General features: G+C 44.4%; 2 long non-coding RNA genes across 3 annotated transcripts in view; both read right to left on the bottom strand.

Annotated features, from left to right (window-relative positions):
- Positions 1–9,105, bottom strand: part of LOC110344975 (uncharacterized) — a 10,529-nt gene extending 1,424 nt beyond the window's left edge. The window contains exons 1-2 of the long non-coding RNA XR_002387977.2: positions 6,210–9,105; positions 30–185 (exon numbers count right to left, since the gene is read on the bottom strand). This is a non-coding gene — a long non-coding RNA (uncharacterized LOC110344975). The remainder of the gene's footprint in view (positions 1–29; positions 186–6,209) is intronic.
- A 29,154-nt stretch (positions 9,106–38,259) lies between these two features.
- On the bottom strand, positions 38,260–45,245 carry LOC147824270 (uncharacterized). 2 transcript variants are annotated; one of them, XR_015442588.1, is made up of 3 exons: positions 44,915–45,245; positions 44,764–44,826; positions 38,260–42,824 (listed from the first exon to the last, which is right to left on the bottom strand). It is a non-coding gene; the product is annotated as an uncharacterized LOC147824270 (long non-coding RNA). The 2 variants fall into 2 exon arrangements; XR_015442589.1 differs by having other exon boundaries at positions 38,260–42,734; positions 44,915–45,239.
- Positions 45,246–60,948: the final 15,703 nt, after the last annotated feature.

Genomic DNA, 60,948 nt, shown 5'->3' on the forward strand with positions numbered 1-60,948 from the left:
TGACAGAAGCCAGTGAACCTACACCCTACCTGTGGGTGGGGTGGATTGAGGCTCCCTTCTCCCTGGTGACAGGTCTTCCTTCTCCCAGTTAAGGGCATTTGCACATACAAGGTCTTCACCAGCATCTGAACCAAATAAGAGGGTACCTCCGCAGACTCCCCACTTCCACGCTCCAGGGCCCAGACCTAGAAACAAAACAGAAATGTGTTGCAATTGCAGTAGTGTGCGGTTTCTGAGAAAAACTGTGTGTACTGGAAACGATCCATTAATTTTAGTGCTTATCATATTAACTATCATCTCATTTCCCAACTAATAGGAGGACTTCAATATTTAATAAACAGTACAGCCATACTGATGTGTATCCCCAAAGTATAAGCACTGATGGAGTCTTGTCAAGAAAAACAGACCCAGCATTCAAAAGAGCAAACTTAAATCCCAGCAAGGCCTCACCAATAGCCCATAAATACAGGATTTGCGTATGTATCCCAAGATAACTACATAAAGTGCTTCCAGTGTTTCTGAGCATAAAACTCTTTTCCTCTGCACAGATTTGCACTTCAGCCATCCCGAGTGGGGAGGCTTTCCCTACAGCAGGACTCTCTCCTGGCTCCGTAGCATGAAGGGCTCTGTGTTACTATGCTCTGGTCCTGGCTTCCCATTTGGAGGGTTTCGATACCACAGCTATTCCATACTGCAGTGTAAATCAAAGAAACACAAATGGTACTTCAGAAAATTGGTGGACGCTAAGGGAAGGCCATACATGCTCTCGTATATAAGGCATTGAGACTTTACCACGCAGATTGAGCAAGGATCTCAAGGCGATTTACACGGGAGAGGGAGCACTTTTACATGTTAGAAAGATCATTTGCAGATGGAGGTGAACTCAAGGTCAGGCCAAGTACAGGAGAACAACTATGTGATTCTTGGCCAAATCCGTAACACTTTGAGAGAGAGAAACAAGAGAGCTCCACTCACCCACATAAAAAACAGGCACAAACTGGCACTGTGCTCAAAACACTGGAGCGTGTGGTCGTCATGACTTGATAAGATTTGGGGACACAGAAGCTGTTGAGAAATTTCTGAAATGATACATGTGGAAGACAAAGAAGGCTAAAAGAAAACAGTAATGAGATAAGATAGAAGAAATAAGAGGTATAAAGGAGACAAGGAGAAGCACTTCTTTCTCCTTTCTGGTTTTACTTTTATTAGAGCACTTTGAGGAACATAATGGATTCATTTATCCTGGGAAGTTGGTACAAATGGATGACACAACTTCGTCCTTTTTATTTTCCTTTCCCCTCCTCTCCCTCCCTTCTCTATCCATCTCTCAGATCCTTTCCCATCTGCGAATGGTCTACCTGCTTGTTTCCCATAACCTATCTTATTTTGCTCTTTAAAAGATTTAGACTTAGGGTTTCTCACATAAGAAAAACCATGTGATGTTTAACCTTCCATGTCTGAATCATAATTTTAAAATTGTACTTTTAGGAAGAAAGCAGCTTCAGGAAGCACTGTTTAGGCTTCTTTTCTTGCAGGCCCATCTTACTGCAAAACCTTAAAGACTCTTCAGGTCCCTAAGTTAGGTTAGTTGATAAGGTAAAGGGGAGGAATACCCTGACTTTCTCTTGTAAACTGGGCCATCCTTTAAATGAGCCATTATCTTTATTCCTGTGAGTGAGCCATAGCTTTTCTTTGTTAGTCAAGCCCAAACCTTCTATAGATTCAAAAATTTCACAAATTCCCACTCCCCAAAACACATAAATTTCCAGAACTCCTGGCTAAAAAAGACCCTCTTTCTGTATCTCTCCCCCAATTCTGTTTCCTTTGAGTATGTGCTTTACATTCTCCCTAATGGTTCGCAACTCCAATTTGAAGGGCTTGTTGGAGCATGTCCATTGACAATACCAGTGGGAATAAGGAAGACGGATGAATGTTAAGGATAGGTAGAGGATTAAACTAGGAAAGTTTGATTTATTGGTCACAAAGAATGAAGAACAGAAGACTTCTGACACCCACCCCACCACGTTTAAAGCTTAGAAGGTGGCTCATCGGGGCTTCCAAGTAAGGAACTGAACATACTGACAATCAGCGACTTTCTCATTAGGAAATGGAGATGAAGCTTCTGAAACCATATTCTACAATGGTAGGAACACTAAATGGTAATGCTGATGAATGGCTGCAGGCTAAGTGTAATGTAAGCGAGAAAGAGAAAGTCCTTGTGAGAACCAAGTTCACTTCCAGGGGCTCCATCTCCAGGAACCCACATTCCCTCCGTAGAGCATACTTCCTTTCCTTCCTTTAATAAATGTAAAAACTCGTTCTCATGTGTCCTGTTCAATTCTTTGTTCAGATTAACAAGCACCTAGAGAGAGTCTCTAGAAGGACCCCACAGAACCCCGGAACGCTGGAAACACAGTGGTAACTCTCAGGCGTCTGGTATGCATGGCACCTAAGAGACAGAGGACAGGCTAGCCAACCTTCCACCCCGAGTCCAGGGCGTGCTGCTGGCTCTCTAGTATCTCCTCCTCAGCTTCTGCCAGTGCCCAGGTATGCTTCACTTCACCTGGGCCATGGTTTTAGATACCATTTCTAGATTCATTTCCTCCCCTCCTTTCCATTATCTAACTTGATCCATGCATGTTTTTAAAACTAATACTTATTCAAGATTTAATTTTATCTTTAATAAATACAATTGGGTTTTCATTAATCCACTTTCACTGATTCTTTTTCTTACTTTCTTGGGTACTTACGCATTTAAAAATAATGAAGTAGTGTGGTTTTCTAGCAGAAACATAAGAAAGTTGAAAACACTATATATAAGAAAAGAAGAAAATGAAAATAGTATAAGAAAAAAGTAATTAGCCTCCTCAGGAGGCTGAGGAAGGAGGGTTGTAGGTTTGAAGACAGCCTGGGAAACTTTGTGAGACCTTGTCTCAGAACAAAATAATAATAAGGCTCGGAGGCATCACTCAGTGCTCCCTGGGTTCAGTCCCCTGGTAACACACACGTGTGTATGCGTGCGCACACACACACACACACACACACACATGAGAAGAAAGGACGTAAAAGAAAATAAAAGAAAAACAAAGTCACCTATAATCCTGTAATTCAGAGAGAGTTTGTTGCAGTTAAAAAGTGATGTACTGTTCCCGTGTCTCACTACCTGTGTGTAGAATTCCTCTCCTAGCTCTTGGTCCAACATATGTTGCTCTATTTGCCTGGAATACTCTTTCTTTAGTTTTATATACTTTCTAGAAGAGCAGCCAAGCATGATGATCTGAACTCAGGAGAGCTAAAATTTTGGCATGTAGCATAAGGCTCCTCTAGAGTTTGGTATGAGTGTGAGTGCACATGCATGCATGCCGTGTTTGTGTGTGTGTGTGTGTGTGTGTACAGCAATAACCCAGAAACAGTACACAAGCATCATCCGCCAAATTCTACAGACCAGGAAACTACAAAGGTAAAAGAAGTCCAACCAGGCAAATAATTCCCTCTGCTTGAAGTTGGAATAGGAACAAATGTTTACACTTGTTTCCTTTGAACTAACTTCCTAAGTTTCCTGGACTTTTTTTCTTTTTTTTTTTTTTGGTAGAGGCTATCTTAAAGAGAGATACCATTTTGTTTTCTTTGGTTTTTCTAAAAAGTATGTAGAGGAATGAATGACTGATTGGGAGATGCTATAGTTTGGAAGTTGAATGTTCCCCAAAGTCTTGGGGAACCTCTCACGTCTTGGAGGTGAGACCCAGCTGGAGGGAGTTGAGTCCTTAGGGTATTAGAATCCTGGCTCCTGCTCCTTTGCTTTTCCCTCATTGGCCACCATGAGTGAAATGGCCTCTTTCCTCCCATGCTCCACCATGATGGTTGGTGCTGTCACAGGCCCAAAGCAACAGGGTAACATGGCCAGGGACTGAGCCCTTGGACACCATGTGTCAAAACAAACCTCTCCTTTTAAAAATTGATCCTCTTGGGTATTTTGTGATGACAAGCAGAGTCCCACAGAGAAAATGGTGGCAGGGATGACCCTACCATAACCCTGTTTGCATGCTGAACTTTGGAAACAGGTTGTGCCAGTTCCTGTCTCTGAAGTGTGTGCTCTCTACAAATGAGCATGCTTGTGTCTGAGGGCCGCATGCCCAAGAGCCGAGTGACTCACTCGTCAAATCTTCAGTTTCCAAAGGCGAGCCCTAGTGCACAGGCACAGGAAAACTGGGAAACTTCCTCTCTTTTTTTTTTCTTTCTTCAAATGCTTAACTTCATTCATCTATCCATGCTAATTTGTGTGTGTGTGTGACTTGTGGCATTACAAAAGAAAACACCTAGCCCTTCATTAGACAGCCTTACCAAATAGCACTTCAGTTAGGAACAAAGCCTGTATTATGCCCAAGGAGCCCTGAATGCAGCACTGGCCAATTAACTCCAGAGGGGCAATTATAAAGCTCTCCTTCACAATGCTGTGATAAACATGTAAAGGTTTTAACTTGCCTCGCAAATGGGTAATTTTCCATTCAAAGGCATAAGAACAATAAATAAGCATTCTTAACATCGCCTAACTGTGACTATAGGAGACTAATGCTGCAGGGTATCAGAACACTCCAGTGAAGCTCATTGTTTTTCACTGAATTTTCACTACGTTGCCTTTTCTTCAACTGTCCCAGATTAACTCATCTCTCCCCTGCGATGATCACCATACAAGAGATACTTCTTTCTCAGGACAGGGTTCCACGCAGCTAGGATTTTCATGGTGCACCCAGTTCTACATTTTTAAAAACTCCTGTTCTTATTTAACTATGGTTTTGTACCAAAGAAAAGTGTAGCTGTGATGATGCAGGTGACAGAAAGTCTTCGCTGTAAAGTCTTCCTCCTAAACAGCAAGGCTGCATGGATAAGAGGAACCAGCCCATTTTACTTAGAAGCAAGCCTGGGAAGGGCTTGCCTGGTGGAGTTATCAGAGACCAGAGGTGCTGAGCACCGAGGGGGAGGGTGGAGAGCAGGGGCCCTTTCAGGAGACACTGGGGCTGCAGCAGCGAGGGAACAGGCAGGGCCAGACCCTGCTCTTAAGTGGACGCAGAATGAATAAAGAAAATGCCTGGTATTCAAGTACCCACCCTCAACTGCAGCTCAGCATGCCCTTTGAGGCTTTTCAGGCCTAGAGGGACCTACAGATGTTTAAGAAAAAATGTGTATATTTTGGACATGAGCTGCAGGTCGCTGGGTCCTTCTTTGCTCCAGATTGGGAGGGGCCGGCAGAAGAGGGCAGGAAGAAATCGCCATGTGGCAAGTGCTCCTTTTTGTTCAATTTGAATTGTGATAAAGGTCAGAACTGCACTTGAACCTCCAAGTACTGGGGCCTTCGAAAAAGTTTAAGTGAAAGGAGCAGCCAGGAGGAGCGTGCTTCTGGCTGTGCTCGGTGTCACATCAGCAGCTCCTGTGTCCTTCCACATCTGTCTCGGCCACACAACCCCCCAGCCGGCTCCGCCCACAGCTGCACTGTGCTCACCACGCGGGTCTCATTGGCACCAGCACTGACCGCCTTGGATTCTCCCGTGAATGTGTTGAAAGTGGCTTGGAAACACTGTGGTTAAGAATTCCAGCAGGAAATGGAAGGCACAAGTTTGTCACTAAGGAGGATTCAGTACAGAGATTGAGAGACTTTAAGGTGCCAATCTTGAGCAAATAGGTTGTAACTGAAGCCAGAAGAAAGAAAGAGAACACATTAATAAAGGAATATAAAGTGAGGGAAGAAGAGAGTTTGAAAAGAACTCTGAAGATCACCATTACTTAAGAAACATATAGTATTCCTCTAATCACAGCACTTTGGAAGGCTGAGGCCGGAGGATGGCAAATTTGGATCTCACCTGAGCAAAGTAAGTGACACTCTGTCTCAAAACAAGAAATACAAAGGGCTGGGCTTGTACCTCAATGTGAAGCCTCCATGTTCAATCCTCAGAATTGAAAGAAGAAAATGGTGGGAAGAAGAGGAGAGGAGGAGGAGCAGGAGGAAGAAGGGGATAAGCAACAGCAGCATGGATGAAAGTGAACTTGAAGATATCAGAAAGGCAGGAAGAGTGGTTGTGCTCTGTGGGCTCTTAGTTTCCCCGCGAGGGGTCTCGAGTTGGTGATTTTGTATTTTCTAGAATATCTATCACAATTCTATGCATATGTGATGTTTTAAATATTTATTTATTGAACAAAGTATGAGAAAAACCCACCTAAATGTTGCTCTTATTTTCCTTTCCATTGTTAGTTCTCAGCCGTGGTAGCCCAGTTCCACTCCGTTTTGGCCAAAGGTCTCACCTTCCCTCCGAACACACTGAGGGCCTTTGGTGGGGGGCTCTCTCCTCCAGGGGGAGCTCAAAGAGAGCACTGGAGCACGCAGGCCAAGGCCCAGACTGGAGCGGTCCAGATGGTAGTGGATTGAGTCTTTGTTGAGTTAGGGATGGATAAGAAGGTCCTCCTTTGGCTTGGCAGAGTCTCTAGGATTTCTGAAATGATACCTTTTAAAATTTTCCCATGATAGTAAATAGATCCAAGCTTGACTCCCACGTAAAAAAAACTAAATGAAACACTATGGTAGGATTCCTGGATTAAAAATAATGATCAAAGGGGAAGCCCTTTACCATGTTTGGCTTAAGGTGTGTTCGTGGTGCGTGTGCGTGCGTGCGTGTGTGTGTGTGCATGTGTGGATGTGTGTTTTCAAGAATTTGAACAATGCTGAACTTTTGAACAAGCATGAATTTATCATTGTACAGTAACATCTACCACTTCTTTCATATAATGTTTGCTCCAAATCACAGATTTGCGATCCCGATAGACATGAGTTTCCAAATGCTGATTAAATTTGTGAGAGGACACGTACACGGGTCACACTTACCACTTCTGCAGGCTAAGCTGTACACGCTCAGCACCTCATAAATCCCAGCACTTGTGTTCCTTCCTCTATGCTTTCCCCACTGGGCGGAGCTCGGCAGAATAGCCGGAGGAGGAAGTGTGGGGCCGCAGAAACTCCAGTCTGCCTTGCTCTTGTTCTGGGGTTCAGCCCTTTATCTGTTGTTTCGGGCACCATGACCTCTATCGTGTGTTAAAGAGAACAAGTCTGAATCCTTTTGGAGTACGGATTCGCCTGGTATTATCATAAAGAGATTCAGAAGAGAAGACAACGAAGATGTGAACGCAAAGTTCTGGTAGTACATATTATACTTAAATGTTGTTTTCTTATACTTAAAAAGAAAATGGAGTACACTGAAGTGAAATCCCCTCTCTGTAGTCCCTGGTGCCAGCCGGAGCCTTCACATCTCAACACAAACGAGCAGGGCAGAGCAGGAGGGCTGGAAGGCTGCCTCGGAGCAGGCACGCTGCCATCAGGCTGGGTTTCCCAGGGTGAAGAAAAGCTCTTCTGCCATCCTAGAGGCACAAACATTTCAGGTCTCACCATGGGTAACTGGGAAAACGGGCCAGGAAGGGCCTACCAAACATAGACTGCCTGTTTGTTTGTGGCATAGTCTGCAAGCTCAAGAAATTTGCTCTTTAATTCACCCATCCAAGTCCCAGGAACCCTCGTTACGTACTCACCATGCGTTGGCTCTGCACCCCCAGAGAGGTGCGCGCGTTTCCCTGCTCGGACCCAGAGCTTAGCGCTACTGGCGAACGTACGCGGGAGTCCCAGGCCCCCAGCTCCACAGCAGAGCTGTGTTTTGAATCCGTGTATTTGGGACCATGGGGAACCCACTGGCCATGAGCTCTGTGTCAAGAACGACTACCCAGCGCTAGTACTCCCAGGTGTGACATTCCAGACAGATTTTTGATGGTGACTTTCAAGGTCGCATGGCAAAGATTTTAAATGAACTTGATGGAAAGTCAAAAGAAGCCCTTTCACATGCTCTTGCTGAGCAGCTTGGCACCCAGGCTGTACCTAATTGAGCGGCTTTGCTGGCTGAAGTGGACTGGCTTTAAGTCCAATCACAGGGCTGCTGGGAACAGCAGTCTGCAGCCTAACCTCGGGGACCTCGGAAGAGTGGCCCCTTCCCTGGGACCCGCGGGTCCCTCGGCTTGGTGGCAGGCAAGCCTAACACACTCACGAATCCCGCTCTTGTGTCTGGGATCCTCACACACTGCCCCAGCCCGCTGTAAATGGAGATTGAGTCTTTTTTTTTTAACAGCTTCACAGAGAAGCTTACATCAGAGAGTGTTAAAATTACAGGTGTTGTTAACTTTGAACATCAACGTGACTATTATTTTTTTCATTGGCCTGGGTAATAACCCCTCTCTTTTTAAAAAACAACTTTATTAACCAACTGTAGCTGGTTAAATACTGCTAATTTTAATTCTTTCTTTTCTTAAATATTGTCACTTCTTCTTAGAATATTATTACACTTGGGATCTCACCACTTTAGTGTCTCGGAGTGACCAACCAGAAGGATTACTAGAGGTCGTAAGTGTTCTTAGACTGACTCAATCCCTCAGAGATTCCTGTTTTGTTTTGTTTTTTTAAAGCAACACAAAAAAAAAAGAAAAGAAATTCAACACAGCAAGCCCTCTAAAAGCAGTAAAACCTTTTTTCCCTCCTATTAGTAAAGGAAAACTGGGGCAAATGTGAATTGTCTAACCCCATTTCTCCCTTCCGTGGACTGGCTGTGATATTTCCTTTATGCCAGTTTGTTTCTGGTTCTGTGGAAAATATTTCAAGAAAATAACTTGGAAGAAGAAGAGGAAACCGTTCTTTAAATAAAATGAATGTATATGTGGTGTAAGATCATTAGCAGATGAGTCACAGCAGAACTCTGAGTTCAGAGTAATGACAGCAGACTTTGAAGCAGGTTCCAAGAACTAGCTCTCTTTCTCTCTCCACCTCTCCCTCTACCCTTCCTTCCTTCCTTCTTTCCTTTCTTTCTTTTTTCATTTCTTTTCTCTCTCTTCTTTACTCTTCCTCTCCTCCTTCTCTTTCTTTTTTCTTTCTTTCTTTCTTTCTTTTTGACTCTTCCTTTTCCTGGGTGATTTGCAGAACCTCGTAAGTTCCCACCCTGCTGGAGAGCACAGAACCAAGTCTTACCAGTCCATTAATGATGTCTCCATCTTTCCTGCTTTAGAGTCTGAATAGTCCAGCTTTTCTAAGTGAAATTCCCAAGGATTTTCTTGATGAGGAAGTGTTCTGCCCTGAATCCTAACTGGTTTGGACTGGACATTGGGCACTCCTCTTATTGTGTGGACAGTCTGCTAAACAGAGCCGTGCAGTAGTGACTGCTGCATGGAAGGCCACCGCCACTAACTAGACCACGCTGTGAGCTGTGCTGGCCTAGACCTGCTCAATCTGAGGAAAAGACCTGAATTACAACCAAGTGGGGAGCATGGGTCCTCTTGAAAAGAAAAGAAAATAAACTCACTTTGTAATTTTTAAAGTAAAACTAAAATTAATAGTTTCATTGAAAAAGTGTACATATCTTTTTTAAAACTTTATAAATTTATTTCACCTGCAACAAACACAGAAATGGAAAGTATTTCTCTCTACAACAAATAACTATAGCTCTGCCTTTGACATGCAGGACCCAAAATTTGCTCGACAGATGTGGATTCACATCAACCACACACCCTGACTGACCTCTGTCTCTCCCGTACCCCGCCACCTTCACTGACCTGTACAGGGCCAGTCGTGGACTGAATGCGGGTCACAAAAACCCAGCGGGCAACATAGAGACCTTGCATGGCAAAGTTCAAGGCCAGAACCAAGGACAAGTTTCTGTGACCTACAATGTAAGCCAATCTTTTGCTGTTTGTGATAAAAATAAAATATTGCTCTTATTTTAATACTGAATTTGAAAAGATGGCCAATTGTGGTAAGAAAAAAGATGGAATCCAACTCAGCAAACAAAAATTTAGCTTCTGTATTGAAACGTCCTCATGAAAACTCATAAAATGCTCAGTGAATGTTAACAAGAAAAAAGCTAAATAATACCCTCAGTGTCTTCTCCTTTTAAGCAAGTAGGGAACATGATCAGGAGGAATAATGTAAGAAAAGAAAATATAGAAGAGGAATAGTTATAATGTTTGCTGCATGACATCATCAGATGCTCAGAGGTAGGGTAAAACCTCTGCCACTTTTCAATAGCTGATCGACATACTTAACATGGGCAAGGATTTTCTGTTTTTAGTGTAATCTTTTGCCATTTTTTTCTTTCCTTCTTGTAAAAACTCACAAACTACCTTTCTAGAGGTTGAAATATTCCACCAGAACAAAGTGCACCCGTGAAACTCTGGTGTGTTCCTTACTTAGGCATGGAGAAGCCCATCGCAAACCCCACGTACAGGCTGGTCTCGCGTCCCCGAGTCCGACCTGTCTTTCATCATCAGCTCCCACTGTGCTCGGGTGGACAGAGGCCGAGCAGCCCATTTATCAGTTCTGACAGCCCTGCCTCCTGCTGCTTCAGAAAACCAGAGGGCCAGAGGGACCGCGCACCGCTCGCTCGCCCACTCACTGTGCCCAGGCGGGCACTGTCACCGAGCCCGCTGTGCTCCCTGCCACCCGCGCTGTCTGCGATTTTCACTCCTTCACTCACAGGTCTACGTGACAAGAGGGCGTGGTCAGGGCTGCTTTAGAGGCTGATTAGGGCCAGTGAGAGTGTTGTGAAGTACACGGTAGAGTGTAACCTCTGACGTGGTAGAGTTTTCCGCTGAGGCCATGAAGAGAAAATAGGTGAAAACAGCAAACACCCTCAGCTTTTGGCAGAATCCGGACACGTCCACCCCCAACGCCAACCAGAAATGGGTGTATTTCTTCTCTCGGCCCACAGCAGCACATCCCTAGGTTCTGAACTCCCCATCTGACACTGCAGCTCTGACAGCCGCTCTTCCCCGGGACCTTCCGTCCTTTCAGGGACACAGTTTCCAACTTCCTGGACTCACCCGCATCCTTCCCACAGACACTGAAACACCTTTCCCGAATCCCTCGAGTGGGAGCCTCTGAACCAAGCTCTCACCCCAGTGATGACGACGCTCATCCCTCAGCCCCACTTCTGCTGTGTAGCTGCAGATCTGCACTGTCTCCAACCTTGGCCACCAGGAACATGTGGCTGGGGAGCCTCACTGTGCAGAACTGTGTGCCAAGCTCTGCGTCGCTGGCCCCTGACTTAACACACGGTGACTTTACCATAACTTCACTTTACAAAGCGGAAAACTGATACATCTATTGACTAGGAATCTCACTTGGAACTCTGAATTTTTATCTTTTCCTACGTTAGCAACATGCTCTTGGATAAACTCTTCAATGCCAGGTGATAGCAGCAAGCGACAGGCCCATCAGCCTGGAGATCGTGAGGGGAAATCACCAATGCTCTGTACTGGGTGGCTAAACCCTTGTGTCTATTAGGTCAGGTGTACACAGTGCACTTCAAGTCACTACATTTTCAATGTGCAGTGGACTGATCTGGCTGTAACCTCATAGCACGGAGAATCTGGATTGGACACGTGTGCAATGCATGTGACTTCTCTCTATCTGGGATGTGACTGCAGCTGGGTTGTAAATAGCCAGCACACTGAGATGTTCTGTAGTATAAAACATATACCAGATTTCAAGTAATTAGTATAGGAGAAGAACACAATGTACTGGATGTCAGGAATTATGATATCGACTACCTGTTGAAATGAAAGTATTTTGGATACATTGGCCTCAGCCAATTACATAAATAAAATATTTTCCTGTTTCTTTTAACTTGTTTCAATGTGGCCCCTAGAAAGTTTAAAATTCCCCATGTGGCTCACATATTTCTGTTGGGCAGCACTGAGCTGGACTCTAAATCCCTGAATACTATATCCCTACAATTTTCAAATCTGCCTTCCTTACTCTGAATCCTTTTGATGCTGCTCATAGTTCACTTGGGTTCTTCTCTCTGTGGTCTGCTGTCTGCCCTGTCTGCACTGTAACCATGGAGACCATCCTAACCTTGTCCTCAGTGATGAGGATGGATGCTATTCCGTGCTGGTGCCGGGTACTCTACCTGGACCTGGAAGGGGGCTGAGGGTGGCATGTCCTCCAGGATCTGCAGGTAGATCCCTGCGACTCGCGATGAGTGTGCTGGGGAGGGTGACAGGACGCAGCTTCCGGGGGTGAGCAGCCCATCACAGATGCTTTGTGTGACAGACAGCTTTGACACTGAAGGCAGTGGTGGCTGTCAATAAGGGAGTGACAGGATCAGACTAAATCTTCATAGGGAGATCAGATTATAGAAGAACGAGAAAGGAATTGAACAGCTGTCACACAGAAAAAGGTCTTAGGGTTGCCTCATCCTAAGCAGACTTTCAGCCCTCTCCTGCCTTTGTCTGTGTTCTCTTGACAAAGGTTTAGTCTTGTCCTTGGCTTTCAGTGCCTCTGTGTAGAGGGTGGCACCTGAATGCATCCATCCATGCAAGGAGATTTGTGGAGAGCTCCTGACTCTCCTGCTCCATCCCTATCTGGCATTTACCTGGTTTGCTGGGCACCTGGAGCTCAGTGTGCCCAAAGCAGAGGTCTTGATGCCTGGTCCCTTCTGACCCCCAGCCATTCTTTCTGACCTCAGTAAGGCTCTTTGCTCGCACTCATCCAGGCAGGGCCAGAGCTCCTGAAGTCACCCTTCATTTAATTTTACATCTAACGCACCAGCAGACCTGGGGCTCCGCTTCTACAGTGTGTCCTGCATCCTACCATCATCTCGCCTCTGTGCATACCTTCACGTTCACCTGCCTGAAGACCTCATAGTCTGTACCTCTTCCATTAGTGTCCTTCCTAGAACTCATTTTCCAGGCACGCAAGTGATTTACTAAAATGCGCATCACAGCACCTTGCTCTTTTTTTTGGGTACCGGGGATCGAACTCGGGTCCTTGCGCTTGTGCAGCAGGCGGCAAAACCACTGAGCTAAATCCCCAGCCACACCTTGCTCTTTGATGAGTAGTGTCCAGAGCCTCCTCATGATTTTTAGAATAAAGGCTGAACTCTCAGCGATGGTCTATGAATACTTGCATGGTGTGTTCCTCTCCTGTCATTATTCTTGTCCATGGACTGTCTCTCTGTTCCCCAAACCTAGCAACTTGCTGTGGTCAGAGGACTTTGTGTTTCTGCCCCTCCTGTCTGGAAGCCCATCCTCCTGATACGTCCACACAGCTCCTTCTCAACCTCCAGTCCACGTCCTGGTGTTACCTTTTCTCAGGGAGTTGTCCCCTCCTCTGTCATTAGGCATGACTTTACCTACTTGGGGTTTTGCCCCACATTATTACTATCAGAACATGTTCAGGCATTTACTTGGAACCCAGGACCAAGCTTTGACTCACTCTGGAATTTATACAGACAAAGAAAATACAATCCCTTTCTTAGTTCATTAATGCATCTGGTTTCACCATGAGCCTGTCCCCGAGCCCTCAGGGAGCAGCAAGGAAAAATGAAAGAGAAGTTATATGCAAGGCGTCTCACTTCAAACCCTCACTCGACCCAAGGGTATTGGGGCCTCTTCAGAGTCCGGTACAAGGGGTCCTTCTTTTCCATGTGTCTCCCCAGCTCTTTCCTTTCCTGGAGGAAGGGTCTATAGATAACACGGAGCAAGAAAAGGGGACCCAGGTCCAGTTCCTGGGTGAATGAATGGTTATGATCCCAACGTTGTTCCACGGTGATTACACACAGTGCCTCGTTCAATATTCACAGCAACTCTATGAGGCAAATCCTGTTATCAATCTGATGTCATAGGGGGAAACAAATGAGGCAGAGACAGGAAATGTTATTTATGCCAAATCACTATGCTGAAACCGGCAGAGCGGAGAACTGCGCCCGGCCCACGTGCTCACGCTGTGTCCGCGCGGCTGGGCTGTAACTCGGCGTCCACACTACGCAGGCCCTGCGGGAGCTGCGGGAGGAAAACACAGCCGACCCAGCCTGTGGGAGTGAGCGAAGCCTCCGCTCCCCCGGTGATTTGCTCACCTGGGAGTGGCCAAGCCTTCGTCACCCCCGTTTTCCTTCCTGGGCACCCCTTCTGTCCGCAGCCCGTCCCTCTGTCTGACTTCCTCCCCAACACCTCTGTTGCCCCTTTTCAGTCCGTCAGCCCCTGGCTGAGGGAGCCGGTCCGGCTTCCTCCCTGTGGCCTAGACTTTCACCGCTCGGCCTCACCTTCCTTCCTGAGGACGGACAGTCACCACTCCCTTTCCAAGGGCCCCACAAACAAAACCCGTGCCATGGGGTGCAGTGCGTAAAGGAGAGAGATGCAGACGCATGGGGGCAATGTTGGTCAGCGGTCCCACGATCTCACTGTCTGTCTGTCCGGCAGAGCACAGGCTGCACGACAGCGAAGGTCTGGCCAGCTCTGTCCCTGTCCTGTCCCTGGCTTCCACATCCCTGTGCCCGCTTTCTTCAACAGATGATCTGGCCATAGCAAGGCCCTGTGTGCTGCTCAGAAGAAGGAAAGACGCTGTGCAGCATAACACTCATTAGATGCCTGTCACCCTGCCAGGCCAGGTGGAGTGATAATCGTGTCTGCGTGTGTCAGCAAAGCATGGTGCACAGATGAAACCACAGCCGTGCAATTAACTGACTCATACTTTTTTTGGACAAAAAATTGGCTAGAAACGCTAAAGTACAAGAAAGAAGGAGGCATGATCAGCAGTGCTATGCACCTGCACACATGTACACATGCACACAAGTATGTACACACACAGACAGTCCTCAGAAAAGACCTCTTGTCCTGGGGCGAAGGGCAGAGGAAAAGCAGGCGTTTCGCTCTATGTGCACACTTGCATAAGAGAAGACAGGCCAACATGTACCATGCAGCTGCAACCTGCCCACTGCACTGTTTTCCTGTAGTTGTGAAAGATTACCATGACCTTGGTGACTTAAAACAACAGAAACTTACTCTCTCATGACTCTGAAGTCCACAGTGCCCAACCCCAGTGTGGGAAGAGCGCGCTCCCCAGAGGGGTCCTGGGGAATGCCTGCTCTCGGGCTCTGGCATTTCTGTCTTGGGGCTGCACCTTGCTGTGTCCGATCTGGGGCATTTGGAGCTCAGAGCTGACACGGGGCCATCTCTGGGTAGAGAACACACAGACAGAGAGAGAGAGAGAGACATCTGACTTTCCCGCCGTGTCATGCACCGTACTTACAAACTGGTCTCTAGAACCTTCTGCATTTCCACGGCCAGGCAAACCCACGGCCTTCAGTGTTCTAGCTCTCTCGTGACTGTCCTGACAACTATTTTTTCCCTGGTTTTCTCACATTAAGGTGTCTTTTCATCCTTTTTGTGCTCATTTGCCATTGAACTCTTGTGGCCTTGACCGCTATACATTAACTTTACCAACATACACAATGATATAAATACCTGTCACTTCCACTCAAATAAAGCGTAATAAATACATTCCAAAGAGGGTGAAAATTAGTTCACTCATTTCCATCTGTCCTCCAGCTGTCCCCACAGCCTTCCCCAGCCCAGCCCAGCCCAGCCCTCAGGCAGTGTTCATGGCCAAAGAGAAAAATATGTTGCTGTTGGAGAGTCCAGGGGAAGATTGGAACTACTTTTGAGAAAGCAAAATAAAAACCCCATAAAACACTATAAACGGACACACAGGCGAACGGCAAAGTGGAATGGATTGTGTAGGGTCACCTGGGTCTTTCTCTCCTCCTTAGCTTACTGCACTTGGCACTGGCCTGGGCCTGATGCCGGGTGGCTCTCAGGGCATCTGCACAGGCATCAGGACGAATCCGCTCCGTTTCTCCAAACTCCAAGGCACACGGCCTCTGTTTGCTTGGTGAGTGAACCACTCTTCCTCCCTGCAGCTGGAGGAAGGAGAGGCAGCGGGAGGCCCTCGTCCCGAAGGAAAAGCCGGGAAGCACACACAGAGGCCACAGCCGCATCCTGGAAAGCCCAGCCAGTGAAGGCATCTGGAAGCATCCACACTGGGAGGTGCTGGGAGAGGAGAAGCCCACTGCCACTGCCAGGGCGAGGACAGCAGGATGGGTCACCTCCCATGTCGGGTCCCTGTGCTGCTGTCTCCATGGAGAACATGTGCGTCCCCTCTGAGTCCCATGCAGCACCTGCAGCTCTAAAACGAGAGACAAGACCCCTCCCCGCAGCACTCACTGGGGAGTCTACCAGAGGGAAATAAGCCTCCAACAGGGCCCTAAAATCCCAATGTTCAAATGGGAAGAAGGGCAAACACTGGGTCATCATCTGTCTGAGGTGCCTGTCGGCTGCGGGTAAAGAAAGGTGAAGGCTCCGCCCCAGACTAAATCTCCCTCGGCTTCAGGTCATCCTGCCTCTGCCTCAGCGCCCTGCTCAGCATCAGGGGCCCAGTGTGCCACCCTCCGGGGTGCAGTTCACAGCATCATCCAACTTGGAGCATGGACTTTGCCCGTGGATTCTTGGGTAGTACAGGGCCCTCAAATGCTAACGGATTGCCAGGGTTTGCTCATCCCACCCTGGGAGTCACCAGGGACTGAGCTCGGGATCTAGTGTGAAAGCTGAGCTCAGGGGTCTCCTGCTCCCTGGCTCTGTGCATCTCCTGCCCCATCCGGCTGTTCGAGATGTTTGCCCTGAGAAAACACAGTAGGATGCCCGTGATCTGACCTTCACCACTTCTCTCACAACAGGGGCCATTTGGTAGGAGGCCAACTTCCAAGTTTCTGCCCGACCCGAGGGTGAACAAGGATTAAAGACAAAAGACAAAAAGAAAATTTGGAAGAGGAAGACCAAGGACTCCTGCCTCTAGTGGACCAGAGAGCTGGGACTGATGATGTTCCTCACTTTTAGTGGATTCACATGAAAAAGAAGAAGCAGGCATGTGATCCAGTGTTCAGGGAAAGTTTATCAGGTTCTCATAATTCATAGACTCTACCCCAATGTGTATCTTCTTTAATTAGACTTCAGCTGTTTCGCTCCGTGAAACTGGTTGATGCCAGAATGCTAGAGCACAGCCCCAGTGGGGGATGGCTTGCTCCCCTCACCTGCACCTCAAGGAGGGCTCAACCCAGGCCTGGTCTCAAACCTGGCTCCCCCAGGATTGGGGGCTGCAGCCCTGTTGTCTGCCATGACCCCAAGCAGTGCCACTCTGGATCCTTATGTCTGTAAAGGAGCGAAGTCATTATTCTAATGGTGAGGCCCAGGATCTGCTGCCCATCAGGTGGAGAATCTGTTGTCAGGAGGTAAGCCACTGAGAGGAGCGGAAGGCGGGTGAAGGGATGAGGGAAGAGGGAGGCAGAGGCCGGTGTGCTGTGCAGAGACAGTTGTGCAGGAAAGCAGCGGCGCAGCAGAGTGGCCAGGTGCAGCGGGGGAGGTGGAAAGGGCGCCCCACTTCGCCTAGGATGCAGCACAGACCTGGCTCACGGCTTCTGACAGCCAGAATCTGGCAGTAGGGAGACTGACTACAAGGCTTTCCGGGTGGTTGGGCAGGAGAGGAAGAGAGAAGTGATATTAGTTTCACGGACATCACAGGACAATCTGCAGGACGCAAGGTGCCTTCTAGGGTGCAGGGCCTAGGGGAGAAAGGGCGGAGAAAGACGGTCCTGCATTCCAGGCCGCCAGTCACGCAGGGAGCAGGTTTTGCTCAGGGGAGTCCGTGGGGAAATCCTTAGTGAGCAGGTGGCCGTTAAAACCTCAAAGCAAAAAGTATATGCTGGAAGGAGAAAATCTGAAAGTCACCCAGAGTTCAGAAAAGGCAGAGAACAAAGAAGACCCTGGTGAGACCCAGAGGGCAGTGGGAGCAGCAGCCCGGCCTGTGGGGAACAGGCGGCGAGGCCTGAGGAGAGAGAGGCCACAAGGAGAGGACTCTGCGGGGCCAGGGGCCAGGGAGGGCAGGCGTCCTCGCAGCGGCTTACACTGGCGGCAAGGCGAGGAGAATGGGACTGGAGAGAGGCGGTCGGGAGCCCTCTGTGAGGAGGAGGAGGCCCTGAGCGTGAGGGAGGCCGCATCCCAGGAATGGCACTGGCAGCTCAGCAAGAGCAGGCTGGAAGCAGGAGGGGTCGGGGGTTTGCAGAGGACGCAGGTACCAGCTGAGGTCCAGGACCTGCTGTCCCTCCCTGTGCAGCCTCAGTCCTGGCCACACTGTGAAGGCTTCCACAGAGAGAGGGCTGGAGGGAGGGAGGGCACTGGTGTCCGGTAGGAAGGCTCGCACACGCCGGACACAGCGACTCTCCAGAGCTGACCAGCAGGCCCTGCTGTGGGTGGGCGCGCTACTGTCACACAGCATATCTGTAATTAGGTTTTCTAGCCCTCCTCACCCCCTAAGGAAACTTAGCTTGAAAAAATGTTACTTCTTTTTTCAAACGGACATGTAATAGGGCCAGGGATTTAGCTCAGTGGCACCGCACCTACCTTGAAAGAGCAAGGCCCTGAGTTCGATCCCTGATACCAAAAAAGACATATAATTTTGTACTTACTTCTGGGGAACAATATTGTACTTTGGTGTGTGTAATGTGTGAAGATCAAATTAGGGTAATTACCATTTCCATCTCCTCAAATATTACCAGCTCTATGTATTGGGGGCCTTCAAACCCTTCTTTTTGATAGTGACTTGTGATTGAAAAATACTCAGTTAGGGGCTGGGGATTTAGCTCAGTGGTTCTGGCGCCTGCCTCGAAAGTACAGTGGACCCAAATTCAATCCCTGGTACCCACAAAAATAAACAAAAAAAGAAAACAGAGGGAGAAAAATATTCAGTTAAAGAGACACCTATTTCTCATGGTCCTGGGTTAACAATACATGTGTTGTGATTTTTATCAGTCCTCAGGGTAAGAACAGCTCTGAGCTCTACAGCATGTGAATCTGTGGACCTCAAAGCAAAGGTATTCTGAGGGCCAGAGATTTAGCTCAGTGGTGCCTCGTCTGCCTCACAAGTGCAAGGTCCTGAGTTCGATCCTTGGTACTGGGAAAAAATAAATAAATTTTAAAAAGCAAAGGTATCTGGAACAAGTGCTTTCAGGACTCTGATGAATGAGGCTTGGGTGAAGAGCTGTAATCAGCAGGGAGGTTTTGGGAGGGGAACAGAGAAATGGAATATTGTTGGCTTTCATCTTAGAATTTGTTTCAACCACATCAAACAGGCATTTAAAATGAACAGCCACATGTTTAATGATAATAATAATTATGTGTATCCCAGCGCCCAGGAGGAGGCTCCTGGGCGGCCATTCCCCTGCTCCCAGCCCAGAGGAGGTAAGCGGCATGGGCACCAGCAGCACCCCCACCCCACCCCCTGTCAAAATGAGAAGATATGTAAACAAGCCTGAAAACCAGACTTCCAGATCACCTACAGCAACCCCAAAGGGAAATGAGATGGAACACTCTGATACTCAACCACCTGGACTCCCTGAACTGGCAACAAAAGAGGATCTGGAAAAAATGAAATCAGAAATAATTTCTCAGATAACAGCAGAGATTGTGCCCATAGTGCAAGACATGGTTAATAAATCTAGAGAAGACACAGATAAAAAAATAGAGGAGCTGAGGAACATGATGGAATCCCAACATAGGAAACAAATGGAATCCATAATACAGATACAAACAGATTTCCAGGAGATTAAAAACTCCACTGAAAGTCTATGCAGCAGAATGAGCCAATGTGAGGACATAATTTCAGATATAGAAGATAAGATTGCAATTAGTGATCAGGAAAAGAAAAATTGCTTTAAAATTGTAAGGGACCCCAAGAAATCAATCCAGCAGCTGCTAGATGACGCAAAGAAGAATAACATAAGACTGATCAAGTCCAGGAATTTAGCTCAGTGGTTTCGCAGCCTGCTGCGCAAGTGCAAGGACCGGAGTTAGGGCCTGGTACCAAAAAAAAAAGACTGATCGGAATCAATGAAGAAATAGGAGAGTGCAGATGACAAAGAAAAACTGTTCACAGAAGTGATGGCAGAAAACTTCCCAAGGAGGGGAAAAGAACTTGACATACAGATAAATGAGGCATATAGGACTCCAACTAACCTTGATCAAAAAAAAATCTACATATAAGCATATAATAGTTAGGATTCAAGAAACTCAACAAAAGAACAAAATTCTACAAGCAGTGAGAGAAAAGAAACAAATCACATACAAAGGAAAGCCCAACAGAATCACAGCAGACTTCTCAATGCAAACCCTCAAGGCAAGAAGAGTTTGGAGTGATGTATTTCAAGCCCTAAAGGGAAACAGCCTCCAACCCAGATTGATGTACCCTGCAAAACTATCTTTCAAAATGGATGGAGAAATAAGATGTTTTCATGATAAAGAGCACCTTAGGAACTTCATGAATACCAAACCAGCACTCCAAAAAATTTTAGACAATACCCTAGGAAAAGACAATGAGGATCACAACACCAGGAAACCCAGCAGAATGAATCTGTTGGGTGTGACAAATTAAACGCAAAGGGGGAGAATCCAACAAAAAGAAAAAGTCATGACAAGGCTTTTAAAACTTTTAACTTCATCTCCCTAATGAGTGTATAATTCAATCTTGTTATTGTACTGATTAGTATTTTTCTGATTCTAGTGTTGCACACCTTTCCTTGTGCTATACTGGCTATTTATCATCTTCTGTCTACTCTTTAATTGGGTTGTCTTTTAATGAGCTGTAAGAGTTCTTTATATATTCTGGCCATAAGTTATATGTATTATAAATACAGTCTGTTTAAGGACTACTTTTCATTTTCTTAATGATGTCATTTAAAGTTTTAAATTTTGATGGAATCTCATTTACCAATTTTTTTCTTTTATACATCATGTTTTTTGTATCCTAGGAAATTCTTGCCTACCCTAAATTCATAAACATTTTCCCTTATAATTTATTCTTAAAGTTTTATAGTTTTAGTCTTTCATATTTAGGTTCATAGATCCTTTCAAGTTATCTTTTTTTTTTTTTTTTTTTTTGGTACCAGGGATCGAACTCGGGTCCTTGTGCTTGCGCAGCAGGCAACGAAACCACTGAACTAAATCCCTGGCCCCTCAAGTTATCTTTATGTATGGAAATAAAGGGTTGAGGTTAATTTTTGTACATACCCAGATACAGGTGTTCTAGTACCATTTGCTGGAAGCACTATCTTTTCCTCTGCTCTTGAATTGAGTTTATGTTCTATAAAATGTTAATGTTAAATAATCTTTCAAAACTCAGTGGACCATATAAATGTGGTTCTATTTCCAGAGTTTCTGTTTTATTCCAATGATCTATATGTCTTTCCTTACGCCAACAGTGCCTTGATTACTGTAGCTTTAGAGGAAGTCTTAAAATTGGGTAATAAGGGCCGAGAATTTAGCTCAGTGGTTCTGCCACCTCCCTAGCAAGCGCAAGGTCCTGAGTTTGATCCCCGGTACAAAAAAAAAAAAAAAAATTAGGTAGTAAATGTCTTCCAACATTGTTTTTTTTTTCTTTTTACTTTTGTAGGTCCTTTGTACTCCTACGTAACTTTTAAATTTCAATAGCCAATTCTTCATTTATAGCAAGTATACACAGACCTGAATTTTTATATATACCTTGTGTTTTCTAATCCTGTTAAATTCAAATACAAGTTCTAGGGGCTCCTAGAGATTTCTTAGTATTTTCTCTGTAGATGATCATTTCATCTACATATAAAGATTTTACTTATACCTTACCAATCCTATCCTAATTGTTTCTTTTTATTGCTAGACTATTCTGGTTTAGGCCTGTTTCAGTTTAATGGACAAACGAAGAGTATGCATATCTGCCCTTGTTCCCCACACTGGGCAGAAAGCATTGTATCTCTTCCATTCATATAAGGTGCTTTTGCTGGAACTATGGAGTATATGTCTTATCCGTTGAGAAGGTTCTGTTCTACTTCCAGTCTCCTGATAGCTTTTACCATGAACAGCTGTAGAACTTAGTCCAGTGCTTTTTCTCCAACTAGTGACAGGATCATATGACTTTTTCCTTTCCTCTGTTAAAATGATGACTTTTGGGGTGGATCTTCCAATGCTCAACCAACACTGCCATCCCTATAACAAAACCACTTTCTACATCCTGCCAGATCTGACTTCTAATAGTTTGTTTTGTTAAACAAATTTCTATCTATGTTCATATTTTTTCTTCTATTATCTTTATCCAGTTTTAGTATTAGCACAATATTGATTTCCTAAAATGAGGGGAGAAGTGTTCCTTCTTTTTTCTGCTTTAAATGTTTGATATAATTCATCAGTTAAAATGTATATGAGCCTGTTGTTGTCATATGGGTAGGTTTTCAAGCTAGGAATATACTTTCTTTAATAGGTGCTATTCAAATTTTATATTTCTTCCAGAGTTCATTTCATTAATTTGTCTTCCAAGATACTTCTTAGAAGTTTTCAAATTTATTTCAAAAAGGATTTTTGTAATATGCTTTCTATATCCTTTTAAATTCTGTAAAGTCTGTGGTAATGTCTCCTAGATCTTGATATTGTAATTTAAAAAATGTATAACTGATATTGTGTAACAGGAAGAAAAGGTCTAAAGGAGCAGGGGAAGTGGGAGGGGTACGGGAAAGGAAAGATGGGAAAAGAAAAAATATGAGAAAAGGAAAAAATGGAAACAAAGTCTTTGCAAATAGGGAAGGGAGGAGGGGGTGAAGGGAGGGCAGGGGAAGGGGGAAAAAAAAAGAACGAAGATACATCATGTACGGGTACAAGATCCCAATGATGAATGTAACTGCATTTTATACCTAAAATGTATCAATAAACTTAATGAAAAAAATAAAATCAGAAAAAAAAATAATTATGTTATTATCATTAATGTTCTAAATTATTAGAACCAATGTATTTTAAACACCCATCTGGTTTTTCCACATTTTCTTATTATGGATTTGAGGTTCTGCCTAACAGTAGCAGTTAGTGATCGAGAGGCAGAAGGGATTTCATCTTTTGTTTCAGAGGAAAACTGAAGGACTTAAGGGAATCTTACCATGATTCCCGAAAGTCCCAAGAGGCGATCCTGCAGAAGAGACCACACACCCTGGAACACACAGCCGGGGAGTTGGCTGCTCTTCTAATTCCAGGCACTGGGTGGCTGTGCAGTGGGCACCAAGGGCCCCCGAAAGACCCACGTGGAATGACTCAGTCCCTACCTGGAGCCCCATGGCAGGTGGTGGGAACCCCAGGATGGGTGCTGTCAGGAGGTCTCAGTCCTTGGGGGCCTGACTTGGAAGGGGAGTATGAGCCCCTGGTCTCCTGTTCTGACCTTCTGGTGGCCGTCATGAGGTGAGCAGCTTGCTCCACTCATGGTCTCTACCACGATGTCCCATGAGGCCCAAGAGGTACAGCACGGAGAGACCTTGGACAGCTCTGAAGTCACATTCCCAAGAAAACTTTGTCCTAAGAGGCCTGCTGGTCACAGGGGTCTCACTACTGAGATGGAAAGCTGACACGTGCTCCTTAGTTGGCAGCAAGGCCAAGTCGTATAAGAAGATGTGATGCACTTATAGCAGAAATATCTGGAATTGGTCAACTGAGTTTCAGGATAATGTTTTTAAAGAACATTTCAAGAGCAGAAGAAATGTTGTTTTGCTTTGCATTGGCATCTGCTTTGGTTCATGCTCCTCTTTACCAAGTCAGCCTCCAAATCTGAGCAAATAAGTTTTCCAGCCCATGAGCACCCACGAAAACATGCTGAGACCCAGCCCCAGACACAACACCTGTATGTTTGTGTGGAACTGACTAGCTAATAATTACTGTTAGCTAATAATTAGCTAATAATTGCACCTTTAAAACAATAACAAAAAAGAGTTAGGTCACCTTACAATTAAAATGAATGCCAAATATTCAAGCAACACACCCTGTACAAAATGCAGGCAGGTGTTGCTTCTGGCTTATAGCTTAACAGCAAAGTACACTGGACACCTGACTCATGAACTCAATTCATTCCTGAGGGCTGGTTGTAACTCCAGTTGGTCAATTGAAGGCTCAGGCTCCTCTACACAGCCTTCAGAGTCTCTGTCCTGTGTACAGGCAGATCTCAGTGTCCTTAGAGAGACACTGGCCCAGGATTTCTCAGTTAACTCCACATAGGAAAAAGAATGTTGTCATGTTCCTTCCAGAAGTCTTTAAGGATTAAGTCTGTATCTGAGAACAATTTGGAAGCACAAGTGGCCAGCATTCGGGTTGTAACTCAAGACTTTGATCATAAGTTAAAACTAAAATTCTGGTTGTAACCCAAGTTGTTTGTATGTCAGGCTAGTTGTAACTCAAAGGTCCACTATACTATCAAAAAAAAAAAAATCCAAACCACCTAAAATAGAAAGAATACCTAAGAAAAAATGCAATGTACAGAACAGAGTCTGCATTTTTAAAGTAGGTGTGTGAGAAACTAATAGTCTAATTATTTTCTCTCAGTCTTAGAAAAATGTGGATTTTCCAGGAAAGGGAAAGAGCAGGGATGAGAGCAGGAAGGGTGGGTTTCAGCCGCTCCTCTTTTCTGTCTTGGTGAATTTCCCAGCTCACTTCTTCCTTCTCAGTTTGCCCTGGGGCATTTTTTATTGTGCAAAATGCTGTTCTTTGCAGCTTCTCTGTGTAGTCTTGCCCGGGCCATGCAAGAGTCTAAAACTGGGTTCTGCTAAACATTATTCTCTGCAAGGGAAGAGAGTGTGCATCAGAAGGTCTGGACTGAGACACAAAAGACCTGAATTCTCATCCCTGTCCCTCCACCACTTAGGAACTTGTGGCCAAGTCCACTGAACAGCGAGTTGACCTTCCTGGAGAGGTGGTGTGCAGAGTTCCAAATCCTTGAGAATGGATCCAGTTCCATGCCTCACTGACTCACTGATCAGATGAGTACTGTGTGATGTTTGTGTTGTCTTGCAAAAAATGTTGAAAATAGAGGACATCTTGAACATCTCATACATTCCATAATGTTGGTAGTGAACCTGCCAAAAATCAATTCTAAGTTTAAAGCTCAAGCCACAAGTGACGGCTGCATTCACACAGTGCCCTGGAAGCTGATGCTCAACTGTGCATCTCTAAGTAGCCCAGGAAGGGGAAGCTGTACACAGATGTCCTCTGCCAGACCCTGAGTTCTGAAAACCTCTCTGCCCCTGGCTCCGATGCTTGCTTTCTGACTCCACTCAGACCTTCTAGCTAATCGAAGAACTTGATTTAAATCCTCCTAGTCTAGAAACAATGTGGTGAGCAGGTGTTCTCTGCCTCTGGCCTCTGGGCCCAGCTGTATCAGGGCCTTTGTGACCTCACTGCGCTGGAAGCCGCTCTGGATTCTACTGGGCCTGGTGCTGGTGGCAGAACTCTCTCTCCAGAGCGCCCCTGCTGCCTGTATCTGGCAGGACCGCTGCGTTCGCACCATGCCTGTCTGCTCCTGGGTCACCTGCCACCTTGGGAGCACGCATCTCCAGGGACAGTGGCGCCTCTCCCTCCCTCCCTCTCTCTCTCCCTCCATCCTCATAAGGAGCACAGCTTTTATAATGACCTCATTATCTGCCCAGTCTGCACTCAGGGAAGACAGAGCCCTCCTCATCCTGTCTTCTCTCCTCTGGCCCACCGGTCACCACTTCTCTCTTAAAGAGGGCCCGCCCGGTCTCCAACGTCTGGATCTCCCACTTCCACCCCTGAGGTGCCCTCCATGCCCGCCCCGTGCTGCCGTGGGGTCTGTCTGCCCGACACTCGCACTGAGCTGCAGTCCCCACCACAAGGTGTTGAGAGGGGACTCAGCCAGCTCTGGTGTCTACACGCGGGGCCTTGGAAAGGGGGCAGGACCAGGGGAGGCCATCAGGCGGCCCACGGCTGAATCTGGTGGCTTACAGAAGAGGGACAGAGACCCTGGGGCACAGGCGCATGATCCTGTCTCTTGCCCCTTGATGCCCTGTGCTGCCCAGGAATCTGCATCTCCTTAACCTTGGAGCTCCAGAATTGTGAGACAAAATAATCCTCTTTAAAATGGAAGCTGTGTTATTACAATCAAAAAAGATTAACATCCCACATGTTCACTATTTTTCATTATAACCATATAATCTTTCCTTCACATTTAAGTCAGACTTAGTATGCACCGGCCTAAATTTTCCTAATTTCCCATCTAAATTTCGCCAGTATCAGAAGGAAACCCCAACTGCTTCCCAAGGCCTACATGGTGGCCTCTGTCTTCCTCTCCACTGATCCTCCTCAGCCTACCCAGGCACATGTCTGTGAGCCTTCCTCCTGCCTTACTGCCACTGCTGGGGCACACGGCCTTCGGTCTGCGCAGGATGCATGTCCTCATCAGTCAAGTTTGATCTCAAAGGCCAGCTGTCTTCCCATCCACTGCTGGGCTGTCCTCTGGCTCCACCTCCTTCCATCATATTCTGATTTCTTATTTTACCCATACTACTTAACAATAGTCTTTCATTTGCTGACTTATGTTTTCTATCTCTCCTGCTAATATGCTACATCTGTAAGAGTAGGGACATTACTCGTTGTGATTTAACTACTTCTTAGAGAAGGTTCCATCAAAATACTAGATGCTTGATACGAATTCTAGCTAAGTGAATGGATAAGTAGATCACTGCCGACCCTCCTCACAGAAGTGTGTCTTCCACGAGGAACGGGCCTTGCCCTATGTTGATGTCCTGGTGGCCCATACACCTCTGTGTCCCTGTCACTCTCCCAAGGCCTGATGGGTTCGCATTAGTTATTCCTTAAGATATTTGTTGAATCCAAGATAAATAAATGAGTCTAAAGAAGATAATAGATATAGTATTTCTGGGCTTAAAATCGGTATTTATAATTGATATTACAGTAGCAGAAGTGAGAAATCTAGTGTCTTTTGGAAACCTATTGAAAGGACACAGAACAAAGAATTCACTTTGAAACATGTAATTAGTCAGCTTTCTGTCACTATGACAAAATACCTGAGACCAGCAGCTTAAAAGGAAGAAAGGTCAATCTCGGCTTGTGATTTTGATAGTTTCAGTCCATGGTAGGCTGGCTCCATTACTTTCAAGGCTGTGGTGAGGCAGAGCATCATGGTGGGAGGACATGGCAGAGAAAAACTCTCACCTCGTGGTGGTCAGGAAGCAGAGAGAGAACTAGAAGTAGGGGCCAGAGTCCCAGGGCACCATCCCAGGCACCACACAGCAATCTACTTCCTCCAATGAGGCTTTCTTCCAAAAGTCTCCCCACCTTCCAAGCCACCAGAATCTGGGACCAAGCACTAACATGGGAGCTTTGGGGCCATTCCAGATCCACACTGTTACAGACATCAGGCATGATCTCCCATTCCAGGAAAAGCACCCGCCCTGTTGAGTGATGGCTCACAGGCGAGTCCCTGCCTCCCCAATGATGGTCTCTACCTCATACGGGGAGACGTGGGTCCACCCAGTGATTGTGAGATTGGGAAAGTAAAGTGAGGCACAGATCCTCTGCTGCAGTTTGGGATTTCCTGAGAACTGCATCACAAAGTGACAATGCCTCTTGCTTCCTTCTTTCATTCAGAGCTGTTGTCCTTCCTCTTAAATCTCTGTTCAAGTCTATTCCTTGGAATCTCGTCTAAGAGAGTTGGATCTAGGAATCAGTTCTACAGTGGAATTTTGGAGTTGAATCAACGTGGGAAAGATGAGGACCTGACACTCTAGGGAGTCCAGATGACCCCTGATGAGAGGTCACAACATGCAGTGAAACTCTCACCAGGAAGCTGTGAGGAGATGCAGGTGGAAACGAATATGCTAATAAAGGAAATGTCTCAGAAGGTTCAGGAAAAGCAGTAATTGCAAGGATTATGGGATCATATGGCTGTTTCCAGAGGCCACTAAGACATTTGGGGAAATAATAAAATGCTGATGGTGATTAATTACCAATTCAAGTGAAATCTAAAACATAGTCCTCACCAGTGTATAAAAAGGCTCTCATTCCTGCAGCCAGACACACAAAAAGCTAAAGATCAGGCCTGAGCTTTACACAGGATACCTCAGAGAAGGGTGTGTTCTTACTCCTGTCCTCCAGGGACCCGACTCCAAAGGAACAGGACCCTGACGACTGGCCTGGGAGCACTGGGCTTAGGGCACTGAGTACTGAGTGTTGTAGCCCAGGTTCCCTCATGCTTCTTGGAGCACTCTGTACCCAGTCCTGCTTCTCTCTGCCTTTATGGGGCAGGCACCAGAGAACTCCCCGGCAAACCTCCTCCAGGAGAGTTTCCATCTTAGAATCTGTTTCCAAGTGGACTTGGGCTGTGCCATTATTAAACAAAGGCTAATTCAAGAAATATAGTTTTGCTGTGGATTATCATAAGCGTCATTATTTTTTGTCTGAGAATACTCTAAGTGTTGATGTTGTAGGAATAAGCAAAATATGGAGTGACCACCCTAAGAGGTGGACCCTCTTTCACTTTATGGAAGAAATAATATAGTGTGACACTGTTTTAGAATATGACTAGATAAGTGGAAGACAGGTGAAATAATAGACACTCAAATAGATCACGTAAGCACAAAATTTATGTTGCATCCAGTACCACATCACTTAGTACCTCAGAGCAGAGGTATTCTCACGTGGATGCAATGACTGGATGCAGGGAGATCTCGAAGAAGACACGGAAAATGTGATGTCAATTACTCAAGTCCTAAACTATATTTGAAGGAAAACTTCTCAGGACTCAAAGTTTCTTTCTTTTTAGACCCTAATCCTAAAGCTTTGATTTTCTGGTTTGGGACGAGCTATGAATTAGAAGCTACAAGCTAGTTGCATATGCGTAAGGGTGGTATTGTTAAAGAAAAATTCGGACAGAAAGGAGTCAGGAGCATTGAGGGAAGAGACATATTCATGAGAGCATGGGCAGAGTGTGTTCAGTGAGGTGGGCTCCCCTCTGCTGCTTCTTCCTCTCTGTTGATGCAAATTATCTCACCAGGTCTCCTTATCTTTAAAAAATTGAGGCAATTGTGGTAGGCAGGATAAGGAACCCCAAAGGTGCCCCTATCCATACCAGGTCAAGCTTGCGAAAGAGTACAACTTCCGCTCCAGGAGTGCCCACTGTGGAAGCACAGTGCAGTCCCGGAAGGAGACCCAGGAGGGGAATGAACTGCTGCTCCTTTGCTGGAGCTCGAGCTCACGGTGCGGTGTCTGAGGAGAATGTCAGTTATCAAAGAGGAGTGAGTGCTTGAACACTGTGCTTTTAAAATGACACAGGAGTGAATATACGTGTGTGCATATTTGTTTACTTTTTAATGTTAAAATTAAATTTTACTTGCCTGTGAAATGCTCCCGGGAAGCACACACTATCTCTACAAATGTCAGCTAGGTTGTCTATCCAGTGCTGCAGAGAGAGCAAGCCAGGGCACTCTGCAAGTGCAGCCGCTGTGCTGACAGGAGAGGGTCTGTCCTTGCAGTCTCTCCCTCACTGCGTGGGCTCTGATGACGAACCGATACCGTCTCCCGTGCGATTACCCTTCTCGTCTTATACCAAGCTCCCCCTAAAAGTGAGAAATGACGTACTGTGACCTGGATCTTTAGCTACATGAACATAGATACAGCATGTTCTCACATCGAAATGTAAATGGGTAAGAAAAAACAGCTACCCTGGAAGATGGATTGGAAATAGTAGCAAGCAAAACAAAAATAAAGATGCGATCAGTTACTGATGTCGTTCTGGCTTCTAGGCTCCAATTTGGCACCAGGAAGAGGAAGCTGTAGAGATCATTTTCGCTGAATCCAAAGCTCGGCGAGAGGGCAGGCCCTTGACTGTCCTGAGCTGCTCACAAATTCATAGAGAAATGAGATAAAGGAGGACAGCATTGGTCTTTAATCCAGATTCACTCCTTCGGAGCAACCCTATTCTGAGACTACATTTTTTCCACTTTTTGTGTTCAAAATCTTCCTTTAATAAAATGAATCATAAAGACCAAAATGAACTGACATACCACTGTCAACGTTTCTGTTGTTGTTCTTGTCAAGTAAAGACACGTGACAATACAAAATTCTACCTACTGCCTTCATCATTTCATTAAAGACATTGAGTCCCAGAGGTTTGAAATATCTTCTGCAGTATGATATCCAAGCCTAGAACCAGCCATGCTCAATCTGTTTCCAATAGTCACTAAAATAACTTTCTTTTTTTCACAATAATAATAGCCATCATTTGTTCAGTACTCACCTGTGCCTAGTATTGTGCAAAGCATGTAACACACATCTGTATAAGATGACAGTAGTGCTTTTTATTACATATATTTTTAAATTTTCATCTGTGTACAAAACACATTTTGATCACTCTATTCCCCTGATGTGTTCTTATACCCTACTCCCCTCTCAGCTTGTCTAATAATAATTTCCCTTTTACTATTAATAATTTCCCTTCTACTTCCCCTTCTATTCCCTCTTGGAATTTTTGTTTATTATTCCTTGTTTTTTAGATTCCATATATTAGGGAAAACATGCAATACCTATCTTCCTGAGACCAATGTATCTTGCTTAACATCATGATCTCCAGTTCTTTCTTTCTCCTGCAAATGACATAATTGTGTTCTTCATGGCTGAATAATACTCCATTATGTATATACACCACATTTTCTTTATCCACTCATCTACAGAAGGAGACCAGGCTGGCTCCACACCTTGGCTAATGTGAATTGTGGTACAGTAGGTGTGGGTAAGCAGGTGTCCCTGTAGTGTGCTGGCTTTGATTCCTTCAGGTACATACTGAAGAGCGGTAGGGCCGGGGATTCAGCTCAGTGGCACCACGCCTGCCTCTCAATCCCCAGTACCAACAAAACAAAAAAGTGGTAGAGCTAGATTATATTGTAGTTCTACTTTTAGTTTTTTGAGAAACCTTCATACTGGTTTCCACAGTGGCTGTACCACAAAATAACTTCCTTCCACAGTACTGGGGATCAAGCTCAGGACCTGGCCCTTACCGGGCAGGCGTGGCACCACTGAGCTGAATCCCCAGCCCTCAAAATAACTTCCTTGATGAATATAAATAGCTTCATTTCCCAACCAGAATTCTTTTCCTAAAAATATTAAAGGAGCGCCAACATTTGTTGGTTTATTGAAACCATATTGGACTTATCTGAATTTATTTCTAGTTGACCCCAGAATCTAATATAAATATTGTCTTTCTGGATGTGTTTACTTCAGCATGAAATCATCTTTCAGAAATACCTAGCCCATCAGGCAATGTGGTCACGACTAAGTGACTCCACGTCAGCTCAGTAGGTGACCAGCATTTCCAACCCAGAAGAGCAAACACTTTGCTCAGGATTCTCGGTTGAATTTCATTTCAAGCAGTTCAGAAATGGCAGCAAGAGTTCGAGAGTCTTTGTAGTATATTTTGGCAGCTTATCGGAAAGGCAGGTAGCCAAATATGTCTGTTTGGAGGTTGTGTAAATATCCCTGCCCTGAGATAAGCAATTTGTGTAACTGGAGAAAAGATAAGCAGCCTTCTCCCGGACCTGCACCACTCTACCCTGGCCCTCTGAAGCGATGTTAGGTGCTGGGGAGAGTTGCATCAGGTAGAAGGATTCAGAGTAAAACAAAAGAATGGAATTGGAATCCCAAGGCTTCTTACACCTATACTGTTTTACTTTTGTTTGTGAAAATGAAAGTTTTTATAATTGTGCACACCATGTGTTTGAACCCTGGGCATCCACTTGACACAGGTGTTTTCATTAAAGTTAAACCATAGTTCTGTATCAGTGGAGAAACTACAGGAGATAAGAAAAACATGGAGGGTACTGTAGGAGTTGTTCGAGCTTCAGTCTTCTCTCTCCAATTAAGTGTCAATGGCCCTTGCTCACTTTATTTCCGGGAATAGAAAGACTTAATGTTAAAAGTTGGAAATCTAAAACACAAAATGCATTTGCAGATACAGTGCTAATATCCAAACAAGTTAGCTAAGTCAAAAAGAGAAGTATTTCAATTCTTCAATATCAAAATTATCAGTGTTGAATATTCAAAATTGACTTCTTCGGATGGCTTTAGAATTATTTGTTATGCTAATCTCATTTGGGAAATTTGTGATTCCTTTAAATATTGAAGATTATAAGGCTGGTTCTGTCACTGAGGCCAGGTTAGAATTCTCAGTCTCTCAGACACTAATACGAGAGTTTCTTGAAGGTAATCTGTAGATGTGCTTAGAGCCAGCCGTCAGTTGACTTTGTAGAGACTGTTCTCCGTAATGTGGGTGGCCCGTCTTTTCAGGTGGAAGGCCTTTAAAATAAATCATGAAGCTTTCCTGAGAGAGAAGAAAATCCGCCTAGGGAGGGGAGCATCAGCTCCTAAGTTTCCAACCTACCCTTCTCTCTACAGACGTCAAATCTGCCGGTTTCCACAAGAACTCCAGCCCATTCCTTCATTTATTTATTTTTTTCAGCTTCAGACTTCATTTTGCTTACAACCCAAAAAAGGTCAGTATCAAATTCTCATTATTTACAATCCCATTATGTCCCTAAAACACTGAGTCATATAATATTTCAAACTGATTGATATTTTTCTTTCTTGTTCTGTTAATGCAGTAAGCTCAGTTTCTTAGCTTCTTGAAACTCTAAGGATCTATTTCATTAGGAAGATCATATGATAAACAGGAAGTATAAATAGGAAATTCTTTTATTTTTGCAGTGAAATTTTATTTTGACTTTTTATTTTTACAAGTACCTGTTTGCAGTACATAATGATGACATTCCTTGTGGGCAGCGGATGTGAGCACGTAACACATCTTCATTCTTTTCCATCACCTTCTACTCTCTCCACCCTCTCCATCTTGGTCCCATTCCTTTTTGTAATGCCTTTATAGACATCATTATATATGACTTTTACTGTTTCTTGGGATAACACTGACACATCTTCCAAACAATAAAACCTTTTTACATGGATGAAAAGTCATATTTGCAAAATTGTTATGAATGCTTATCATAAACCAATAACTTCTATAAAATACAACACTGTCATACACCTATTGTCCCATCAACCTGTTGCGGAAATCTCGGAAAGAAATACACAGAGACACAGAATTTGGATAAAATAATACAGGCATGCCAGAAACCAGTCTGGTCAATGTCCGGGCCCTTTTTTCAGCATTTCCCTTTTTATATCCTTTTTAGCCATTATCTCATCCCTAGTGGTCTTTGATATGTAAATACAATTCCTGTTCCTATTTACAAGTCACAGACACAATATAGGCCATATACATTGTAAATCCACCCAGGGACTGCAACTTTGTTAGGTTAATGAAGTTACTGGTTAGAGTCAGATAATCTTCACCTTATACAAGGAGTTACAGGAAAAGCAAATCTTAAAAGAACACATTACTTATTTTGCTTCTACAACTACCTTAATATTCAATCTATTAAGTTATCTAAAACTTTTCCGTATCAAACCTTTTATTTCTCGCCTCAAATTTCCATTGGTTGCCTCATCATCAACAATTTTTTTTATTGATTGGTTATATTGAAAAGTGAAAGGTCAAAAACTGAAACAATTCTCTGAAATTTGCTTTTGACAGAGATAATTCCTACATACAGAATATTCCTACTTAGAGAGAAAAAGGCATGCATATATTCAACTCAGACTATTACTTACTAGTAACAATATATTCAAAGAATCTTCCTCTATCTGTCCTCAGCTACATGTGGGAACAAGGAAGAAAGGAAAGAGAGAGTCTCAGAAAGAGAGGAAGAGTGGGAAAAAGAGACAACAGCACAAAGCCAACACTTCATGCACTGTCCCTACCATTACAACAGAGTGCTACTTACAGTTGGTGCTTGGGAGAAAGAAAACGGGCTACTTCAAAGCTGCCAATCAGTCATAGGAAAAAGGATCAGCTGCAACAGCCATTGCATATCTAGTTCCGATTACTGGGTGCACAGAGGAGGATGCTGTGGTTCTGTCCTCAGTGAGCGCGGAGAAACAAGAAGGCTCCAAGTCACAGTAGAGGTCACCATTTCTCTGCAGCACCTCAGAGAACACTGACAAAACTTGGGGGTGTGGAACATCGGTGCCTCCAGGGCTGCACTCTATCGACCACTTCAAAGCTTTTCCCTTTGTCAGAGCTTTCTCTGGTGCCCTGCTGGCCTCTGGGGATATACCAGAAGCACTGGACTTCTCCTTATATTCTCCTCAGACTTTCAAACTGTAACATTGAAACTATATCAAACAAAGATTGAAATTTCAGGAAAAAAAGAAAGTAGAAACTTCTATTAAGTAAAAACAAAAAATAGTCTACTATTCCTCTAAAAAGATTTGATGTCACATTTTCTTTTAAAGATCACTGACTTGCTAGAGTTTGGGTCTGAAATGCTCCTCCAGGCTTGTGTGTTAAAGGCTTGATCCCCAGTTTGATGGCAGTGGGGCGTGGGGTGGAAGCTCTGAGAGGTAGAGCATGGTTGGTTTTCAGTCACTGGGGAAACACCCTTGAGAGGATGGGTGTTCCTTCCCCTTCTTTTCTATTTTATCAACTTCCAGACCATGCAGGCAATGGATCAATCCAACCATATCCCCCACTACCATGATGCACAGACTCACCACAGGCCCAGAAGCACCAGAGCCAGCTTACCATGAACTGAACCCTCCAAAACTGTGAGCCAAAAGAAACGTGGCTTCTTCTAAGTTGATCATCTTAGGTATTTTGTCATAGTAACAGAAACTTAATAATATTGATATAGGGGGAAAAGATGGAACTCCCAAACGTACTAGGTATCCAAAACCCGAGTTTGTGTTCTCTAAAATTGAAGAATGAATTCTAGGAACAACCAAGGTTAAGAGTAGGAAAAATTTATTGGGAGAAGGAAAGCTTCTGCCTAAGAGAGACAGAAGGGGACCGGAAAGTGGGTGGCCCGCCCACCCACAGTTCAAAGATGTTTTATACAGCAAGGCCATGTGGTGAGGTGGGTACAAAGTGGGACAAAATTATAAGACCCAGGCATGAGGTGAGGCAAAACCATAACCAACCAATAAGATTGCAAGTACAGTCACCCAGGTGATATTAGTTAAATGAAGATCAAATGGGGGAGCAAGTCACATAACAAGAGTACAAGGATTTTCACTAAGGGTGGGTCAGGGATATTTCCTGGAGAGGCTGGGTTAAGACCTTGACCCCTCATCCAGGTGATTGACACCTGTTTAGAATGTCAGTCACTGCTGTTCTTCCTAATGGGTGTGTAGTTTCTCTCCTTTTACAATGCTGGCCTTCAGTGAGTGTGTCTTCACTGTCCTCCATGCTGGCTCCTTGACAGTGGCCCTGTCTAACTGCCTACAAGATATCTAATTAACTTACCTATCCACAATAATATGTTTGAATTTTTATATTCTGCAGGGCATATCAGGAGGAATATGATTGAGAATTATCAGACATAAGTTCAAATTCATGCTCTGAATTCAGGAGAAAAGAATAATGTGAATAAAAACAGTAGAAATATTAAGAAGCCAAACACAATGCTAAGATATTATTTCTGATAGAAAAATATGAAAATCTCAGCTATTGTTGCAAATGTAATTATTGGACTTGGAATCACTCCATAATTATCATCAACTCTCCTAATTTTTACCATCCATCCAGGGATTACAGAAAAGCCCAGAATTCCAGAAAATGAAATATAAGTCCAGAGTCTGAAGTGCTGCTGGCTCAACTAAGCACAGCCAGAGGAACCATCCCATTGGCACTCATGCTTATAGTGCCCCTTGGCCGTCTCTGTTGATGGATTCAGACTCGGGGTGACCCCCAGATATTCACGCAGACAAAATACTCCTGTGAAATCGGGGTCACCAGAGCCCTTCTCAGAGGCCGCTCTGTGCTTCTTCCTTATCTCATTAAATCTTAGCTATGCTTTCAAGATTGCTTTCCGGGAGCTCTAGGAGAAAAGGCCTCCTTTTCCCCACTGCCCACTCCTTGCCTGTGCATGTGATAAGCATCAAACATCTTGAAATGTCCTGACATCTTTTACAAACAAACTTATCTGGGGACCGGGGATTTAGCCAGTGGTTCTGCCTCCCGCCTGGAAAGTGTAAGGACCTGAATTCCATCCCAGGTACCAAAACAAAAAAAACTTATCTGGCCGCAGACTCCAGATAACAAAGTGTGTTTCTCACTTGGGAACAATCACTAAATGACTTTTGAAACTGAGAAATTTGTAGGAAAAAATTCATCAGTTTTTAAATAGCCTCTTTTAGGAAAAATAATCTTTCTTCTGGGTAATTCTTTTGATTTTAGGCATTAAAATTATATTTGTTTTTTACAAATATTTTTATCCTCCTGGATAGAGCTTAAATTGTTGTGGTTTATGGAAAACACATGATGCTTGATTTCTTCTTGAGTCAGAAGTATTTCTCAAGTTATCCCAAATATATTTTATTCCCTTAAAAGGCAACTTGGGGAACAGATGGTGAGGATAAAGCCTTTTATAATAATTACACGTACTGGCTTCCTGTGTAAACGTGGCCTGAGGAGTTCCTATCAGCATTTCTATGAAAGGCCTGAGCTTCTAAGCCTTTATTTGTATTTTTATTTTGGTTTGGTTTTTTGGGAGACATTTCCAAATTTATCGTAATAACAGAAGTTGTATAGAAAAGTGTAAAAACTACAAGGAGAAAAAATTTTTACCAGAAGCTCACATAATGACATAATGAGTAATGAAATGTTACTGTTTCAACAGCAGTCAGAGACAGACAGGCAGGCAGGCAGGCAGGCAGGCAATGGGAACCTTAGAGGAAGGACCCCTGAAGCCTTGAGCTCAGCTTTGGGCTCCTGGTCTTCATCTCCCACTTGCCCTGCAAAGTCTGGACCTCGGTCCCTCCAATCATGGAAGAGCAAGTAGAACCCGATTGTTCCTCAGGCTGAAATAACTAGGAGCATATATCAGTCCTGGTGATTGAGCCTAGGGTCTCATGCATGCTAACCAAGTGCTCTAGCACTGAGCTATCCCTCAGCCCTTCTTAGTTTTTATTTTGAGACAAAGTCTCACTAAATTTCCCAGGCTGAAATTGAACTTGAGATTCTCCTGACTCAGCCTCCTAAATCTCTGTCATTACAGGTGTGGGCCACCATATCCAGTTAGATTACTTTTTATTTATCATTTATGATGCTCTTAATTGTGCCCCCCAAATTCATTTGTTCAAGCCTAATCCCAGAATGTGTTAAACCTCACCCTCCTCTCAGAATGGGACTATTTTGGGAGACAGGATCTTGAGAAGATGTGACTAAGTTAGCATGGGGCCTCAGGATGGGCCCTAATCCAATCTGACATCTGAACAGGGAGACACCAGGGATGGGAATGGGAAACGGCTAGAAGACGGCACAAAAAGCCTGCTCGCTGCCTGTAAGCATGGGGAGAGGCCTCAAGGACACCCAGCTGCCATCTTGCTCTTGGACTCTGTCCTAATCCACTGGGGCCCCTGTGCCTAAGACTGCACAGCTTAAAGCCAAGCATCGCTTCTCCAGCTCTGCACATCGAAGTGCAAAACCAGGTGTCAGCACGGTCGGGTTCCCCCACCTGCTCCTCTTTGCTCTGTGTGCACCACCCTTCAGCCACAGCAGACTTCTTACACCTGGAATGGACAGAAGGTGTGTTCAGCCCAGCCTGTCACGTTTTTGTTACAGCAGCCCTAAGACACTATCACATGTAAGACTGTATTTACTGCTACTTAATTTTGCATTTGTTTCCAAACAAATCTAAGAGAACAACTTTCGATTTTAAATGTTTCACTCAAAATCAGAAGAGAAACTTTCACATATGAAGTAAAATTTACACTTACCAAACAAAAAGGTCACGCTTACTTTCTCTTTTAACTTTTAAACACAAATAAAAACTCCAGGTTGTCACAGAAAACTGGGGTTGACCAGTGATTTCTGTGAAGTTTCAGTTAATGAATATTTTAGGGTTGGTAGCTTGCATCATCTCCATTGCAAATACTAAGATTTGCTATGGTAGCAGTCAGTGCATAAACAAGTGACAATGGCTATGTTTTAACACAACTTTACATACAGACACTGACATTTGATATAATGTTCACGGGCTACTAAATACTGCTCTGATTTAAGGGTCACTGCCCAAGTATCTCCATCAGACCCTATCTCTTCCAGGTCCTAAGACTTCTAACATCACCACCCTCAAGACCAAGCTTAAAGCACATAAGTCCGTTGGGAACATAACTTAAGCCATATCTAAACCATAGTGGTCTCCAAGGCTTGGAATTCAGGATTCTAAGGTAAATATGAGATAACTTCCTAAGCACTGAGTACTGAAATTGGGATATTTAGGAGAAAGGTAGCAATACCTATGTAATTACTATTGCTTCCTAACATCCAAGCTACCATTCTTTTCTCAAGATGTACTGAAAGCAGATAGGGAGGAGAAACCACACCCTAAGATACCTTGCTTTTGGGAGTCGAGGCAACTCTTCCTGGAGGCAGGTGGCAGCAGCAAAGAAGGATGCAAGCCCCAGACGGTTGTCAAGGGAATCGCTCCCCCTAACTTAAGTAAGGAAAATGGCTATCCCTGGTCCGATTTTTACACTAACAGTTCAACACACGTATTGTCCGTCTTCAATTTTTTACTTCAGTTATGTTCTAGCTTGGCAATAGATTTGCTTCGAAATATTTGCCATGGTAGAGCTAAAGGGAAAAAACCTTTTTATTTTCTTATTTACTTTGTAGGCTTCTTTTTTTAACCTTCTTTTTAGACTGATTGAAATGCTATGATCATTCAACTGTGTCACATTCTTTGGGAGACAGTTATCTTTCATTGCAGACTCAGGATATTAGTTTCAGGGTTTTGGTTTTTTTTTTCTCTTGGGTAGGATTTTCCAGTGATCTCTGAATCCTGCCAGAGGTGACGACAAAGAACAACTGATTAAGATAACCTAAGTTCTGCTGCTTGCACCTTTCCAAAAATACAGGGCTGTGTTCTATTAAAAATGTATCCCAGATAACAAAATGTCAGTTTTTAAAAACTGCTAGTAGTAATAATGTAACAGCAGACTTGCAGTCCACAATGTGGCAGCTCTTAGTGGTACAGCAAGATCAGGCCAAGAAGAATCGAGAACGCACCAGAGGTTGGAGGCAGCTTGATTAGGCTGGCGGACTGATTGGGGGTTTCTCCACAAAGCCATCAGCCCAGAGCTGGTGGTGAACAGGGTTTATATGGGTCAAGGGAAGAGGGGTAGGGATACAGAAGAGAGGCATTTATCATCAGTTCATTGGCTGAGGAAGTTCCACTTAGTTTCCATGATTTGATAGAAAAGCACACTGGATACAGTCACTTCCTGAGGACAAAGGACAGTGGAGGAGGACGTGTGTTAGGTGTGGGAGGGGTATGAGCGAGGCTGGCTCTTTGTCAGGTCAGCTCGCCACAGGAAAAGCCTTTTATTTTTCGCTCCGAAATTATTTTCTGGCTCAATAACATAGGCTGATATCTAAGCAATGTGTTATGAGTGTTTGTACTTCTCAAATGAATTCATGCAACAATCCAAAGAATGTTGTAATCCCTATCTTATGGCTGAAGATATTAATGTTTAGAGCAGTTCAATGACTGGCCCAAATTGACAATGAAGTAGGATCGCACATAGTTAACAGAGAATTCCTTTAAATATCTGTTTCCTCTAAAATAAGTAAACTACTATCCTACCTCCATGAGTCAGAAACATATCTTGGAAAAAACCACATTTTGAAAATATCCGCAAATGGGCCAGGGATTTAGCTCAGTGACACCACGCTGCCTCGAAAGCGTAAGGTCCTGACTTTGATCCCTGATACAATAAAAAAATCCACAAATATAATAACCAAAGAAGGAACTAGAGAGGAAATCCTCATCTACAGCAAACACAAGGATGGTCCAAATATATATTAAAAGCTCTGAGGAATAATTTTCGGATGTACTATAGTTGAACCACACTGAATTGGACACTGGGGGCTGATGCACAATGCCCCAGCTGATGGACCCTGAGCAGTGGGTGGACAGGAGAAATGACCAATGGTTCACACTAGAGGCACAAACTGGAAGTATATGTTGATTACCAGGACAAGAAAAAGCAGACACAAGTCCATTTCCCCCTTGCAATTTGGAAAATGCTGTGGGCTGTGGGGATAGAGAAAATGCTCAATGAAAACCAAAGAACATCATATAAAAACACAGAAAACAACTGAAGGGGAGGCAGGAAATCAGTAACATGCAAGAAAGCCATTAATTAAAAGCTGCTGGGCAAGGAGAGGACAGAAAAAAATCACTAGGGATCTCAGGTCCTGAAAAGCAGTTTTCCAGAGAGCAGCGTGTTCCTCTCCGGCAGCCTCAATGCATGCACCTGCTGAGGTGTAGTGGAGAATCTGAGGCAGAGGGCAGGGAACACCATCCCTGGGGACTGCCATCCCCATGGGACAGGAGCACAGTGGGGCCGGCCTCCCAGCAGGACGGAGCAGGGTGTGCTTTTGTGCCCGAGGAGGAGAGGTCCTCACTGTGTTAGCTCCACAGGGACACGAGACAGCTGTGGACAAATCTCCTCGACTCCACAGCCAGTGAGCTCCATCCACTGCGTACTCCGCAGTCTGGAAGAGCAGCTCTTGTGGGTTACATGAAACATCTGCGTGAACATGTTCTCCGGGCAGAAGCTCCCGTTCCTCCGTTTCTCTCTGAAATTCCTGAAAAAGGCGTGGCCCGTGTATGACATTTCCAAAAGGATACCCTCTCTCTCCATATGTGTCAAGAGTTCTCCTCCATTTTTCTCTTCTGCCTTAAACACCTTGAGCATCCTAGGCCTACTTGGGATCTAATGAATTAGCATGAAACATAGGAAATATGAGAGCTACCATCAGACTAATTGGGGTTCAAATTCTGTCACCCATATTTCAAAGCTCTCCTCAGCCCTGTTTTCTGTGTTAATGGCAAGTTGTAACTAAATTCAGTTTCTCGCCTATTTATGCAGAAAAACACTGTCACTTCAAGCATGCCATGTGTCACTTTATTCTCACACTTGATAGGCTGACATTATTATTTTCACTTCCAACTGCAGGAACCATAGCAAGTTAAGTGCCTGTTGCAGAATCACACAGCTGCTAAGAGCTGGCAAAGCCCAGTCTTAAGGAGTAAGGAAAACAGAAGGAAGATGTGTTGTGTACGTGCACCAATGCCCCATGATGAATGTGGTCATCATGCACTGCAAACATGGGCTAATAAAACATAAAATTATACTCAGAAAAAAACAAAAGAGTAACAGCCAGGTGTGGAGGACAGCGAGAGTCTCTACAGGGCTAACACACCCAGTTGGGCAGGGACCTCTGAGAGACTTACAGAATCATTCACAGCAGGGCACAGGGAGAGGAAGGAAAGGGAATAGAAGGAGTTAAAATGTGTTGTGTACATGCACCAATGCCCCATGATGAATGTGGTCATTATGTACTGCAAACACGGACCAACAATAAAAATTTTAAAAATCAAAGGAAGACTTTGGGTGTTAAACTTAGAACCATGTGTTATTTGCTATTTACTTCCCTAACAATAGTTCAAATCCTGCTTGAATTGATTGAAACTGGAATATTCTTTCACAATACCTCTCCTCCTTTTTTATTGGTTCTTGCCCAATAGACTTGAGAAACTACAGCCATGTGTCTTCTCTTGGAAGAATGAATCTTTCCAAGCAAACTTGTAAAGGAGGGTGCAGAATCTGCGCCACACTAAATGTTACGCACTGTCATCTTTATTGGCTTTACTTTTCTAATTCTGAGATAAAAAGAACAAGTTGGACAATGTCTTACTTTGTAACGAAACTGTGCTGCCTCCCTAGGTACCTATTAAACTGCACGTTCACCTAGAGGAGACTTTCTGCCATGCATTATCTGGAAATAGGCTGCTTTCTTCCAGTTCTTCTTTGTCTCAGTAGGGAATCTTAAGTCTGGTTTTGCTGCTCTTCTGCTGTTCTGTTGTTGTTTGTTTGTTTTTCAGACCAAAAGCTTTGTCAAAACACAAAACAAAACAAAATTTGTTCACAAGACACCTTTCTAAAAAACCTAATATTTCAATGGCTTAAGATTATCAGTGTTCTACAAGGACAAATGAAAACGTAGTGCAGTCAAAACAGGCATCGGGTTGTGCTCCAAGAAAAAAACAGGGGATTTTCGTTGTTGCTTTTTAATGAAGCTGAACTCTGGCCCTCAATAGCTCCACTCCAATTTCATTTCCTATGGTGTAAATCCATTCACAGGCACCTTGTGAATAGGTCTGTTATTTAGCACTTCAGTGAGTCCTGTCTCTTTTTGAACTTTACAAAGAGACAGACCCAGTGTCCGGGGGTCCTAAGGCCTTGTCTTGTTCTCTGTTGGAGTGGACGTAGCCTGACACAGAGCGCTGCCCCTTTAACACGTGGTCATTGCCCTTCGCCCTTGATCCCTTGCTGGGAATTAGCCATGTGCAGAGAACTGCTTTTGTTAACTTGTCATACCATACATTCCTGGTTCAAACTAAAGAGGGATTACTGGAGAGAGACAAGGAAAAGAAATTGAATTAGCCAGTTTTTTGTTTGTTTTTATCTTTAATGCATTGTCCATGTTTCTACATGGAGCATATATTTTGTCTTGCAAATAACACAGTGAATTTGGTTTCATTTTGAGATTTCAAACTTTCTATAATTACTGATTAGCTTGGTGTATTTGGGTTTGGCTTTTTTTTTTTTTTGCTTTTGTAAACAAAGAGGTATTTATGCTAGTAAAACTTTATTTTTCATTAAATAATTACAGCTAAACATAGCTCAGCAGAAGAAATGTTCTGAGTCCTCTGTCCAACATCTCTATCATCTCCTGGAAGGTCCGTGCGAGTCTTACCCAGGGAGGGGCCTTCCACAGGACCCTCCAGAGTCCCAGAGTCAGCTCACAGCACACAGAGACTTGAAGGCCTGGGCTGTGTTGCCTGTGGGGAGAAGGGACGCCTGATCCTTTTCTGTCAGGAACTTCCTGACGCCTGACACCGCGTACGGAGACTTTCTCGGAGAAGGCCAGCCTTGATGAAAGATAGAGGTGGATTCTTGGTCAGCACCTGCTGCCTGTGCTGAACCCCTGAGGACAGCTCAGAGCAGAATCTGAAAGCTGCTCTGGGGCCGTGAGGACTGGGCTGGCCAGTGGCCTCTGGGCTGCACGACAGAGGTCAATCACATTGGCTGCAGAGTCTGACCGGAAGTCCCGGCAGTGTCAGCAGTCCTGGAAGTTCCAGAAGTCCCTAAGGTCTAGGAAAGGCTAGGTCCCAGCAGGGCGTTCTCGGGTGGTGGTGGAGTTTTTAAGAGATGAGGCCTGTGGGAGGTCACTGGGAGCTGGGGTTGCGCCTTAAAGGACATACGGGCCCCCTCCCCTGCTCTGCCTGTCTCTCCTTCCTTCCTTGCCATGAGGTAAGTGTTTTCATGCAGCTGCCATGACTATTTTGACACTGGGGAGCCTCCACAACTGACCTAGAACCAGTCTTTCCTCCTTCAAGTTGATTTACCTCAGGTCTCGGTTGCAGTAGTGGAAAGCTCACGAACACACTGGCTACATGCGCTTTACAAAGTCCAGAGCATTTTATTTTCTCCCTCATGAAGTAGACTTTCTCTTAAGAATAGTCCTCTATCCAGAAAGAGTGCTTATAGAGTAATCGTGGAGAGTATGTCACTTGGAGATTTTACTCCGTACCGAATCTTCCATATCAGATTTTTACGTAGCGTGATAGTATCTAAAGTATGTACTCTAAATATTTTTTTCTGACTCACTAAAAAAAGCACATAATAGATCTGCCTTCCAATGGCAAGCTAGTTAAATATTCCACTCACAATTCTGAGACTTAGTAAACCTTGAAAAATATTGATAGCTTTTCTACATTTTTCAAAGTATGCAGGAAATATTAATCTCAAGTTTTAGTTTTTGCCTTCAGTTTTGCTTGGAATAGAAACTCCCTATAAATTGAGATGTGATATGATTTCATTTCAGGTCTCAAGCAGATTAAGATTGGTAATAACTAAAAGAAGAAAGCAAGGGGCCAGGGATGTAGCTCAGTGGCGCTGTGCATGCCTGACAAGTGCAAGGCCCTGTGTTCGATTCCCGGTACCAAGACAAAACAAATAATTTTAAACATTTGAGTACATTTAAATGCCTCCTGGACATTTTATAAGAATAACTAACTCCCAAAAGATAAAATTATTTAAATTGTTTAGCAGAATGATGGCATATAAGGGCAATTATTACCAGTCTATATTTTTTAATTATTACAATGTTTATCAATATTGCAATTCATTATATTTCACTATAGAAAGACTAATGACTATTGCAGTTTTATATCAGTCCATTTATAGCCCAATTTACAATGAATTATTTTGGTTACATTATAAGAATCCATCAAAAATATTTCCGGGTTAATAGTGCAAATACTGTGACTTTAAAAGCATTCATTGTGGCTATTTTTCTTCTCAATACTGAGCTCTCCATAATACAGAGTGAAACTAATGAAATTATTAGTTTTTTTAGACTGCATCGAATTTCCAAAGTGTAACAAATACACCTACTTATGAAAGCCTGTGTTTTGATGTTCTTTGTTTGAAGAGAGTAACATTTCATTACAGGAAGTCAGCATAATGAAGAGCAAGAGTCTCGGCAGAGGAGACTTCTCACTCACTGAACTTTGCTCTTGTTCTTACTTCTATTAGAAATGCACTGTGCCAGTGAGAGGGAGGAACTGCACCTTCAAGAAACAGGGGCAAGGCCGGGATTTAGCTCAGTGGTTCCACTGCCTGCCTCGAAAGCCCAAGGACCAGAGTTCAATCCCCAGTACCAAAAAAGGAAACAGGGGAGAGCATATCGGTCCTTAGCAGCATCCTCCCTGCCAATGCTTGGCCAGGGTTCCTGTGCCAGCTTGAACCCTGGGAGCAGCTGTGTCCGGCACCCCAGAAAGGAGTGGGATCAGAAAACAAACTTACCACCAGCCTTCACAGGAATCTCCCTATTTCCTGAGTCAGTAAGAAGTTTCAAAAGACCAGCACCTGCAGGGGAAGAAGGGTGAGCCCAGGAAAAACAACACAGGAGAAACAATCGGGCTCCCAGTGTTGCAATCTACTTCCTTGGACTTGCCTTGCTCCTTCACACAAAACCCCCACTTTGCAGTAACCATGCTCGCTCCGCTCGCATCTCCTCTCTCAGCAGGTTGCTGCTTCTTGCTGTGGTTTTCTCTGATCTCAGCGTGCGGTGTTGGGTGTTGAATGAATCCCTCATCTCACCCATTCTGATGCAAATTCGCTGACTCGGCACTTCTGCAGTCTTTTGTCAACAAGGGGAGCGCTGGTGGGGTGATGGGCTGCTCTCTGGCCCACACGTGACACTAACACGGGGTAACACTCAATCCTGTGCTGCGGTCAGCGCAGGAGGTCCTTCCTCTCTGGTGCCACACAGTCCCTAAACGATTCGTATGGGTCTTTCCCTTTCTTGAATGAAATCCTAGTAAAATAGCATGTTCACTGGAGGTACAAAGTCATTTTCATGAGATCAGGATAGTCACAGCAGATATTTCATTTTAACTGCTTTGTATTTTTAAAAATAAAAATCAGCCTAGAGTTTCCTATTTGTGTAGGCTTTAACGTATTTTGAAAGCTGGAAGATAACGAAAATATGAACTTATTCTTAATGCCAAAGGCAAATCAACAACAATAAAAACACAGGAACAAAAATAAACACGTGAGGAGGAATGTGATTTTACTGAAGCTACTGCAATAGGACAAACACCCCAGATGCAGAGGTCAGAATGTCTTGACACGGGGCTTTGTTCTAGAATTTTATAGGGAGGAGCGTACTTGTTGCAGGTGTGCTGATTTTATAAATGGGACTGACTTGTCATCCGGGAGATCTCAGACAAGCTGGTGAATAATTGCTGCTTACTGGGTGCCTAGCTAGTTTCGGGAGAGCTGGGCAGGAGGACCCCAGCCCATCTTCTAGGAAACTACAGGACTTCAGAGGGTCTGTGTTGGGAATGGCTCCAGGTAAACCAGAGTCATCTGCAGGTCTTGCTGGAACCAGGAGAAGAAGGGCAGTGAGTGCCCTAAGTAATATGCTGTCGGGGTGGGGATCTTAGATGTCCCCCGAAGTTACACGCACGCGCTGGAGGCTTGGAGCCTGTGGCACTGCTGGGAGGTGGGAGAACTTCTAGGAGGTGGGGCCTGGTACAGGGTCCTTAGGTCATTGGAGAAGCCTTGAAGAGGGCACTAGGACTCTGGACCCTCCCTCTCTCTTTATTTCTGGTCTGCCACGAGGTGAGCGATTTGCTCCAGCATCCACTTTCCACCATGATGTTCTGCCTCACCATAGCCCCAACCCAAAAGAGCAGACCGGGCCATCCCAGGTGTCCAGTCCTACAGTGGAAAGATGCCCCACACCTCAAGCAAATGGGCATTCTTTGCAGCCATCTATGTCTTGGAAAACAAAAGTTTTGGGTTTTGTTATTTACATTACACATACAAGTAAGATCGTAAAGCATGTGCCTTTCTGTGCCTGGACTTTTCACCTATACTTAACCGCAGTTGTAAAATCCTTCGATTCCCTCTGTATTGTCACAGATGACAGAACTTCCTTTGTTTTCAAGACTCAACAGTATTCCACTGGGTACCTAGGCCACCAGTCTCCTAGAAATGGAGTTGAAAAGTGCTTACCTGAGACTCAAGGGAAGAGAGAAGAATGGGAACAGGGAATATAGTGACCAGAGTGCCATGAAAACTGCTGCTGCCAAGATCCTATTCTTGTAAGACCCAGGCAAAGCGAGAGCGATGAATTAGGGCGGAGGAGACCGTGTGTCTCCTGTGTGGGGCAACAACTATCTATCAGACTTTCTGAAAATCCTGTAAGAAATCCTTCTGGTTCTACGTGCGCCCCATACTTTTCATGCCTTGCAGATGGGCACGAATTGGTGCAGGGAAGTTTATCTCGGGCATTCCTTAAGAATGCAGCAATGCACGCTCTCCACAGAACACCTGCTGGAGACGGGGCTGGCCTGCGCAGGCTCCTGCCAAGTCCCGCCTGGGTTCCTAGGCCAGGGGCTCTGTGTCTAAGCAGCATGTATCATCTTCTCTCTCTTTTATTTTTAACTAATAAAACTTCTAGCTTCAGCCTCCTTGGATATACCCATAGTTTACTATGGCAGGTGTATGCCCATTATGATGCTCAGTTATTCTTGACTATTAACTAATCTTCTGACTCTTGATCAGCTCTCTGTGTGGTACTCAGGTAGACAGTACATAGTTCAGTTAGGAATAACTCAGTTTTGATGTTATAGCAGCCACAGTTAATAATGTGATGTATGTTTTTAAATTTCTGCAATAGATTTATAATGTTCTCACCACAAAAAAAAAATGATAAATGATGAAGTGTTAGATATGTTCATTGCCTGGATTGGCTTTAAAATATATATATGAAAGCATCACATTGTATCCCAGAAATGTACCCAATGGCTATTTGTCACTTAAAAATTAGAAAACCACAGGGTGCAGAAGATTAACTATTAGGGCTGGGGATTTAGCTCAGTGACGCCACCACCTGCCTTGCAAGCTCAAGGTCCCGAGTTCGATCCCCAGTACAAATAAAAGAGAGAGAAGATTAACATTGCTGTTTCCTGGAAGCACATGGCTATGGCACAGTTCAACATTGTCATTACCAGAAGCTAAATAAACTAAGGTCTACATTATAATTACATGAATTAGACATCGTCAATTTTAAAATTTTCCTTTAATATACACAGGATATTAATTTTCATAATAGTTCTTTAATAGAGTGCAATGGTATCTTTGGAAGCAGAAAATGTTTATATAAGCAATTCTTTAAAAACTGTCTAGGGAATCAATTCTCTAAACTTTTGATCTCAGAACTACTTTACATTCAAAAGCTATTGAGGACACACAAGACTTTTATTTCTATAGTTTATTTTTGTTGATATTTACTACATTAGAAATTAAAGCAGAATCATGAAATATCTATTAATACATTAAAGTAACAATAAACCCATCATGTGTGTGATTTTACAGTTAATATACAATTTGTAGTAATATACATAACAATTTTATGGAAAATATTTTCCAAAGAAAAAACTAGTGAGAAAAGTGCCTTTTGCACTTTATAAATTATAAAACACTGTAATGCCTAGCTTAATATAAGGGCTTGGAATCTCATGTTTGTTTCTGCATTCTATTGTATACACTGTTTTGGTTGAGGTAAATAAAAGAAATCCAGCTTTATGGAGATATAGTTTGCAAAGGGGAAAAGTAGCTTTTAGAATGAGTATAAATATTCTTGTTTGTAGTGCAACAAAGCCTCAGTAAACTGTAACATCTTAACAGATGAGTTGTGTTGTGGGACCTCTCTCACTCTGCCGCTCTCACTCTGCTGTTGTAATCTTAGTCTGCCTTGCTCTTTGAATGGATCCTTTTCTCCTGCATAATTTTGCAATACTGTCCAAAATATGTCTTATGAAAAGATTGAGTCATGGAGGAATGCAGGTCTCATAAATGCTCACACATTTCACTCTACAGCATAAAAGGATCCATTGATAGCACCACTGAACACACCAGAAGCATCTTTTATTGCTGAGAAACTCTCAGTGTTGGATGGAAGCTTTCTTAAATTCTAATTTTTATTTAAAAGGCTGAATTTTGGGGCTGGGGATTTAGCTCAGTGGTTTCACCACCTGCTGCGTAAGCTCAAGGACCCGAGTTCGATCCCTGGTACCAAAAAAAACCAACAACACTGAATTTTAACATGGAAGCCAATACCGTCAGTTGTTTTACTCTAATTAAAAGGCTCATTTCTTCATGTTTGGACGATTTCTGCCGAAACCCCAGGCCCAGCGCCGCCGTCTCTCTGTTGCCCTACTTCCAGGAGACTAGGCGCTGGCTCAGGAGGCGTCAGCTGCCGGCGCTCCCTGGAGGGACCTTGTTCTTCTGTGCCAGGGGCTCCTGCCTCTTCACGTGACAGAGGAAGGAGTCTACTGCAATCCAACATCTATCGCTTCATCCAGGGTATTCGGAGGGAAAAAATGGCTCCTCTCTCCCTCCCTCCTCTTTCTTGCTTTCCCTTCTCGCTTCTTTCTCTCTCCCTTTCTTTTCTGTTTTTCCTACGAGAAAACTGCAATGACTACAATGAGAAATTACATGGAGAGCCCCCGCCCCGCTGTAATTTGCACTGAAGAGCCAGTGGTTTCCAGTGCAAGTGAAGTGGCAAATCTCGTCTTAGCATCATCGAAAGAGTAGCTTTGACTCTGAAAGGGTGTTGAGAACTCCAGGGGCCTGCAGACCACGTTCTCAGAGCTGCTAATCTACGTGATGACTCTGGAAATCAGGAGCCACCGCTGCCATTCCTGGGACCCAGCGCAGGCTTGGGTCTGTCCTGCCTGGCCTTGAGACCTGTCTCGCCTTGAGATCTGTCTCGGCCTTGACAGGGGGCCCAGCGCTCCGCTGAGGACGCCGTCCACCTGCGCGGCCCTGTGGACGGGGCTCCCGCCCGCTCCCTGTGGGGGTCAGTCTCGGTGGACACGGGAGCCGTGAGCGCTGCCCTCCAGGGGAGACTGAGTCAAGCCGGGGCAGTCAGTCTAGAGTCACCCTTGCCGACAGCCTGACCGTTCATCCCGAAAATCCAAGAAATCCACCTGCAAACTTAAAAGTAGTAAGTTCGGTGAAGAGTAACAGTTATGATATCAACTAAGAAATCATTATTTTACACAACCCAAATTAAATTAAGAATATAAAATCTCAAATTTCAGTACAATAAGTAATATGTAAGACCTATGTGAAAAAAAATTATAGAATTGTAAAGAAGGACGTAGAGTCGTCTAATGACAATGACAACGAAAACACTACTCACCAGCACTTTCGAAGTCCCCGGCTGTGTCCTGCGGTCTTTCCTTGCGTGATCTTCCTTGGGGCTCTGAGGCCAAAACTGGTGAATTCTCACTTCATAGATGAGGAGCCTAAAGCCGGGAAATGGGCTGAGGCCCTAGCCAGGGAGGCCTTCCCAGACTGGAGAGCTTAGTTTCCTAAATAAACCTCATCTTCTCAAATTACTTCATAATGAATGGACTCCTAACCAAAACTTCACTGTTTTTTTAAGTAAAATTTGAAAAATTACTTCTATTCACATTCAAATTTTAATAGCAAAACCATTTTTGAAAAGAATGAAAGAGAACTTGAGGTACAGGTTTTAAAAAGATGATGTGAAGTTCGGGTGATTAAGACATTGCTGTGTTTGGTACCAATGCAAAGAAACAGGCGAATGGAAGGAAGGGGCACGGAAACCAGGCCGAGGGTGGGGTGCAAGCACCTGATGTCCACCATCCGGCGCTGCCTTAAATCACTAGGGGAAGGTGAGCTCCATGCAGCTTGTGACAAAGTCTGATTCATTGAGAGAGCCAAGTTAGACTTCTCCATATCATGTGGTGAACAAAGTAAGCTCCAAGTTAAAAAAATGCTGAAGAGAGAAATTAATCTTAACACTTTGGCAGGCTGAGGCAGGATGCTTAGGAGTTCAAGCAATGCCTGGATAACTTAGAGACTTAGTGAGGCTCTATCGAGATTCTATCTCAAAACACAAAATGTTTAAAGGGGGCTAGGAATACATCTCAGTGTAAAGCCCTGAGTTCAATTCCTCATAGCACCAGAGAGAGAAAAAGAGGGAGGGAGGGAGGGAGAGAGAGAGTGACTATTAATTAAATAAAATATAAGAGAATATTGTATAATGAGCTATTAAAAGCCTTCCTAAGCTAGATTTTTTTTAAATCCTAGAAAATACGAGGCATAAGCTTAACAAAGGTGGCTCTATTTTTAAAAGATACATTTTTTTCTAGGACTGGGATGTAACTATTGCAGAGTGCTTGCTTAGCATGCTCAGGCCCTGGGTTCGATCCCCAGCACTGCCAAAATAAATAAATGAATCTGTGAGGTAATGCAAATGTTAAAATTCAAATGACAATTGGGAAAAGATGTCTATGACTTATTTAAAAACATTGATATCATGGGCCGGGGATTTAGCTCAGTGGTTCCGCCACCTGACTCACAAGCACAAGGACCCGAGTTCGATCCCCAGTACCAAAAAAAAAAAACAAAACAAAAAAACCCCATTAATATCAGACTGCATAAAAAGTTCTCATAAGTAATTAAATTGACAAGATAATTCAAACTTTACAGAAAGAGAAAAAATAATTTTAAAAAACTTCCAAAAGATATATTTGCATCCCGTAGACATTTGAAGTTAGATTCACTTGTTAATCATTAAAAAAAATATAAAAAAAATTTTTTTTGGTACCGGAGATCGAACTTGGGACCTTGCGCTTACGAGGCAGGCGGCAGAACCACTCAGCTAAATCCCCAGCCTTAGAAAAAATATAGTTTTTATTTTTTTTCCCTAAGGAGAAGGGGTTTATTTGGCTTACAGTTCATAGAGGTTTCAGTCCATAATCAGCCAACTGCAAGGCAGGGATGAAAAACAGGCATGGCAGAGCAGAAACGACATGGTACATACAAGGCACCAAAGGTAAAAAGAGGGAATTACTGGTGTCTCCCTGCCCCTGTTATCTTATTTAGACTACTTAGGGTGGACAGCACTCAGGCCCTTAATCCCAGTGCCCTTGAACCTAGCGTTGCATCACGAATCAATTCCAGCTCCACATACTTTCAATCAATCCTATGCCCACACGAGGCTTTGCGGGGACATCTAGGCCCAAACCACAACATTCCACCCCTGGCCCCTCAAAGACTCCTGTACATTCCTACACACAAAAGACATTTAGTCCTTCTCTAAAAGTTGTCAAGGTCCTAACAGTTTCAGCACTGCTGAAGAGTACAAGCCCAATGTTTCCTCTGAGATTTAAGGCAAACTCTCAGCTGTAAGCCCCTGTGCAAATGAAAAGAAAGTCAAACTCTTTCAAGATTCAATGGCACAAGATAGACATTACCACTCCAAAAGGTAAAAACAGGGGGCTACAATGGAAAGGGACCAAGGTAAGCCCAAAATCCAGTAGGGCAAACAGTAAATCCCACAGTTCCATTTCCAGCATCCTCAGCAATCTGTGGCAAATTGTGAACTCCGAAGGGCTTGGGTGGCTCCACCCCTGTGGCATTTCTGGTGGTTGTAGCTCCCATGGCTTCTCTCTTGGGCTGGCTCTGCTTCCTCCTTGAAGCTTCCCTCAGGTGATCCATGCTCCTGGCTTCTCCAAACTTCTGGGGTCTCCAGTGCACCTTTGGCTTCACACTCACAGCTTCACACACTGCCCTGTCAGGGTCACACTGCCTGGCCTCCTGGGCCTTCTTCTGAAATCTGGGTGGAAGCCTTCCTGACACCACCACTCTTGCAATCTGCATGCACCTAAAACCAGCACCACATGGATGATGCCAAGGTCAGTCTTTCTCTTGGATGTAGGGGTCGAGTGCCTGGATTGCTGAGCACTCTGAACCCAAGCCCAAGGAACAAATTCTCTAGGCTGCTGCCATTTTGGAACAGCTTCCCCAGGCCACCATTTTGGAACAGTTTCCCTAGGCTGCCACCATTCTGGAACATGGTGCAGCTGTCACCATTTTGGAACCTGGTTTTCTGGGGCTTATTTCTCAAAGCAAATTCTTTCACCTTTATAAATCTGAAGCTGCAAAGTGTGGAGTCTTACTGCTTCCTGTGATGCTCTGAAACCACCTTTTCTGTTTTCCTGTTCCTTTGAAGTAATCAAGATGTACTCTGCTCTGTCTTTGCAGCCCACAGCTTTACTAGAGCTTCCTTTCTGGCCCAACTTGAAATGTTTTAAATCATTCTGCTGGACTCTTTGCTCTTGATTCTCCACATAGACCTGGCTAAAAGTCCCCAACAGTGCCCATGCCACTGCCTCAATATTTGACTGCCTTGAAATTTCCTCTGCAAGATTAATTAGGTCACCACCCTTAATCTCAGTCTCAGGACATAAACAAAATGCAGACAAACTTTCTGCCAAGCTGTAACACACGTCATCTGGAGTCCAACAGCTAATGCAGTCCTTCTTTCTAGCAGAAACCTTCCCAGCCTGGTCTTAATAAGCTTTCTGGTCTTCTGATCTCTGACCAGAATCTCCCCAACAGAACAGGCTAAGACATTGTAGCCCTACTTTTTCAGCTGGTAGCTATGAAACTTCCAGCATTCTCTGAACATGAGCAAAACTCAGACAAACTTTCTGTCAAGTCAGAACAAACATCTTCTGGAGTCCAGCAGCCAATGCAGTCCTTCCCAGCAGAAACCTCCTGAGCCTGGTCTCTACCAGCCTTCTGGTCTTCTGAGCTCTGACCAGAATCTCCCATACTAAACAGTCTAAGGCATTCCAGTGCTGATTCTGTAGCCAGCATCTCCGGATCTTTCCTAACTCTTCCCTTTTCCACAAGCCAGTTCCAAAGGCTTTTGATGACCAGGTAATGTCACAGCAATGACCCCACTTCCCTGGTACTAAATTTCTGTTAGTTACTTTTCTCTCGTTGCTGAGACAAAATGCCAGACACCCAAAGTTAAAGGAGAAGGGGTTTATTTGGCTTACAGTTCATAGAGGCTTCAGGCCACAATCAGCCAACTCCAAGGCAGGGATGAAAAACAGGCAGGGCAGAGCAGAAACGACACGATACTCACAAGGCAGCAAAGGTAACAAGAGGGCGAAAATATGAAGTTTTAACGGAGTAAGGTGTAATATTTCTGTGTGGGTTGAACAAACTCCAAGGCTGATAATGCAAAGCATCCTTGGTGTCTGTCCAGAGTGCTCCTCGCTGTCAGCTACAGTCCACCTGCCATGACTTCTTCAGAAGAAAACTGTCTGCATGAGCAGGCATTTTTAATCCACAGCTCCATTTCTGGTGATTTATTTTTAAAATACCCTAGCACACATGCTCAGACATGTTGGCGACGTCTGCAGAGCCAACCAGCAGAGGTGCAGATTCGGTGGCTGCTCATGGCTGCATGGAGATTTGAACTGTGGGAGTGCAGGTCAGGGAGCCCTGCAGGGCTGGCACCAGTGACCGCTCCCCACTGCCACGACAGAGCGGTAGCGTCTGTAGAGTTAGCCATGAGGGAGAGGAAAGGTGTGAGCAGGCGCACGTGCAGTTACAGGGCCAGAAAGGCGACGGGAACCACACACATCACACCTGGTGGAGCCGGTGGAAAAAAGGTGTCCGAGATGGATGCTCTCTGCCCACTGTGGTTCCTCATAATATGAATCTTCTCTAGTGAGAAATCTGTTCTATGTTGAGACTTATGGAACAATGATGTAAGTCTGCTATATTTGAAGCATATTTCAATATACATTTGAAAGTGGCTGTTCAGATCTTTGCTAAGTGTCCCAAACAGGATCTTGACCTCCAAGTGTCTCCAACTGCTAGCAGGGTGGAGGTGTACTCAGAACCCCAGGCCCACTAAGGGCCACAGCGAAGGTGTGCAGGTACAGGCTAACAGAGAGAGGAGCTGCCCTACAGCCGAAGCGACAGCCACTGGCTCTTGGGGAGATGACATGTTTTCTAGGGACCACAGATAAGGCGGGCAGGACATGGTTTCTGGGGAGTGGAAACAGCATGTGCAAAGACAGCAAGACCAAGTGGCGAGAGGGAAGGGGTTTAATTATATGTAGCCTGGCATCCATTAACAGGCCTTCTAAACGCAACACAGTAATAACAATAATCAAGACTTTTGATGGTGCCTTCAATGTTTCCTTTAATAACTTGTTATTGTTTGTTTGTTTGTTTTTGGTACCGGGGATCAAACTTCGGACCTTGCCACCTGCCAGGCAGGCTCCAGAACCACTGAGCTCAATCCCCGGCCCTTCCTTTAATCATTTTTTCACTGCTGCTCCTCGGGAGGCTTTCTCTGCATTCTCCACAACTCTACCTTGCACAGTCGAAGTTGTCTGCCCCCGAAGTTTGCCCCATCCCCAGCCAGTGTTTAAAGCAGCCTGCCTGGTTCCTTTGAAGCAGGAGATGAGAGGGACACCCAGACGGAGCACTCGGACACCGAGCAGGAGCGAGCAGAGGCTTTATTGTCAGCCTCTCACCAAGGGACTCCTGTCACCTCAAGAGCCCCAAACAGGGCTTTGCTTCCACTTTTATACTCTTGTGCTTCTACTCGCATGCACCCTGTGCTTGTTCTCATTGGTGGGCAGACAGCAGGCGAGGTTACAGAGGCTGATCAGCGCTTAGGGGGAGCGGGAAGTTCTGGCAGGACTTTTCAAGACAGTTACGGCCCTGTGAAAATATTTCAAAAGCAGTTGTGAGCTGCCAGGTACTTTCTACAATGGGAGGTGGTTTCCTCTCTCATCTTACTGCGTCTTGTGAAAGCTCAAATGCTAGGGTCTTTTATATAACTGTCCAGTTCCTTCTCAAATACACACTGATCTCACAATTTTTAAAAATATTCCAAGTTGAAGGCATTTCTCCTGAAAAGCTAGCAAAGCATAAACGCATTTCAAGAAACAAAGGACAGCATAAGACCCCATGTGGAGGGCATGCAGGAGACGTCTGCATAGCATGGAGGATGTGTAGCTCTGGCCCTCCTCTCATGCCCATTCTTTGATCATCAGTAATATTCACCTACTTTTCTTTTCTTGGTAAAGCATTCTGTGCTGGCCTTCACTCACTGTGTATTTTTCTAAACCACTGGTATATGCAAAAAATGAACAGTGCCAACATTCGCTGTAACAGCACAATGCTTTCAGCAAAAGAACAGCAGGCCACAGAGTGCTCACAGAGTCTACCTGGTGAATGCTTGGAACCCTGGGCCCCAGACACTGTGACCGAGATGAACCAGCCACAGGCACTGCCTGGATAAGCTGACCCCTCAAAGTTAGGGAAAGTCCTCACGTTAGCTTTCTAGCAAAGCCATAGTAAGATACAGCACCAAAGTATTCCTCATATTCTAGAACCTGAAAGTCAAGATCCAAGAATTGGCATGGTTGGCATCCGCCCTTGGCTTGCAGTTGGCCACTTTCTTTCACTACTCACATGGGCTTTGCTGCATGGTGTGCCTGCTGCTGGAGTCTCCTCCAGTCCCGACACATCCTCTCCTTGTAAGCACATCCATCCCATCATACTGGACTGGGACGCACCCTGGGGGCCTCAGAGGAGTGTAATTACCTCATTGAACCCTATCTATAAGTACAGTCCCATTTGGAGGTATTGCTGACTGTTAGGGTTTCAACGTAAAGTTTGAGTCAATACAAATCCACAGCACCCTACTTATGTGTGTTTGTTGTTTGATGGAGTGAGTGATCCTTCTCACACATCAAGAAATCTGAGTCAGTGTTAGGGTTCATACTTCCCTTCATCAGAGAAAGACAGATATCCCAGCTCCCGGAAAAGGGAAACGTGCCCTTCCTCTACACTTTGTTCTGTTCAGGCCCTCAAATGATGGACTGATGCCCATCCATGTTGCTGAAGGCAATTTTCTTTGTTTAGTCAACTGATCTAAATGCTATCGTCTTCTGAAAATACCCTTGGAGACACACCAAAAATAGTTTTCCTAGTCATCTGGGCACCTCATGGCCCAGCCAAGTTGATTTAAGGGAATTAGCCCTCACAGCCACAACCACCATCAGATCATCACCATCATCTTCATCACCGTCACCATCAACATTCTGCACCACCACCACCATCTACACTAAGGGCTAAGTATCACTGCTTCCTGACCAGATAACAAAATCTAACAATGAAAAGTATGTGGGCTTGAGAGTGTGACAGTCTTTCTAATTGCACACCCATTTCCACTCTACTATGCTGGCTCTCTCTGAATTGTTTCCTGCAGTTTGAGGGCTTCATTCCTCAGTTTCGGTTGATGTGTTATGGGGGCAGGAGAATGTGAAGGAAGACAGGGACTGAAAGTCACGGCTTCTGGTCTCTTTTCTGGTTACCTCACCCAGCATCAGGCATGCTGTTGCAGCAACACAAACCTCACTAAGGCAATAGTCTATGTAGGTAAACTCCGTGCTTTTAGAAGGTGAAACTTCATTTCAATGTGAGAAGTGAATTTTCCTAAACCTTAGGATAAAATTTTTTTACACGGCAAGTGGCAGGAAGACAATCTTATCAAAACTCTCTCTAGGGCTGGGGATGCAGCTCCAGGGTAGAGGGCTTGCAACACTAGGCATACTCTGGGTTCAACCCTCAGCACCTCAAGAACAAGGCAAAACAAGAATGCTGAAAAGCAAGAACCTCTTTTAAAATAGCCTTAAATGTGATTAAAATAGAGGAGGGCCCCGCATCCTGAAAACAATAAACTGTGCGAAGGGTTCATTCATTCGCGTCTTCATCCTGCAAAGCTCATGAGCGCTTGCTAGCTGATGGGTGCAGAGGAAGAGCCCAGGAGCAGGGCAGACATGGGCGCCCCTCACTGCAGGTGGCTCCCTGGTGAGCAGAGAAGCAAAGAGCAGCTCTGAGAGGGGAGGAAAAGATTAGCAATCTCCAGAGTTCAGTGCCCACCTTGCCGGCGCACAAGAGCCCAGAAACCTGAGCTCCTATGGGATTAGAGGGGAGCCCTTAGGGTGAGGCCTCAGGCTGGAGCCCCTCACTGGACACTGACGGGTTTTTGGGTGAAGGTAGAGGGGACACCCCCATGCGTGCTCCTGTCTCTGGTTCACGATGCCCTGAGCCACTTCAGGACACCACCAATGAGAAGTCACCAACAGACACATCCTCTTTACCTTGGACCTCCCAGCCTTGAGCCAAAGTAAACTTCCGTTTGTTACACTTACGCAGTCTGTGGTTTGGTGTTAACGCAGCAGAAAACACACTAATACAGTGTCCCTAAGAAGTAACAGTTCAGTGAGAACACTGGAGGAGAAGTAGCCGTCCATGGAAGGAAAGCTGCATGGAGATTCTCAGGCAGGAGACCCAGGCATGGACGTGGGGCCAACAGCGCTGACACCAGAGGCCCCCTGGGCCTGGCAAGCTACTGGGATCTCGTGGTAAATACGGGAGACTTTCGTAAGCATTTGCAATGCAGTTGTCACTTACTGACTTGACTTACTTCCGTCACTTCTTTTCAAGGTCTTCAGTTTTCATTGTCATTTCATCAGCCTGGGCAAGGTCCCTCTCTGTTTCCTTCTTTCCATCAAACTCCTCCTCCTCACTGTGGGTCCTTACCTTGCAGCTGTTCCCTGCACTTCCTTGACGTCACATAAGTACGTGGAGCTGCTTGGTCTGTTCCAGTTGCATAGACCGAGTTGAAATCTCATTTTGTCTTCTCAGGTGACCTTGTGCTTCCAGCCCATCCCTGTTGGTCAGGATCTCCAATGCCATGCAGAAGTCTGTATCACGAATCCACATTTCACCTTCCACTCTGTTTGCTAGCAAGAAACTCTGAAGGGGACTCCAATTCCTGATAACACAAAAAAGTGCTGTACCATCCCCTCTTTCATGTCCAGCCCAGGCTTGGGTGAGAAATCATCTAGAAAATAAACAAGGAGGTGATGTTGGAGAAACCGAGTCGCATGGCCATCACAGGCTTTCCTGCTGTGTTGATTCCTGTTCTCATCAAAAAGTATGCCCAAATGTTATTTCTCTGTATTACAGCAACACTGTTTTATGAGCCTTTATGATTCTGATGTGTTGATAACTAAGCAGTGGAATCTGATATTTTAATGTTTGTTTCTCACTGTTAGTGAAATTGAACATCTCTAGTTTTTGGCCATTTGGGCTTTCCCTTCTAAGGATTTTGTTGTTGTTGTTATCTTGTCCTCTTTTTCCATTGTTTTCTTCTCTTTTACTATTGATTGTAGACACCCACTGCATATTGTAGTTAGTGATCTCTATTAATTGTTCCAATTATCCAGTTGGTCCATTGGCTCTTTGTTATTTTTGTCTGGGAAGATATCTTTTAATACAACAAGGCTCTCTGTTTCTCACTTTTGGTTTTGAGCTTAGAGAAGCTTGTTAGGAAATCTTTTTCCACTGCCAGAGCACAAAGAGAACTTCCTAAACTTTGTCCATTAATTTACCTTTCACATTTAAGCATATATTCAATCTAAAGTCCTTTCATACATAGTGTAAGGCAGGGGTTAAATTTTAGTTGTTTCCAAATAACTGAAAAATACATTTTCAATTTTCTAATGTTGCTTTTTGTTTAATTATATGTAAGTATTCTTCTAATTCTTATAATACTGTGTTAGCTTTTTGCCTCCATTAAAAAAACACCTGAAATAATCATCTTAGAATGAGCAAAGGTAGATTTTGGCTCATAGTTTCAGAGGATTCCATACATGGTTGGCGCCCTGTTGCTTCTGGGAGTATGATGAGCAGGGCATCATGGTGGGAATGTATGGCAGAAGAAGCCTCTCACCTCATGGTAGACAGGAAGCACAGAGATGGAGACAGGAAGTGGCCAGGGTCCTCATGTCCCCTTCAAGGACATGTGCCCTAATTTCCTTATACTAGGTCCCACCTCTTAAAAGCTCTACTCAATACACCATATGCTGGGGTCCACACCTTTGACATACAGGCTTTTGGTATCTACTGATCCAACCATGACAAATGCATTCATTTATTTTTCTTTCTTTTTTGGTACCAGGGATCAAACTCGGGTCCTTGTGCTTGTGCAGCAGGAGGTGAAACCACTGAGCTAAATCCCCGGCCCCATTTATTTTTCTTTTCCTACCAATGCCATGTATATATTTTTTTCTTTTCAATTAATATGATTTTGTACTGATAGGTATAAGGTAAATTTCCCTCTTGACTCTTCTTTAAGATCATAATGAGAATATTTAAATCCGTCAAGCATGTTCATTTTACCCAAGGGGAAGGAAAAAGTAAGACTCAGAAAAGTTCCATTATTTAAGCTGTCAAATAGAAAAGAGGATTGTAATTAGCATAACCATTGATTTAGTTACTGGGAAGACACTCTGCATTAATTCAAGAGAGGCTCATTTCTATAAAAGGTGGTTACATACTTATACATTGCTTACAGACATAGGTATGTACTCAGGTCTATAAGATGTGACTGTACTTGAATAAAAATCCCAAATGTCATCCACCGCTTTGCTCACAATGCCTAAGATGCAGTTACTCAAAATGTATTCTTCTGGGCTGCATTGTCTAGACAAATGTCTCGTGGGAGGCATCATACTCATAACAGAAGTAATGAGGAAGTGAATTCACTCTTTAATTGGTGATTATGGCATCACCGCTTGACTGCTGTCTAAGTCAGGTTGCTGTCTGAGGGTAGAGAGCAGAGGGAATGCTGGGAGGAGAACATGAAGAGGGCCTCCCTCATTCCTCTCCTCCACTCTCCCAGGCTGGATGTCTGGATGGACAGTGTCCTCCTGTCAGCAGCTGCCATAGTCCTTGTCGCAGGACTTGTGTACTGAAGCGTGGTGCTACACTCCTGAGTACGAATGTGCAGCTTTTGCTATTTTGAATGCAGAAAGGATTTCTCTTTCATTTGTGGTCACAAATTAAAATGTCTGAAATGACTGCTGCTTGATGCTGTCTTTTTTTCCCTACATTGCTTGCCCAATATCCTTGTCAAAAACAAAGAAACAGAATATCTAGCTCTTGGTTTTCCTGCTAAGATTGCCCAAGCGTCTCCCAACTGGGATGCAATCTAAGACAGTCTAGAGTTTCTGTGGAAAAGTCTGATTTAATTAAATATAAATAGTTAGATGTCAACCCTGTGGTATATGTGCAACTACTGCCATTCCTTCTGGGCCACTGCTGGTCTTATTTTGCAGGGTCATGGGATTCCACAAGCAATGATTATTTTCTTTATGTACAAATTACAAGTGGGAAGATGGGGGAGACTGGCACATGGGGAGGGAAGAGAAAGAAACTATTCAAAGGCTGGGAGGAGAACTGGAATGTGTTGCTGCTATGTCCTTCAGTAGAAGACATATTCTATGAAATCATGGGCCCTGCTCCTGTGTGATGGTCTTGGTAAAGGAAGGTTGGCTGAAGGTAACTTGACCTTGGTTATTTTGTTGTGTCTCCTTATTTCCTCATCTATAAAACAAAACGTTTCTACTATCCACACTCATGGCACTTGGCTCTGTTGGGGATAAACAAAATAATTAGTAGAAAACACTATGTTCTATGAAAAAACTATGTCCTCTAGATCAGGGTTTTGTTTTCATTACAATCAATGATTTAAATATTTTAATTGAA

The sequence above is a fragment of the Heterocephalus glaber genome, unplaced genomic scaffold, assembly GCF_053883595.1.
Source record: "Heterocephalus glaber isolate CG9 unplaced genomic scaffold, H.glaber_assembly_v1.0 deba00001550, whole genome shotgun sequence".
NCBI classification, from domain to species: Eukaryota; Metazoa; Chordata; class Mammalia; order Rodentia; family Bathyergidae; genus Heterocephalus; species Heterocephalus glaber.